Below are 72,089 nucleotides of genomic sequence, written 5' to 3' on the forward strand. Positions count from 1 at the left end.
TTAAGTATGAGCAATTCCACGGCAAAGCTTAAAACCATGAAGTGTGACTTGAACGAAGAGCTTCTGGTGCTCCTAGTTTTTAGGTCACTACCCTCACAATTCAATCCATTCAAGATAAACTATAACTCTCTTGAAACCAAATGGAAACTATCTGAACTCATTGCACATTGCGTTCAGGAGGAAGAGAGAATGAAGAGTGAGCAGAAAGATCAAGCTCTCCATGTTAACTCTGCAAAGAGGAAGCATGAGAACCATGCTCATAACAATAATGTGCCCAACAAAAATCAGTATTCCAAAAAGAATCCTCCAAAGCCTAAGCAATGCAACGAGGCAAGTTGTTCTCGTCCCGCACCTTCAGTGGCTACTTCAGTTAATCTTACAAATGCCGCTGGAGAAAGACTTTGCAATTTTTGCAAGCAGCCAAATCATTTCAAGGCGGACTGTCCAGGTTTTCTTAAGTGGCTGAATAAAAAGGGTAAGGATGAGATCACTCTTTTAGATGAATCTCTATATGTTGATTTTTCTGAATCTACATGGTGGATTGACTCAGGTGCGACTGTTCATGTCGCGAATTCTTTGCAGGGATTCCATATAAGCCATACCCTAAAGGGAACAACAAGACTTAATGTCGCGAATGGGAAGGAGGCTGAAGTTGAAGCCGTGGGCTCCCTCACCTTGAAGTTGCACACTGGTTTCCTACTTCAGCTCAAGGACGTTCTTTATGTGCCTACTTTGAGTAGGAATTTGATTTCAGTTTCATGTTTAGATGATTTTGGATTTCATTGTACCTTCGGGGAGAAACAATGTTTTTTAAAGTATTGTAATAAGGATGTTGGTCTCGCCGTCCGACGAGGCAAACTTTATATGTTAAATCTTTACGGTTATCCTATGTGTGTAAATCTCTGCGAGATGAATATGAATGAACGCAATCATAAAAAGAATGGGAGAAGTATCAATCCTTCTTCGAAATTGTGGCATCGTCGCTTGGGCCACATTTCGAGGGGGAGAATGGAACGATTGATTAAAGAAGAAATACTTCATCCGCTAGATTTCTCCGATGCGGGCAATTGTATTGACTGTATTAAGGGAAAATATGTGAAAACAATTAAGAAAGGAGCAGTAAGAGCCACATCGGTCCTTGAACTTATTCATACTGACATATGCGGACCTTTTAACGTAAAGTCTATGGATGGTTTTGATTCCTTCATTACCTTCACAGACGATTTCTCTCGCTATGGCTACATTTACCCCATACATGATCGATCCAAAGCTTTGGACAAATTTAAGATTTATAAAGCCGAGGTTGAAAATCCACTCAACCTAAAGATCAAAGTAGTACGGTCTGATCGCGGGGGAGAATATTATGGCAGGCATGCTCCTTATGGGCAAATTCCAGCACCGTTCGCAAAATATCTTGCTGAAAATGGAATAATTGCCCAGTATTCAATGCCTGGTGAACCTCAGCAAAATGGTGTAGCTGAGCGTCTCAATCGCACTCTTATGGATATGGTACGTAGCATGCTTAGTCATGCAAACTTACCAGTAAGCCTTTGGATGGAGGCATTGAAAACAGCTGCACACATCCTAAATCTTGCTCCAACTAAGTCAGCACCGAGCACACCTTACGAGATGTGGGTGGGAAAGAAACCGAGCTTGAATTACTTGCGAGTGTGGGGCTGCCCGGCTGAAGCTAAAGCATTCAATCCACATATTAAGAAATTGGACCCAAAGACAGTCAGTTGTTTTTTCATTGGGTACCCTCATAGAGGAAAAGGATATCGCTTTTATTGCCCAGGTCATACCACCAAGTTTGTGGAAACCAGGCAAGCGGTGTTTTTTGAGGATAATGAAGTCATTGAGGTTAGGGCGATTGATCTTGAGGAGAAGCGGGTGTACGTTCCATCCCCGACTATCCAACAGAACTTTATCCCTATGCCTAATATGCATGAGACACCTACTGGTGATCCCGAACCTGAAGTGGATCCTCAATCTGATGAGGAGCCTCAGCATAATGAAGATCCTCAGCATGATGAGGATCCTCAGCCAAATGATGATCCTCAACCCAATGATAATCGTCAACCTTCTCGGGCAAGAGAAAATGCACATACTAATGAGCCTATGAGAAGATCACAACGGGAAAAGAAAAAGGCCATCTCTAGCGATTATGTCACTTTCATGTGTGAGGATGAAAATGACATAGGGAAGGCACAAGATCCGACCTCATATAAAGAAGCCACTAAAAGTGAAGACTCGTCCAAATGGTTGGTAGCCATGGAAGACGAATTGAAATCTATGAGCTCGAATGATGTTTGGGACTTAGTAGAAGTTCCTGATGGAGCCAAAAGGGTAGGCTTCAAGTGGGTCTACAAAACCAAATATGATTCCAAAGGGAACATCGAAAGGTTCAAAGCGAGACTTGTAGCAAAAGGTTTTACACAGAGAGAAGGAATCGATTATAAGGAGACCTTCTTGCCTGTGTCATCCAAAGATTCTTTCAGAATTGTCATGGCACTTGTAGCTCATTATGATTTGGAGCTGCATCAAATGGATGCCAAGACGGCATTTCTGAATGGTGACTTAAAAGAAGAAGTTTACATGACTCAACCTGAAGGTTTTGTCGTGGAAGGAAAAGAACACATGGCATGTCGTTTAAAGAAATCCATATATGGCTTGAGGCAAGCTTCAAGGCAGTGGTACCTCAAGTTCGACGAGATTATTAGAACTTTTGGTTTTAAAGAGAATGAAGTGGACAACTACATATATGTTAAATTTAAAGGCAGTAGGTTCACATTTTTAGTCCTATATGTGGATGATATTCTATTGGCTTGCAGCGATAAAGATATGTTGCATGAGACCAAGAGATTTCTGTCCTCAAAATTTGACATGAAGGATCTCGGTGAAGCCTCGTATGTCCTTGGCATCGAGATTCATCGAGATAGGTCCAAAGGAATATTAGGACTATCGCAAAAGGTATACTTTGAGAGAGTACTAAAGAAATTCAATATGCATAAGTGCTCTTCCTCACCTGCCCCCATAGTTAAGGGCGATAAGTTTGGGACTTTCCAGTGTCCGAGGAACCAAAATGAAACTGATCAGATGAAGTCGGTTCCTTATGCTTCGGCTGTCGGAAGCATCATGTATGCTCAAGTATGTACACGCCCTGACTTAGCTTTTGTAACCGGGATGCTTGGCAGATTTCAATCTAATCCAGGATCGGACCACTGGAAGGCCGCAAAGAAAGTCTTGCGTTATATGCAAGGTACTAAAAATTTCATTCTTACATATAGAAAGTCCGATAACCTGGAAGTTATTGGTTATTCAGACTCTGATCTTGCCGGGTGTGTGGATAGTATGAAATCCACGTCAGGTTATATATTCACACTCGCTGGAGGAGCCATATCGTGGAAAAGCTCCAAGCAAAAGATAGTTGCCTCATCTATGATGATGGCAGAATATCTAGCATGTTTTGAGGCCACCGGGCAGGCTGTATTCCTAAAGAATTTCATTCCCGGACTTAAAGTGGTTGACAGCATTTCCAAACCACTGACATTGTACTGCGATAATGAACCCGTAGTTTTCTATGCGAATAACAACAAGTCAAGTGCTGCTGCCAGGCACATTAACCTAAAGTACCATGTTTTTCAACATAGAATCCAGGATCAAACTATTAATGTTAAGCATATCAGTACGACACATATGCTTGCGGATCCGCTTACTAAAGGCTTACCACCCAATATATTTCGTGAGCATGTAGCCGGCATGGGATTATTGGAAGCCTCTTGATTCTGGAATTATGGGACCGCTAATATAAACCACTCCCAATAAGAAAAATGTTTCCTTTTCGAAATAGGATGTGTGCTATGAATATTGAGGTTCAATGGCTTTTCATCGGCTGTTGTAACACCTTACTCTGGTATATTATTCCTATGGAGAATGGACAAAAGTCATTGAGCCTAACGATCAAGGGGGAGAATGTTGGTATTGATCTAGAGGCCCAATGGGCCAAAACGAAAATAAAAGACCAGAAACAAAGTTACATTAAAGAGAGAAACAGGGAGGCCACGAACCAACGTTCGTACCCCTCGATCTCAACTTACGCGCCCTGATCGGGGGCACCCTAACCAACTATGGTTTTGGTCCGCTGTCGCCAGCGCACATAAAAAGATGGGGGAGCAGCCGGCACCTACGCTAGACTAGTTCTCGTACGGTTTACTCCTGCTCCCCACATCCCTAAACCCTAACCGATCTGGGGGAGCGCTGCACGACGGGAAGATCATCTCCAAGCTCTGCCCCTGTTCCAGAGCAGTGCCGGTGGCGCCCGGAGGGACGCCGCTACCTGCAGCGAGCATCTTCACCGAGCCTGCATCAAGCCTGCATCGAGCAGGCACGGGACTTCGCACCGTCGACACCAATGGCTGCTTCCATTGGTGGTAAGAACCTAATCCATCTCTCTGATCTGTGCTATTAGGTGATCTAATGCGTGGCTTACGATCTGTTAAGTAGATCCTACGGGATTATAAATCTAACAAGTAGCACTCGTTGAAGTTGATCAAGATGCCAGCAAGCCAGCACCAGTAAAGTTTGATGGATGCTTGGGCCCTTCGTTGGCCGACGAGGTGACCAACTATCGATCATGGCAGAAGGCCACAACAATCGCTGGATCATTTGTGATTCTAGTGCTTCTTCCATACATAGTTTTTTTCGGCTTGCCTCTTACCAAGAACATGATGGAATTTAGCATTTATACATGTTAAAATGGAGGAAAAAACAAATGATTCGCTGGTAGAAAATGTGGATTACAATAGGTTGTCCGAATCAGAAAAAAACAAATTGAAATATTACATTTAGTGGTATAAGAACAAGAAACAAAAAGACATTCTATACATCTACTGTTCTCTACTTGCGCTTAACAACACCGACATAAGGTGAGGTTGGATTAAGGTGTTGGCGGCGCTCATCGGTGTCAAGTGTTATTAAACCTGGTCATTGTTTTTAGAAATAGCAACTGGCCTTTCAATTAGATACACACAGGAATTAATTTTGAAGCCATGCTGTGGCACCAAAAACATCTACATTTCTACAGTTCGGCCTCAACAAGAATTGCTGGCGGAAGGACGTCAACATTTTTCACCTCATTTGAAAGAGCCTCAGTTTCTCCTAGTCGCTGAACCTAGCTAGCCGGACAGCAGCGTCATACTATCGATCATGGCAGTAGGCCACAACAATCGCTGCATCATTTGTGAGTCTAGTGCTTCTTCTATATATAGTTTTTCCCGGCTTGCTTCTTAACGAGAACATGATGGAATTTAGCTTTTATACACGTTAATATGGAGGAAAGAACAAATAATTATTTGCTGATAGAAAACGTTTATTACAATAGGTCGTCCGAACCGGAAAAAACAAATTGAAAAATTACATTTAGGTAAGAAAAAGAAATAAAAAGCCATGATATGCATCTACTATAATAGTTTTCTACTTGCGCTTAACAACACCGACATAAGGAAGCTCTACCGAACCCAAGTAGATCTTGCCATTGCTTCTCTCCATAATCTCGGTGGGCCTCACCTTCTTTGGCCCTCTCATCTCCTCAACTATCTTCCCATCATTACCGACCCTGACTGCGAGACGATGACTATCACGACCAAAGGGCAACTCATTCTTCTCGCGGTGCAACGCCACCCAGTAGCCTCCTTTAGTGTCGGGCCTCACGTTATCTGGATAGCCGGGCAGGTCGGCAAAAGGCTCGGATGTGCCTGCGTTGACCCCTTTGATCCAGTGCCTCAGCAGCTTGCATGGTCCGGTAGATGCGACCACGAGATGGGTGCCGTCGGCGCTGAGCGCGACGCCGTTAGGGTACGTCATGCCCGCCTGGAGCACCGTGACATCCGATGTCCGTGGGTCGTAGCGCATGAGGCGGCCCGTCGAGTCCCCGGTGCGAGTCACCATCTCATGTTGTGACCTTTGATAGTTCATCGAGCTGTCGGTGAAGTAGACCTGACCCGTAACTTGATCGACGTCAACACCGTTGGTGAAGCGCAGAGGAAAACCATCAACCTGGTTGACCAACACGGTGGCCTCCCCGCCGCCCGGCGCTACCCGCATCAGACCCTTGTACGCGTCGGCCACGTATAGGTCGCCCGATTTTTGGTTGAAGCGTAGGCCAAGCGGGCGGCCGCAGCGGCTCTCCCTGGCAGCCTCAGTCTCCGGGCTGAACTTGGACGGCGTGCAGGTCTTGCTATCATAGCCGGGTCCATATGCATAGGTAGTCCATCCTAGCTTTTCGCCATTCCACTTGAGGATCCGGCCGTCCGAGACGCCGCTGTAGGGGCCCTGGCCCTGGCCGTCGAAGGCGACGCTCTCCGGCCCTTTGACCGTCCCTCGCGGCAGTGGCAGCTGTTGGCTTCGTGAGGCATCGAAGCTTGTGGCGGCTAAGGCCCCGGGCATGAGAAGAAGCACGAGGATGACCAGCGTGACAGTGGTCTTGAGGAGGCGGCTCATGGAGCACCCCATGTCGTCGATCTGCTAGTTTCTCTCGCTGGCTCTTGGATCGATCTGGCCTACTTACGTGTTGTTGGTTAATTAGCGCTCCTCTGCTCTGGATGGCTTGGTTTGATGGAGAGATCCAAGCTGGAGACTGCCTCATTATATACTAGCGGTAGGCGGTAGCACTGATCGATCGAGGACTGGTGGTCCGAGTCGGCGCGTATGTGGTACGATAGAGGCCGAGTGGGTTTCGATCCTACATCGTACAACGTTTATGGAGGAAAACCGTTTCCGGATCCTGATGCTACGTAGTACGCGTACGCAGGTACGCACCAAAACGAGGAAGAGCACGCAACGGAACGGCCGAACGCACCCGTGAAATCGTGCTTGATCGTGAATCGTTTTCCTCACGCACGATTACAAAAAAAAAAAGGTTGGTCCCCTAAAAAAAAGTTGAAAACAGAAACGGCTGGCATGCACTCTTGTCCCGGCCTAGCTCTCAAACGTCCGGCACGCACGCCGTCGAGTTTCCCAGCCGGAATCCGGCAACATCTCCCTCTGAACCTAGGCGCCGTCCGTCCACGTGCACCGAGTCCTCGTCTCCGACGGGCATGCATGCATGTCCGCGGGGCGGCCGGCCGTCCGTCGAGCACCAGCCGCGCCGACAAGCTAAGCTAGCCCTCCATATTTTTTCCTCTTTCTTCACCGATTCCGGCAAATTCGGAAGTTTCAACATCCATGGTAGCCTCCGTCGCTTCTTCTTCGTCTTCTTCTTTCTTCCCTGATTCCAGCAAAAGTCCGTGTTTTGAATATGTACGTGCTCCATTCTTTCATTAACGAAGCTCCAGTGTCGCCCATATCCACCAGCCGAGTCCCCGGAGCTCCCAGACTTTCACTATTTTTCTTCTTGCCCAACAAACGTTTCTCGTCTTGCCCAACCAACGCCAACGTTTAGAGGAGAGGAGAGGAGAGGAGCACACCGTACACATCAACTTTCCACACACCCAACCAAATCCTCGCACTCTACCGCACCTCCGCCATTGCCGGCCCCATCAACGTCTCCTCCTCTCAATCCAGTCACTGCCGCCGCCGATTTCATCATGTTGAATCGCTCATGTTCCTTTAATCTCTCGCCTTCCTCCTTGAAACAAGGCACACCATCAATTCTCTCGCAAAATGCATTAAACTGCCGTGGCTCTGCCCCATGCATGCATGCCGTCTCCTCCGCCATCACTCCCTTCCCTGTTCATGTCTCACGTAGATGGTCCTCCCAACCCGCTTTGATCCGTTGGCTGCAGCCTCCCCTCATGCGGGTCGGCCTCCCATCCGACGCCTCCCCGCGGTCTTACATGAAAACATACACTTCTTTTAGGTTCCTTGTACTTGCTATTCAGTGTTCCTACTCATTCTAGATTTTGCATGCTAAATGGGATTATCAGTTGTCTAGTTCTGTTGGAACATGAGGCGTTTCCTTAAAATGGGATGTTGACCAACACAAAAATGCTATTTAAGCACGTAGTAGCACTTGACATTCTGGTTTCATTCATCAATAAATTTCTGATTTGGGCATGTAATCGGTTGTTTAAATGGCTAGTACAATCATTCTTCCTTTGTTCCCAAATGTAAGTCTTTTTAGAGATTCCAACAAGGGACTACATACGGAGCAAAATGAATGAATCTGCACTCTAAAATATGTCTATATACATCCGTATGTTGTAGTCCATTTGAAATCTCTAAAAAGACTTATATTTAGCAATGGAGGGAGTAGTTTCCTGTAAAAACATGTGTATATGAACTTTTGGCATAGTACGTGTGTTATACACAGATCATAAGAGAGATACCTTAGTCTGTGTTGACAAATGCTGCCCTTAATTGCTATTATCAACAAATATATAATGTATGAATTTAGATAATAAAACCAGTCTCTTATTTTGAACCATTTAATTGTAACGAGTGATGTTTTGTGTGTTTGATTAATCTCATTTTCAGTCAAGAGTTGTCTTTGTCTGTTTCCCCATTAACCATGTTGATCACATGGCGTCTTCATGTCAATGATACATAACAATCCTGAAGCAAATAATATATGGCCACTTGCATTATGCACAGATCAAAAGAGAGGTACCTTAACCTGTTTTAAATGGTGTTAACCTTAATTCATATGATCAACAAACAAATTTATATTCACATTTAGATGATAAATTCAGTCTCACCGGTTAGCAGTAGTGTAATTCATTTTCAGCCACTTAACTATAACAAGCGAAGTTGTGTGCATTTGATTCATGTCACTAGTCATTAACCAGTGCACCCTTACGGGTTAGCAATCTTGAGACATCATGCGTGTGTAATTAAAGCTTTACGCTTTTTTGTAGTTGATGTTTTCGTTAGTTACAAGTATTTTATTTTGAAGTATATTGTAAAGCATTGAACTATCTAAGTTCTTCACTGTAGGACATAAATAAAATTATAGTGGTTAAATTATTTTTATGGCATACAAAGTATGCATATGGTGTCAATGACTATTCTCTGTATTTTCAACATGTCAATGGCATGACAATCTATCTTAACCTGGTTAGTACTAACTTTGATGGAAATACTATTCAATTGCCAGCACTTTAGGATGGAACTACCTGGATAAATAAACTGATTAAACACAATTCAATTCCCAACTGTTTAAGATGATTTCAATTTAATTGTTGGAAGTTGTCGCTGGTAATTTTTTGTTGAAAACTTATGATGATATTTTGAAAGGACCAGATTTATTTGTTGAAATTTATGGCGGATATTTTTTTAAAATTTTTTATGATTTTGTGAAATTTTTGCCCACTTTATATCTGAAAGTTTGTTTGTTATTTTTCTGAAAGTTGTACAAACAGGTGGAAAGTTGGTTAAAGTCTTGAAGTTTGATATGACATTCCTGAATGTTAATCCAGGAAAATTTAAAATTACTGAAACTCTGGCAGTTTTTACTATGTAAGTTCATTTTTTTTATGTTCACATGAATTAGAAAGTGCTTGTGTGGATTCTTGATCTAGGCTGTACTAGTTGCCGGTCAGAAAGTGACCGTGCGGCTTATCATGAGCGGGTGACATCTCATATGATTAAGCCTCTCAAATAGTGCGTGCATATCCGATTAAGCCTCTCTTTTTTTGTATGTGTGTATCAAGTCGTGTCCTTGACAAATTCCACTCTTTTCTTCCCAAAAAAGCCTTCTTTCTTCTTGGTCACTAAGTGACTGCATACCGAATATTATAAATTTCTTTTCTTATAACATCACGCAAATAGTACAATTCTCATGCTTGGAAAAATAAGTGCATTACCCAACTATTGAAATTTTAAACTTCTAAGGTTGCTAACCCTACATGTTGAGATAGAGCTTTGTCCCTTTGGTTAATTGAAACCTACAGGTCGAACTTAAAACCTACATTTATTTTATGAAATTGGGATCCTAATTAGATACCGAGGGGACACGATAATTAGATTGGTAATCAAAGCTTCGAATGAACAACGCGAGATTAATGTTGCAGAATCTGGTGTTCTTAAATATTTGAGTCTAGCTAGTACTGTGTGATTAGCACACAGTCCAGGGTGCACATTTAAAATAAACTAGATGACACCCCGCGCGTTGCTGCGGGAATATATGCTAAAAACAAAAATAACTGAATGCTACTTCAAATAAATGTTCAGATAAGAAAACATTTTTGAGGAACCTATGTTCGGGAAAAGTATGAAGCATGAAGCACATGTAGTAATATGCCTTAAGACCATGCTTAGTAGTAGAACACCGTTATCACATGGCAATACAATTTTTTGCGGGGGCAATACAAAAAATTAGCCGGTATAACTATCATAATAAAGTACACTTCACAATGAATAAAACATTCATTTACCCAAAAAATTATGCTCCAAAGTATCAACAAAGGGACATACTATATAACTTGGTTACAGTGATGACGCGAACTATAGTTGATTTGACACCTCCTAGTAAACCAAGAAGGGTTCAAATGTTACAGCTATATTGTAGGCAGTATGTATTGGCAAATTACGCTTGGTGTTTGCCAAAATTTCACTAGTTGTGAGTTATGACTTGTAAGTTTAGATAACAGCTCACCCACTAAAATCTTGATGTATGATTCTCATCATTCTCCTTGATCACCATATGTCTCTTAAATATAGAAACATGCTTTATCTTACTAGGAGACATGCAAGGTTCAAACAAACAACAAAAAGTGCGTGTGTTTTAAAAACTATCAGCAGGAATGCGGTAGCATAACAATCTCTTATTCTTGTTCCTATTTATTTTTCTGCGTTATCGGAGAAAAGGGAAGAAAATATGCATGGTAAAGATGAAGAATTATATCCTTGGGTGATCCTACATAAACAAAGTTTATAGTAACGTGAAGATACCAATAAATGACCAATCATTTTTTCATGATTCTTTATATGTAATTCTTTCTCGACCTTCATTCCGTTTGTACCCAATGAAGGCAAATCTACATGTAGAAGTGCGTATTTCATAAGTACATATCATATACTCGTAATAACATGATGTAACTGAAAGGAAAAACTAATTAAGTTTTACATGCAAGCAAGTAAATAACTATAGTAACAGTAATGTGCTAGTGTGGCACGGCACAAAACAACAAAAATACATATATGTTCGCTTTCTCTGCTTCCTCGACCGTGGCTCCATGAAGAGCATGTAGCAGGCGGTACCATGAAGGCATACAGATCTGCAAAGAAAAATAATTGAAAATGCATGAAGTAGCAGATCCTACTCAAATAATATGGCAACCAAAGGATTTGGAGGTCGAGAAAAAAGCATGAAAGACCAGAGCTAGATCAAAAAACACACCAACAAAAATCTTGAAGGATAAAAAATAGACTTGCCACCAGTAGTACTTACTCGGAGAAGGAATTAATTCTCCTTATGTATAATAAACAAGCTAATTGGGAGAGAGGAGGCGCACCAAATAGTTGAGTGAAAACAGGGCGAGAGAAGGAGCAATAAATAATTGAGGGAACTGAACATGCAAAAGAAGGGAAAAAAGGCACCTTGTGGTTGCCTTTGCTGCAGCTTCAGCTATCGATCTGCAATGATGATCTGCCACTCATGTTGACCGACACGGTGGAAGATGCATGCTACGGCCTCGTCGGAAGAGCGCGTCCATTGGTCTGCACCGGCTTGCACACTGCCTGGCGTCATTAGCGGTTTCTGTTGCGGTGGCGCCGTCGGCGAAGTTGATGACTCGGTGGGTATTCAACCGGCTGAGGCAGCGTCGGCGCGACACTGCCAGGTAAGTCAGCATACCTTAGCCACTCCCACTCTTGGCTCTCTGCAACCAACTAAATCCTCATCTCCTCGGGCAGGATCCGAGAGGCGTTGGAAGCGACCAAGCCATCCATGACATAGGTAGCTGATGGCTGATACGAGAGATGCATGGATTCGTAATAGGAGACACATGTTGGAGAAGATGGGATCGATGCCCCTCCACTGTTGAAATTTAGCAGGGCGAGGGGAAGTCATCCGAGAACCGGCGGAGTCGATGCTTCTGGCAGCAGAGTCGTGGACTCGTGATGGAGGTGGCCGGGGTTGGGCGCATCGATGGTGCGGGTAGCAGCGTTGTCCCGAGGTATCAGCATCTCATCTTGACGGAGGATCTGACCGCTGCGTTAATTCCTTATTATTTTCTGCCCAACGGTGATATAATTTGGAGTTAATTTTTGCATGAAAATTGATCAAACCAACCTAGGTTAATTTTTGTGCAATTTAATTTAATTATGATGTTCTTTTCCTTTACTTATGACATTTCGAAACATGACAGCTTCCGGTTCTCGTGGCCTCGAGATCGAGCCACTTACTGGGAATAACTTCCAATCGTGGAAGAACTCGTTGCTTTTCCATCTCGGATGGCATGAGGTTCACCTCGCACTGAGGGAAAGTAAACCAGTGGAACCCGCAAAGGGTGCCACTGGGTATGCTGAGCTTAAGAAAGATTATGATACTAAAGTTGAGAAGTGGGAGAGGTCAAACAGAATGGCGCTCCTAATTATGAACTTCTCCATCTCGACTGAGATTAAAGGGGCTATTCCTGCCAATGAAAGTGCCGCCGAATATTTGAAATCGGTGGAAGAACAATTTAAGGGCTCCAAGAAAGTGTATGAAGATGATCTTTTGCACAAGCTGCTTGCAAAATATGACGGGCATGGAAATGTGAGGGAGCACATCTTAAGTATGAGCAATTCCACGGCAAAGCTTAAAACCATGAAGTGTGACTTGAACGAAGAGCTTCTGGTGCTCCTAGTTTTTAGGTCACTACCCTCACAATTCAATCCATTCAAGATAAACTATAACTCTCTTGAAACCAAATGGAAACTATCTGAACTCATTGCACATTGCGTTCAGGAGGAAGAGAGAATGAAGAGTGAGCAGAAAGATCAAGCTCTCCATGTTAACTCTGCAAAGAGGAAGCATGAGAACCATGCTCATAACAATAATGTGCCCAACAAAAATCAGTATTCCAAAAAGAATCCTCCAAAGCCTAAGCAATGCAACGAGGCAAGTTGTTCACGTCCCGCACCTTCAGTGGCTACTTCAGTTAATCTTACAAATGCCGCTGGAGAAAGACTTTGCAATTTTTGCAAGCAGCCAAATCATTTCAAGGCGGACTGTCCAGGTTTTCTTAAGTGGCTGAATAAAAAGGGTAAGGATGAGATCACTCTTGTAGATGAATCTCTATATGTTGATTTTTCTGAATCTACATGGTGGATTGACTCAGGTGCGACTGTTCATGTCGCGAATTCTTTGCAGGGATTCCATATAAGCCATACCCTAAAGGGAACAACAAGACTTAATGTCGCGAATGGGAAGGAGGCTGAAGTTGAAGCCGTGGGCTCCCTCACCTTGAAGTTGCACACTGGTTTCCTACTTCAGCTCAAGGACGTTCTTTATGTGCCTACTTTGAGTAGGAATTTGATTTCAGTTTCATGTTTAGATGATTTTGGATTTCATTGTACCTTCGGGGAGAAACAATGTTTTTTAAAGTATTGTAATAAGGATGTTGGTCTCGCCGTCCGACGAGGCAAACTTTATATGTTAAATCTTTACGGTTATCCTATGTGTGTAAATCTCTGCGAGATGAATATGAATGAACGCAATCATAAAAAGAATGGGAGAAGTATCAATCCTTCTTCGAAATTGTGGCATCGTCGCTTGGGCCACATTTCGAGGGGGAGAATGGAACGATTGATTAAAGAAGAAATACTTCATCCGCTAGATTTCTCCGATGCGGGCAATTGTATTGACTGTATTAAGGGAAAATATGTGAAAACAATTAAGAAAGGAGCAGTAAGAGCCACATCGGTCCTTGAACTTATTCATACTGACATATGCGGACCTTTTAACGTAAAGTGTATGGATGGTTTTGATTCCTTCATTACCTTCACAGACGATTTCTCTCGCTATGGCTACATTTACCCCATACATGATCGATCCAAAGCTTTGGACAAATTTAAGATTTATAAAGCCGAGGTTGAAAATCCACTCAACCTAAAGATCAAAGTAGTACGGTCTGATCGCGGGGGAGAATATTATGGCAGGCATGCTCCTTATGGGCAAATTCCAGCACCGTTCGCAAAATATCTTGCTGAAAATGGAATAATTGCCCAGTATTCAATGCCTGGTGAACCTCAGCAAAATGGTGTAGCTGAGCGTCTCAATCGCACTCTTATGGATATGGTACGTAGCATGCTTAGTCATGCAAACTTACCAGTAAGCCTTTGGATGGAGGCATTGAAAACAGCTGCACACATCCTAAATCTTGCTCCAACTAAGTCAGCACCGAGCACACCTTACGAGATGTGGGTGGGAAAGAAACCGAGCTTGAATTACTTGCGAGTGTGGGGCTGCCCGGCTGAAGCTAAAGCATTCAATCCACATATTAAGAAATTGGACCCAAAGACAGTCAGTTGTTTTTTCATTGGGTACCCTCATAGAGGAAAAGGATATCGCTTTTATTGCCCAGGTCATACCACCAAGTTTGTGGAAACCAGGCAAGCGGTGTTTTTTGAGGATAATGAAGTCATTGAGGTTAGGGCGATTGATCTTGAGGAGAAGCGGGTGTACGTTCCATCCCCGACTATCCAACAGAACTTTATCCCTATGCCTAATATGCATGAGACACCTACTGGTGATCCCGAACCTGAAGTGGATCCTCAATCTGATGAGGAGCCTCAGCATAATGAAGATCCTCAGCATGATGAGGATCCTCAGCCAAATGATGATCCTCAACCCAATGATAATCGTCAACCTTCTCGGGCAAGAGAAAATGCACATACTAATGAGCCTATGAGAAGATCACAACGGGAAAAGAAAAAGGCCATCTCTAGCGATTATGTCACTTTCATGTGTGAGGATGAAAATGACATAGGGAAGGCACAAGATCCGACCTCATATAAAGAAGCCACTAAAAGTGAAGACTCGTCCAAATGGTTGGTAGCCATGGAAGACGAATTGAAATCTATGAGCTCGAATGATGTTTGGGACTTAGTAGAAGTTCCTGATGGAGCCAAAAGGGTAGGCTTCAAGTGGGTCTACAAAACCAAATATGATTCCAAAGGGAACATCGAAAGGTTCAAAGCGAGACTTGTAGCAAAAGGTTTTACACAGAGAGAAGGAATCGATTATAAGGAGACCTTCTTGCCTGTGTCATCCAAAGATTCTTTCAGAATTGTCATGGCACTTGTAGCTCATTATGATTTGGAGCTGCATCAAATGGATGCCAAGACGGCATTTCTGAATGGTGACTTAAAAGAAGAAGTTTACATGACTCAACCTGAAGGTTTTGTCGTGGAAGGAAAAGAACACATGGCATGTCGTTTAAAGAAATCCATATATGGCTTGAGGCAAGCTTCAAGGCAGTGGTACCTCAAGTTCGACGAGATTATTAGAACTTTTGGTTTTAAAGAGAATGAAGTGGACAACTACATATATGTTAAATTTAAAGGCAGTAGGTTCACATTTTTAGTCCTATATGTGGATGATATTCTATTGGCTTGCAGCGATAAAGATATGTTGCATGAGACCAAGAGATTTCTGTCCTCAAAATTTGACATGAAGGATCTCGGTGAAGCCTCGTATGTCCTTGGCATCGAGATTCATCGAGATAGGTCCAAAGGAATATTAGGACTATCGCAAAAGGTATACTTTGAGAGAGTACTAAAGAAATTCAATATGCATAAGTGCTCTTCCTCACCTGCCCCCATAGTTAAGGGCGATAAGTTTGGGACTTTCCAGTGTCCGAGGAACCAAAATGAAACTGATCAGATGAAGTCGGTTCCTTATGCTTCGGCTGTCGGAAGCATCATGTATGCTCAAGTATGTACACGCCCTGACTTAGCTTTTGTAACCGGGATGCTTGGCAGATTTCAATCTAATCCAGGATCGGACCACTGGAAGGCCGCAAAGAAAGTCTTGCGTTATATGCAAGGTACTAAAAATTTCATTCTTACATATAGAAAGTCCGATAACCTGGAAGTTATTGGTTATTCAGACTCTGATCTTGCCGGGTGTGTGGATAGTATGAAATCCACGTCAGGTTATATATTCACACTCGCTGGAGGAGCCATATCGTGGAAAAGCTCCAAGCAAAAGATAGTTGCCTCATCTATGATGATGGCAGAATATCTAGCATGTTTTGAGGCCACCGGGCAGGCTGTATTCCTAAAGAATTTCATTCCCGGACTTAAAGTGGTTGACAGCATTTCCAAACCACTGACATTGTACTGCGATAATGAACCCGTAGTTTTCTATGCGAATAACAACAAGTCAAGTGCTGCTGCCAGGCACATTGACCTAAAGTACCATGTTTTTCAACATAGAATCCAGGATCAAACTATTAATGTTAAGCATATCAGTACGACACATATGCTTGCGGATCCGCTTACTAAAGGCTTACCACCCAATATATTTCGTGAGCATGTAGCCGGCATGGGATTATTGGAAGCCTCTTGATTCTGGAATTATGGGACCGCTAATATAAACCACTCCCAATAAGAAAAATGTTTCCTTTTCGAAATAGGATGTGTGCTATGAATATTGAGGTTCAATGGCTTTTCATCGGCTGTTGTAACACCTTACTCTGGTATATTATTCCTATGGAGAATGGACAAAAGTCATTGAGCCTAACGATCAAGGGGGAGAATGTTGGTATTGATCTAGAGGCCCAATGGGCCAAAACGAAAATAAAAGACCAGAAACAAAGTTACATTAAAGAGAGAAACAGGGAGGCCACGAACCAACGTTCGTACCCCTCGATCTCAACTTACGCGCCCTGATCGGGGGCACCCTAACCAACTATGGTTTTGGTCCGCTGTCGCCAGCGCACATAAAAAGATGGGGGAGCAGCCGGCACCTACGCTAGACTAGTTCTCGTACGGTTTACTCCTGCTCCCCACATCCCTAAACCCTAACCGATCTGGGGGAGCGCTGCACGACGGGAAGATCATCTCCAAGCTCTGCCCCTGTTCCAGAGCAGTGCCGGTGGCGCCCGGAGGGACGCCGCTACCTGCAGCGAGCATCTTCACCGAGCCTGCATCAAGCCTGCATCGAGCAGGCACGGGACTTCGCACCGTCGACACCAATGGCTGCTTCCATTGGTGGTAAGAACCTAATCCATCTCTCTGATCTGTGCTATTATGTGATCTAATGCCTGGCTTACGATCTGTTAAGTAGATCCTACGGGATTATAAATCTAACAAGTAGCACTCGTTGAAGTTGATCAAGATGCCAGCAAGCCAGCACCAGTAAAGTTTGATGGATGCTTGGGCCCTTCGTTGGCCGACGAGGTGACCAACTATCGATCATGGCAGAAGGCCACAACAATCGCTGGATCATTTGTGATTCTAGTGCTTCTTCCATACATAGTTTTTTTCGGCTTGCCTCTTACCAAGAACATGATGGAATTTAGCATTTATACATGTTAAAATGGAGGAAAAAACAAATGATTCGCTGGTAGAAAATGTGGATTACAATAGGTTGTCCGAATCAGAAAAAAACAAATTGAAATATTACATTTAGTGGTATAAGAACAAGAAACAAAAAGACATTCTATACATCTACTGTTCTCTACTTGCGCTTAACAACACCGACATAAGGTGAGGTTGGATTAAGGTGTTGGCGGCGCTCATCGGTGTCAAGTGTTATTAAACCTGGTCATTGTTTTTAGAAATAGCAACTGGCCTTTCAATTAGATACACACAGGAATTAATTTTGAAGCCATGCTGTGGCACCAAAAACATCTACATTTCTACAGTTCGGCCTCAACAAGAATTGTTGGCGGAAGGACGTCAACATTTTTCACCTCATTTGAAAGAGCCTCAGTTTCTCCTAGTCGCTGAACCTAGCTAGCCGGACAGCAGCGTCATACTATCGATCATGGCAGTAGGCCACAACAATCGCTGCATCATTTGTGAGTCTAGTGCTTCTTCTATATATAGTTTTTCCCGGCTTGCTTCTTAACGAGAATATGATGGAATTTAGCTTTTATACACGTTAATATGGAGGAAAGAACAAATAATTATTTGCTGATAGAAAACGTTTATTACAATAGGTCGTCCGAACCGGAAAAAACAAATTGAAAAATTACATTTAGGTAAGAAAAAGAAATAAAAAGCCATGATATGCATCTACTATAATAGTTTTCTACTTGCGCTTAACAACACCGACATAAGGAAGCTCTACCGAACCCAAGTAGATCTTGCCATTGCTTCTCTCCATAATCTCGGTGGGCCTCACCTTCTTTGGCCCTCTCATCTCCTCAACTATCTTCCCATCATTACCGACCCTGACTGCGAGACGATGACTATCACGACCAAAGGGCAACTCATTCTTCTCGCGGTGCAACGCCACCCAGTAGCCTCCTTTAGTGTCGGGCCTCACGTTATCTGGATAGCCGGGCAGGTCGGCAAAAGGCTCGGATGTGCCTGCGTTGACCCCTTTGATCCAGTGCCTCAGCAGCTTGCATGGTCCGGTAGATGCGACCACGAGATGGGTGCCGTCGGCGCTGAGCGCGACGCCGTTAGGGTACGTCATGCCCGCCTGGAGCACCGTGACATCCGATGTCCGTGGGTCGTAGCGCATGAGGCGGCCCGTCGAGTCCCCGGTGCGAGTCACCATCTCATGTTGTGACCTTTGATAGTTCATCGAGCTGTCGGTGAAGTAGACCTGACCCGTAACTTGATCGACGTCAACACCGTTGGTGAAGCGCAGAGGAAAACCGTCAACCTGGTTGACCAACACGGTGGCCTCCCCGCCGCCCGGCGCTACCCGCATCAGACCCTTGTACGCGTCGGCCACGTATAGGTCGCCCGATTTTTGGTTGAAGCGTAGGCCAAGCGGGCGGCCGCAGCGGCTCTCCCTGGCAGCCTCAGTCTCCGGGCTGAACTTGGACGGCGTGCAGGTCTTGCTATCATAGCCGGGTCCATATGCATAGGTAGTCCATCCTAGCTTTTCGCCATTCCACTTGAGGATCCGGCCGTCCGAGACGCCGCTGTAGGGGCCCTGGCCCTGGCCGTCGAAGGCGACGCTCTCCGGCCCTTTGACCGTCCCTCGCGGCAGTGGCAGCTGTTGGCTTCGTGAGGCATCGAAGCTTGTGGCGGCTAAGGCCCCGGGCATGAGAAGAAGCACGAGGATGACCAGCGTGACAGTGGTCTTGAGGAGGCGGCTCATGGAGCACCCCATGTCGTCGATCTGCTAGTTTCTCTCGCTGGCTCTTGGATCGATCTGGCCTACTTACGTGTTGTTGGTTAATTAGCGCTCCTCTGCTCTGGATGGCTTGGTTTGATGGAGAGATCCAAGCTGGAGACTGCCTCATTATATACTAGCGGTAGGCGGTAGCACTGATCGATCGAGGACTGGTGGTCCGAGTCGGCGCGTATGTGGTACGATAGAGGCCGAGTGGGTTTCGATCCTACATCGTACAACGTTTATGGAGGAAAACCGTTTCCGGATCCTGATGCTACGTAGTACGCGTACGCAGGTACGCACCAAAACGAGGAAGAGCACGCAACGGAACGGCCGAACGCACCCGTGAAATCGTGCTTGATCGTGAATCGTTTTCCTCACGCACGATTACAAAAAAAAAGGTTGGTCCCCTAAAAAAAAGTTGAAAACAGAAACGGCTGGCATGCACTCTTGTCCCGGCCTAGCTCTCAAACGTCCGGCACGCACGCCGTCGAGTTTCCCAGCCGGAATCCGGCAACATCTCCCTCTGAACCTAGGCGCCGTCCGTCCACGTGCACCGAGTCCTCGTCTCCGACGGGCATGCATGCATGTCCGCGGGGCGGCCGGCCGTCCGTCGAGCACCAGCCGCGCCGACAAGCTAAGCTAGCCCTCCATATTTCTTCCTCTTTCTTCACCGATTCCGGCAAATTCGGAAGTTTCAACATCCATGGTAGCCTCCGTCGCTTCTTCTTCGTCTTCTTCTTTCTTCCCTGATTCCAGCAAAAGTCCGTGTTTTGAATATGTACGTGCTCCATTGTTTCATTAACGAAGCTCCAGTGTCGCCCATATCCACCAGCCGAGTCCCCGGAGCTCCCAGACTTTCACTATTTTTCTTCTTGCCCAACAAACGTTTCTCGTCTTGCCCAACCAACGCCAACGTTTAGAGGAGAGGAGAGGAGAGGAGCACACCGTACACATCAACTTTCCACACACCCAACCAAATCCTCGCACTCTACCGCACCTCCGCCATTGCCGGCCCCATCAACGTCTCCTCCTCTCAATCCAGTCACTGCCGCCGCCGATTTCATCATGTTGAATCGCTCATGTTCCTTTAATCTCTCGCCTTCCTCCTTGAAACAAGGCACACCATCAATTCTCTCACAAAATGCATTAAACTGCCGTGGCTCTGCCCCATGCATGCATGCCGTCTCCTCCGCCATCACTCCCTTCCCTGTTCATGTCTCACGTAGATGGTCCTCCCAACCCGCTTTGATCCGTTGGCTGCAGCCTCCCCTCATGCAGGTCGGCCTCCCATCCGACGCCTCCCCGCGGTCTTACATGAAAACATACACTTCTTTTAGGTTCCTTGTACTTGCTATTCAGTGTTCCTACTCATTCTAGATTTTGCATGCTAAATGGGATTATCAGTTGTCTAGTTCTGTTGGAACATGAGGCGTTTCCTTAAAATGGGATGTTGACCAACACAAAAATGCTATTTAAGCACGTAGTAGCACTTGACATTCTGGTTTCATTCATCAATAAATTTCTGATTTGGGCATGTAATCGGTTGTTTAAATGGCTAGTACAATCATTCTTCCTTTGTTCCCAAATGTAAGTCTTTTTAGAGATTCCAACAAGGGACTACATACGGAGCAAAATGAATGAATCTGCACTCTAAAATATGTCTATATACATCCGTATGTTGTAGTCCATTTGAAATCTTTAAAAAGACTTATATTTAGCAATGGAGGGAGTAGTTTCCTGTAAAAACATGTGTATATGAACTTTTGGCATAGTACGTGTGTTATACACAGATCATAAGAGAGATACCTTAGTCTGTGTTGACAGATGCTGCCCTTAATTGCTATTATCAACAAATATATAATGTATGAATTTAGATAATAAAACCAGTCTCTTATTTTGAACCATTTAATTGTAACGAGTGATGTTCTGTGTGTTTGATTAATCTCATTTTCAGTCAAGAGTTGTCTTTGCCTGTTTCCCAATTAACCATGTTGTCTTCATGTCAATGATACATAACAATCCTGAAGGCCACTTGCGTTATGCACAGATCAAAAGAGAGGTACCTTAATCTGTTTTAAATGATGTTAACCTTAATTCACATTTAGATGATAAATTTATATTCACATTTAGATGATAAATTGAGTCTCACCGGCTAGCAGTAGTGTAATTCATTTTCAGTCACTTAACTATAACAAGTGAAGTTGTGTGCATTTGATTCATGTCACTAGTCATTAACCTGTGCACCCTTACGGGTTAGCAATCTTGAGACATCATGCGTGTGTAATTAAAGCTTTACGCTTTTTTGTAGTTGATGTTTTCGTTAGTTACAAGTATTTTATTTTGAAGTATATTGTAAAGCATTGAACTATCTAAGTTCTTCACTGTAGGACATAAATAAATTATAGTGGTTAAATTGTTTTTATGGCATACAAAGTGTGCATATGGTGTCAATGACTATTCTCTGTATTTTCAACATGTCAATGGCATGACAATCTATCTTACATGGTTAGTACTAACTTTGATGGAAATACTATTAAATTGCCAGCACTTTAAGATGAAGTTACCTCGATAAATAAACTGATTAAACACAATTCACTTCCCAACTCTTTAAGATGATTTCAATTCAATTGTTGGAAGTTGTCACTGGTAATTTTTTGTTCAAAACTTATGATGATATTTTGAAAGGACCAGATTTATTTGTTGAAATTTATGGCGGATATTTTTTAAAAGTTTTTATGATTTTGTGAAATTTTTGCCCACTTTATATCTGAAAGTTTGTTTGTTATTTTTCTGAAAGTTGTACAAACAGGTGGAAAGTTGGTTGAAGTTTTGAAGTTTGATATGACATTCCTGAATGTTAATCCAGGAAAATTTAAAATTACTGAAACTCTGGCAGTTTTTATTATGAAAGTTCATTTTTTTTAAGTTCACATGAATTAGAAAGTGCTTGTGTGGATTCTTGATCTAGGCTGTACTAGTTGCTGGTCGGAAAGTGACCGTGCGGCTTCTCATGAGCGGGTGACATCTCATATGATTAAGCCTCTCAAATAGTGCGTGCATATCCGATTAAGCCTCTCTTTTTTGTATGTGTGTATCAAGTCATGTCCTTGACAAATTCCACTCTTTTCTTCCCAAAAAAGCCTTCTTTCATCTTGGTCACTGAGTGACTGCGTACCGAATATTATAAATTTCTTTTCTTATAACATCACGCGAATACTACAATTCTCATGCTTGGAAAAATAAGTGCATTACCCAACTATTGACATTTTAAACTTCTAAGGTTGCTAACCCTACATGTTGAGATAGAGCTTTATCCCTTTGGTTAGTTGAAACCTACAGGTCGAACTTAAAACCTACATTTATTTTATGAAGTTGGGATCCTAATTAGATACCGAGGGGACATGATTATTAGATTGGTAATCAAAGCTTCGAATGAACTACGCGAGATTAATGTTGCAGAATCTGGTGTTCTTAAATATTTGAGTCTAGCTAGTAGTGTGTGATTAGCACACAGTCCAGGGTGCACATTTAAAATAAATAAGGAAGCAACAGTCATGTGTGCATCATTTGTATCTAGTGTGGCATAGCTAATTGTCCGACAATTGTTACCTAAAATTGAGAGCCTAATGATTACAAATCTGACACCCTCACTTTGGAGAATTATCATATGAATGTTTATATTCTTATGCCGGGAGATCCAAAACATTGTCAGAACCGTGTCAATTCAATAGACAAAGAACTACATCTAACGGAACATATGGCAAAGTCAGACTATATCATGTGTGTTGTTCTTATACAATAAATCATCCATCAGTATCACACACCGTAGCCCATACAAATTTTACGAAGAGATACAGAAGTACATGATACGGGAAGTCAAGACTCGTAGTCAGTACTGACCAAGTGGTTTCCCCAAATCCCCGAAGTCAAGACTCGTGAGGCGAACAATCATTAATCCAACATGTACGTAGTAGGATTCTTCTCCTTGAACATGGGAAATTCATCCTTCTTTAATACTACAACATGTGTGTTTTGAAGAAGGAACATGTCTGGTATATATTCGTCTGTATTTTTTGGATCTATTTGCTACCATATTGCTGGGAAAAATCCATATAGTTACCTTTGTCGACATTTATTCATGACAAAATTCATTTGAAAATGAGAGCTTTTGCAGACCTTTTTTAGCTCAGTATCTCTAGACTCTAAAGTACCAAGGTTTGTCATCTTTATAGAAAATATATGTCACCTTGCACGTAATATGAATTATAGCCGTATATACTCCATCAGCCTCGGACCCATGGTCAATAATGGAATTACCAAAGTGAATCAATTTGGTACATAACTAGAGTAAATCATACCCCGTCTAATTTTTCAAGGTCCCATAGTGTAGCATGGACATCTTACTAGTGGTTTCTAAAACTTTACATCTTTGAGGTGGAGGTTGTGTTTTAGGGGTTTAGAATTTTTCTCTTTAACGGTCACGTAATAGAATAAGAAGGTTTGTGCAGTTGTGTCATTTCCTTTCTACTTCATTAGAGTCAAGAAATGTTTGAAGGCATCTAGGAGGACTGGGATTGATTTCCTTTCCAAGTTAATTAATTTTCCACTTTTTTATAACATTGACATAACTTAAATGCAAGAGCAAAGCAAGAAATTTAGATGTCAGTGGCCTTTTTCACCTGACAATTTTCTTTTCAAAGGAGCTCAACAATGACGCCTCTATCATTATGATAATGAAGCAACCACAATGGTTTTGGTACAAGGTTGGGTAAGATGACATAAAACCTACTAGAGAATCACGTCTTGTTGCTCATTACACAATGTTTCATACTTTACAAGCCATTTTTGTGGAATATGATAGCATAAAACGGTTATTGTCTTGATGTAAATCTTTCTAAATTAAAGATTGAGATACCTTGGGGCCAAAGTAAAATTGTGTTCCTCTTTTTTTTTTTTGCACACTTGTAGCTAGAGATTTGAGTGGTTTGCTGCCAATTTTATTTCCAATCGATCTGCTGCTAGCATGCCATGGACCATCTAGTGTGGCAGATCTATTTGTATCGACATGAGGTGTATTTTTGCCACGCGTTATGCTGCCAAAATTTTTAGCAAAAAATCTCCTGACTTTTCAAAATTTTGGCGTTGTTTATAAGAAAACGAAAGCTTTAGGGTGTTGGCCGCAAAATGTTAGGGTCCTGGATGCAAGGTTGTGTTAGTTTGCAGGGTGGGGATGTTGAAAGAAAAAGTCCGCTATGCATGCATGAAGCCAACTAGCTACCTATTTTTTTTTAAAGTAACACGTACGCATCGTTGACTTGCTCCCTCGTACACGCGCGCGGCCGGTCGGGATCGATGCAATTGGCTTCCGCGCGCGCGCATTGTTGCATCAATCAAAGGAAGACCACCGTCACGCTGTCTTCACGGGATCCGGCTTGCCTGCTCTCTCTCTATGCTCCTATCCGTGCTCCCACTTCATCCTATGGCTGTTTTTTTCTTTTTTTCTTTTCTAATCTAATCATCTCCTCCCCTGATTTTCAGGGATGAGGCCGGACTTATTTTCTTCCAATCAAATTAAGCTACGTATGCGGGAGCACGGATGAAAGCATGGAAAGGGAGCAGGCAAGTCTCGTCCGTCTTCACGCGATACCTGCCGCTGCGACGTGCAAAGAGGTGGGCCGCTTCCTCTTGTGCGTCAACTCAACGCAAATTAGGGTCGGTCTCTTTTTGTTTCTTTCTTCTGTTGGCATGGCAGGTCCCAAATTAACGAACGTACTACTACAAAGGGATTCGTATAGATCACGGTGGCTGTACGTAATAAAAGTCCACAAATCAGGTAAAACATAGCAGAAGCTCGATTCATCGGCGGCACGACACGAAATCGGGCAGGGTTCAATCAAGGCGATGGTGTTCACCGTGCCCACGGACGTCTGGGCCGACATTCTGGCGCGGCTGCCCACCAACGCCCGCCGTCGTGTCCGCCTCGTCTGCCGCCTCTGGCGCAACCTAGTCGACGAGTGGGCGCCGGTGGACATGCGGAGGCGCGACAAGATCCTCGTCGTGGAGAGCTGGGGCTTCAGGGAGGTCGTCCACGTCCTGTCGCCGGAGGGTAGCCGCGCGGAGCTGTGGCCCGAGCTCGACGTCGCCACGGCCTGCCTCTACGGACGCATGAACGTGGTCGGCATCTGCAACGGCATCATCAGCCTCTGCAATGACAGGGAGCCGGGCGGCGCCATCATGCTGGTTAATCCGTCGACAGGCGAGGAGCTCTGCCTCCCGCCGCTGCCGATGACGAGCTCTTCCATGGAGTAGTGCCCGAGCTTAGTCCGCGAAATCTGGCACCTGAGGTACGCCTTCGCGCGCCACCCGGAGACGGGGCGGTACACAGTCGTGCACGTCCCATGGAGCTACGAGCGGTTCTGGGAGCGAGGCACGGCGCGCGTGTTCACTCTGGGGGAAGCGTCGTGGCGGGACGTGCGCGCCGGCCCAGACGCAAAGTGCAGCCCCGGCCTCTCCAGCCTCGCCGTCATTGACGCCACGCTTTACTGGCTCACGGAGGACCGACAGGAAAATCAGGTCGTTCGACCCGGACCACGACCGCGTCACATGCATCGGGCCTCTGCCCGTCCCAGCGAAATCGTCCTGCTGCTGCCTGGCGAAGGTGCACGGGATGCTGGGCGTCGCGGTCGCCGGTGACGGCGGCTCGACGGCGGTGTGGGTGCTGGAGGTGGACGAGAGGTGGAGTCTCTGGTTCCTCATGGCGGCGCACGGGCCGCGCCAGCTAGCGATGCCGCACTTCGCACACGGCGACTACCTCCTGACACACGGACGCCGGGATGAAAACTGTTACTTGCACCGGCACAAGACGAAGACGGGCGTGGCGCAGGTCCTTCAGATCGGGCAGAAGGACGGAGAGGAGGTGACTCGTCTCGAGCACGATATCTACCGAACGTTCGCCTACGTCGAGACGAAGGAGCAGCTCAGTGTTTACAGCGCCGCTCTGGTGACCAAGCGCCGTAGAAATCAGTGTACTATTGTATGAGCAGCGCTATAGGAACGACAGCTGAAGCCCGATATCTTATCTACACGATGGCGTCAGGCAAAAGGAGTGCAAGCCAGGATTAGTACTTGAGTTGTCTTCGAGTTGGGGAGTCTTTTATCACAGTTGCCTGATTTTAGCTGTTGATTCAGTCACAATAATTCATTGGTCATTGCTATTGTACTAGATGATATATACTCTCCCCGTTCGAAAATACTTGTCCTTGAAATGAATGTATCTAGATGTATTTTAATTCTAGATACATCTATTTTCATCCATTTATGCGACAAATAATTCCGGACGAAGGGAGTACGTACGTAGTAATAGATACGGATTAGTATTTCTATGTCACAGTTACCTGATTTTAGCTGTTTTATTAAGTTAATTTTTTTCTCGGTTGTACGTTATGGAGGTTCATGGATATATGTGACGTGAGACACAGGATGAGAACGAGATTTATTTATGCACGTAGTAGATAATTGTCCTCCATGTGTTGCAATGGGGTATAAACATTTCAGTACGTTAGCTCTTGATTTATGTCCTCATCATATTAAAGTAAGGACGCCAATATCTGGCGATCATCAGCTAGCCGGGGGAGGGCTCCAACGAGCGAAGGAGTGATCCAGCCAACGAAAACGTTTCCTGGAAGTCTCCCAAGGCGACCCAACAGCATGGCAGGCCTTTTACTTGGCCTCCCACTTTCCATAAGCCACAACTCCGGCAAAGAAACAAAAACACTGATGTGCATTTGGCAGGCCTTAAGGGGGGTCGCTAGCGCAATGAGTCTTCTGTGTTGGAACTGCCACGAAATTGGCAAAGCCACGAGAGTTCGAGAGCTTCGTGATCTAGCAAGCAATTTGCCCCCTCCATCCCTTGCATCCTGGAAACACAAGCAGAGGGTTCGAGAGTTGACAACATGGTAGAATACTTAGCTTACAATAAAAGTTTTGTTGTAAGCAGTTCAGGTAGAAGTGGTGGTCCCGGTATTTTTTGGAATGATAAACTAAAAATCGACGTTATTGGTTACCCCAAGTATTACATTGGTGTTCTGGTCGATGACTTGGTGGATATTCAGGTCAGAGTGACTTTTGTGTACGGTGAACTACGCCTTTGCGCGGCACCCGGAGACGGGGTGGTAGTCGTGCACGTCCAAGGGAGCTACCAGCTGTTCTGGGAGCCCAGCACGATGCACGTGTTCGCCTTGGGCGAGACGTTGTGGCAGCTCGTACACGTCGGCCCGGGTGCAAAGTGCAGCCCCGGCCTCTCCAGCCTCGCCATCATCGATGCCACGCTTTAGTTGTTCGACCTCGAACATGAGAGCATCATGCACACTGAGCCTCTACCCGTGCCGGCTAAGTCGTCCCACAGACGCCTGGCGAAGGTGGATGGGGTGATGGGCGTTGCGGTGGGCGCGACAGTGGCTTGATGACCAGTTTGGGTCCTGGAGGTGGACGAGAGGTGGAGTCTCCGGTTCGTCATGGAGGCGCACAGGCCGCGGCAGCTCGTGATGCCGCACTTCGCACATGGCAACTGCGTCCTGAGACACGGACGCCGAAATGAAAATTGTTACTTGCACCAGCACAAGACGCAAACGAGCATGGAGCAGATCGGACAGAAGGACGGAGAGGAGTTGACTCGTCTCGAGCATCGTATCTACCGAACGTTTGCCTACGTGGAGACAAAGGACCAGTTGAGGGTTTACAGCGCAGCTCTAGCGGGTGACCAAGCGCCATAGAAATCACTAATACTATTGTACATTATGCAACCTAACTTCCATGACATAGCGCACGCACGGTCTTAGTACTTGAGTTGTCTTTTGAGTTGCAGAACGTCTTTTATCACAGTTGCGTGACTTTAGTTCAGTCACAATAATGCGTTGCTATTGTACTAGAGTTTTCTTTTGAATAGTTTGATTTCTTACCACATGGACATTGCTATTGTACTACTCCAGATGATATGTAGTAATACGTACGTTTTAGTATTTGAGTTGTCTTTGAGTTGTATCAAAACATGGGGAACGTTGTCTATGTCATAGTTACCTAATTTTAGTTGTTTTATGAATCAAGTCAAGACAATTCTCGACAGCAAGGATTTATAGGATTTGCAGGTTCAGAGATATTTGTGACGTGCCTGACAGACGGGATGAGAAGGAGATTTAGTTATAGACATCTTACTTAATACGAGCTACACATTTTTTAGCCATTTATTATTGCTTCTTTGTTTCCGAGGCATACATTAATTTGTGCTACTTGTTCGTGTTGACTCTGGTGGCCTTTTTATCTTGACTTCACCCCTGCTCCACGTCATCCGTGCGAGAGGTCTTGTGAACCATCTGCGTCAATCAGGAGCGGCGTGGGCATCTTCTGTAGCCGGCGTGTAGCAGGAGCTCCCCTGCTCCCCTTAGATACACATAAGGTGTTTGTCAACTAGATAGGGAGGGGAGGAGGAAGAAAATGGTTGAAGCTGACGTGTGGGGCCCATCAGTCTTAACGGTCAATTTAATGGTCAAAATAAGTACAGATGACTGTTCTGCCACGTCAGCCCGGACGGGTGGGACAGGCCTATCATAAATGTGTTTGAATGGTCTTAACCGGTCATCAAACGCATTCGATAATTTTTTGCCAAAAAAAGTAAATGTTATAGTCTTTTACCGCTGTTAAGAAAGTGGTATTTCAGTTGGACACATACCCCAAGAATGATACTAGTTTTCTTAAAATACTCGTCCTCCTGGATTATTCCTACTCAGATCTGATCTATTTTCTCCTCTGTTAGTGACGAACGATCTTCTGAAACTAACACGAGCCACATTATAGTCCACATGTCATTTCGTTCCAGGGATTTTGAGTGCAACGCGGCTATGTAGGCTGACAGAACATGGAAATTATCATTGTGACTATTTAATGGTTCCAATGAAAATAAACAAGAGAACTGATGGCAGCTTCATTGACTACTCCAGCGGAAGCAGATGGCAGCAACACAGCCATGCAGAAATGTGAATCAAATGGATCACACCGGAAAAAAATCCATTGCAACCATGCACGCCGAACAAGTACACAGGTCGGTTATTCATCTAGGACACTGTAAAGCACGAACGTCTAGCTAGTTAGCCGCTCCCGTCGACACAGCTGGTGCGACGGGTGGCACCGGGCACTCATCGGCGTCCGGAGCCGGGCAGAAGCCGTGGAGGATGCTGTCGCAGTTTGACTCATGGACACAACCGAGCAGCAGGCAACATTCATGGGTGATGAATTCGTCCCCCTTGGCACCCGAGGAGGCCGCCTTGAAGAACTGCTTTGTGCACCAGTCCGGCACCGCCCCCACCGTCTTCTCACATTGGGCAGCCGCCGGCCGTGTGCCGGCTAAGGCGACCACCAAGAGAAAGGAGGTGCACAGGCAGAGGTAGGACGGCCGGAGACGGAGCGCCATTGTTGGCTAGACTTTTTCTCGATGGAGATTGTTTAACTAGCTAGATCACTAATCACTATGTAGTGACATATGGATTGGCCTGTGGCGTTTGACCTTGTTATATAGGACGGTAATGTGATTTGATTGACGCATTGATTAACTGCTTAAAACTTACTTTGGTACTCGAGTTATGATATTCCAAGTTTATACCGTGAGTTATGGTATTCTTAATTTATGTTGTGTGTTATGATATTCTTAATTTATGAAATTCTTAATTTGCGCCTTGAGCAATGATATTCTTAATTTATGCCATGATTACAGCTTTTCATGAAATGCCGTGATTATATTTACAGTCAGTAGTTAATTACTATACTAGTTATCTAGAGTATGTTGACCAAAATGTGATAATTAAGTATGACCTAAAAATGGTGGTCATATAAAGCACGATGGTGATACATGATGCACTGGGTTAGCTTGGAGATGATAATAAGTTGCCAAAGAAAAGAAGGATGGTGGGCTTCGGTTCAGTGACCTGATCTCGCCATGCTGGCAAGACAAGCCTGCAGGTGGACCCCACAAGCTCCGAGTGCCCTGTGCACATCTGTTGCAAGCGAAATATTTCCCGCGAGAGGATATTCTTCCTGCTACCCATAAGGCGGGCATGTACTACAAATGGCTTAGTATCTTAAAGGACATTGACATTGCTAAATCGGCATGGTTTGGTGAGTTGGATCAGGTGAGCACATGAACATTCGTCACCTGACAACTTGACTCAAAGGGTTTGTTCTCGTCTCGATGAACTCGGCCTACTAGGTGCACACAGCACACTAATACTCCCTCCGTTTCCTTTTCACTTCACATGTTAGGTTGGGTATACTAATACTCGGCGAACATTAGTTTCTGTTCATGAATTTGCCTTCTTATACTTGATCAATATTTTTTGCCGATACATCTGAACTTTTTGTATACAGAGTTCACATATTTTAGATGAATGATGAACATTTTTAATTCATGGTACATATATTTTAAAATTAATGATGAATATTTTTGAATATTTGTTCGTTCAAAGTTTTTGAATAATTATGCATTTTTCTAGATAATCATACATATTTCAAAGACTCATTTATTATTCTAAAATTACCACGTATTTTTTAAGGTACTTATATAATTGAGAAAATGTAAGCACATTTACGAAAAAATCATATAATGTTAAATAATAATTCGTGCATTATGAAAAAACAAAGTTTAAAAGCTGAGCGAGCGAACTGGAAAAAATAGCTGCGATGTCCAAACTGGTGCGCCAAATTAGGGGCCGAGTCCCTGGGTCGGTCTCTGTCTTTCTTCTGTTGGCAGGACCCAAATCGAACGTACTACAAATGGACAGGGGCGAAACTAGGCCTGGGGCAAGTGGGGCTACAGCCCCAGGCGTAGGCCAAGTAGCACCTGTACACATAATAGAAAAAAAATCAGAATTTGGGATACATACAAGCCCAGCCCCAGGCTTCACATAGACGTACAGGCCTTCAAGGTGCCGGGGCTGCTGATCCACGGGCACCTATGGGACCGGCGGACCGGGTCCCTTTTGGTTCGGCGGGGGGCGGAGGTCGCGCAAAGAGCAGATCGAGGCGAAGCACGCGGGCAGTTGGTCGTGCGAAGAGTAAATCGAGGCGAAACACGCGAGCGATTTACCCAGGTTCGGGCCGCACGGATGCGTAAAACCCTACTCCTGCTTTGTGGATTGGTATTGATTTCTAGCTCGGGAGCGCGGAGTGCTACAGTGCACACCGGCGACGAGGAGGACCGAGCGTGAGTGTGTGGAATTGCTGAACTCCTTTCTACGTTGCCCCAGGCCTCCTTTTATATGCTCAAGGGGTTACCGACATAGGGCAACGGAGGGCAAAAGTGGAAAAGGTGCCGTGGGTAGGCACAGCTAGGTGCTGTAGTAGGCACAGCTACCCGCTACAGTGTTATCATACCTAACCCTGACGGCAGGGGACAAGGGCATTAAATGCCCGTCTGTGTCGCCTAGACAGCACCGAAAGGGACCGCTAGGGACGCCACCGTCTTGCCACGATGGTTGTCTTGTCAGCGCCTGCGTGCCACCGCACGCCCCTAGCTGCACAGCCTCCTGCCACGTGCGCTTGGGAGGGGCCCCAGAGCGACACGTGGGTGGATGTGCTGGAGCGCGGGCGTGGAGTGGGGGCTTGCCGCGGCAAGCGCCTTGCCGCGGCCGTCGACTTGTCGCTTCCGGGAGCTTGTCGCTCACCGGGCCTTGTCGGGGCGCGCAGCGCGCCGCGGCAAGTTCCTTGGAATGCCTTGGATGGCCTTCCCGGCAAGCGCCTCTTGCCGGGGCCTTGGGACGCTTCCGAGGGCCTTCCCGGCAAGCTCCTCTTGCCGGGGTCTTGCCTTCTTCCCGGCAAGCTCCTCTTGCCGGGGTCTTAGCTTGAGTACTTTGTTCTTGAATGGTCTTCATAGGAACCACGGAGGATCTTGGCGGTGACCTGGCAGGCCTTGCCGCGGGACGCTGCGACTGCCCGTGCACAAGTTCGGGGTACTAAGGGTACCCCTACTTTAGTACACCGACAGGAGCCCCCGGGCCTGGGCCAGACACGGTGCCGAGCGCTGTTGGGCCAGCCCAGAGCAGTGCACGGGCATGCGCGGCCTGGGTCACGCCGTATATCTCTCCGCTTCCATCGCGCACGCCCGGAACGGCACGCGTCAAACGCGGCGTCGTGGGTGACGTGGGCGGCGCGCGCGGGGGGCTAAGCCCCGCGAACATGCGTCAAGCCATGATGAAGGGGAACGGCCCACGCCCTCTTCTCCAAACGGAGGTAGGCGTGGGGGCGTGGCGCATTTACTGGACAGGGCCGGTGCGCGGTTTTCGAAGCGCCCACTCCTGGAGATTACGGGGTAGGGCGAGGCCGCCCCATCCGTCGCCTCAGTTCTGCATCCCCGCCACGCGGCTCCCATGCACTTGGGATCGCGGACGGTGGGAGCGGGAACCTGGGCCGTTGCGAGCAGAGGGGGCGGGTCGGCCCGCCTCCCTGCTCTTCCCGTGCCTTGATTCGTTGAGCGGGGCGGCTGGGCTCCCACTTCGCTCCTTTATAAGGAGCGGGAAGGGAGCACCGAAGCCTGCACTCTCTCGTCTCCTCCTTTCTTCAGCTTCTGCTCCCCTTTCTCTCATTCGCCATGGAGAAAGGGAATCCTGGGCCTTCATCGGTGGCGGCGAGGGTCGCCGCCAGACAGCGCACCCTCCCCTCTTCCTCGCTCATGGTGGCAGAGCCAGCCATAAGGGGAAGAGGGAGGGGGCGAGGTCGTGGACGAGGTCGAGGACGAGGTCGAGGCGCTCGGGGAAGAGGCGGACGGGGCGACGCGCCAGCTTCGCCCCCGCCGGTGGCTCCTCTTCCCGCAGCGGTCCATATAGGGGACAACCCTTGCGAGTTCTTCGTCAAGCTGCGCTGGGCGCCTCGTCGTTGCCTCCGGCTTCCGGCTCCGTTCGCGAGCGCGATGGAGTCCAACCCCCCCGAAACTCTGAGATTACACATGAGGGGCTGTGGGATCAGCGGCACGCGAGTCCGCGTGGTGTTCCCAGCCCCTAGTGTGATGTATCTCGATCGAGGGTGGAAGACGTTCGCCCGCATCCACAGCCTGATGGAGGGGTTCACCCTCCATTTTAAGCTGGTGGAGGGCGATCTCCTCTCCGTCAAGGTCTTCGGGTGCTTCGGCACCCGGGCGAAGTGCTGCGTGGACAGCTCCTCCGATAGCGAAGGCTCCTCCTCGAGCGAGAGTGACGAGGAGGAGAGCGGCAGTGATGGTGAGGGTGGCGGGCGGCAGGATGGCGGCTCCGACTAGGTGTCGGGCGCCATCTCGTGCGACACCGGCGACCCCCTCATCCGCGCCGCCGGCTTCTTGAACTCCCCGGGGGCGTCTCCTTGGGCGGCTGGCGTAGGGAGGCCGCGGAAGGGGAAGAGGGCTGGCGACAAGGCCGTCAGGTCGGAGTACGAGGGCGTGGTGCCCTCGACAGCATGTTGACGTCCTGCCGCCCCTCCTTCGCACCCTTCTCCCGGCGTCGCCATCACCGTCCGGCCCCCGGGATGTTCTCTTGGTGTCTTCTGGCACCTGTAGCTCGCCTTGGCGCCCCTTTCCCCTTTTCGGCTCCTTGACCTACCTCCTGAAGAGAGGGACAGGAAAGGGATTACGGGCACCTTATCTTTTTAATTGTAAGCCTTCGGGCCTTAGTTGTATCTAGAACTTGTAACCCTCTCTTCATGTTTTTCATCCTCTATGGACTGTACCTGTATGGGATGTTTTTTTAATGAAAATGGGATGTTTGCCGGGTTATTTGCCTCGCGGGTTGAACCCACGTCAAGGAGCAAATCCTTGATATCTCTCGGACAGGCATTCCATTCCCCGACAACAAGCCCTGCCGCCTTCCCACGTCGCTCGACCTTTCCCACGCCTTTGACGGAGGCGGGAACGAGGTGGGTGCAGCCTCCTCGTTTCATCCCTTCGCTGTCGCGGCTACGACCAAACTTGGCCCCGGGAACGCGCTCCAGGGCCTAGAGTCGGGGGAGCACGACAGTTTTCGGGAAAAAACGCGGTTTCACATTCCCCAGTCCATAAGAGGATGCATGATGAGGGACGAAAGACTTATCTGATTTTGCAGCCCCCGGCAACTCTGGCTTGCCGGGGGTGACATCTTGGCATTCGCAGCCCCCGGCGTTCTTGCCGGGGCCCAGGTGCCGGCGCGCCCTTCTTCTCCTTTTCGTCTCCAGGTGGTCTGGCCAGGACGTGCGAGCCCTGCGAACGAAGGAAAAGCAAAGGGACGGACACTCGACCTCTAAGCTAGGGGTTAGCCGCTGTTAGGGACTATCGACCCTAACCAAGGACGAGACTCAACCTAGCATGCATGCTATAACCCCGGGGTATGCAGCGCTTCATTTTCTGGTGCTCAGGGTCTGCGCCTGGCTCTGTACAAAGGATTACATGCAACAGCGGCAAGACTTGTACAGAAAGGTGGTTGCCGGACGGGGTCCGACAACCGCGCCTTACGGGTAAAACTTACGAAGATGCTCGATGTTCCAGGAGTTGCTCACTGGGATGCCATCTTCGGTCTCAAGGCGGACAGCGCCAGGCCTTGTGACTCATTTCACCCGGTAAGGGCCTTCCCACTTCGGCGTCAACTTGTTGGAATTCTTGGCCGACTGAACGTGCCGAAGAACAAGGTCGCCTTCCTCGAGACTCCTGGCATTGACTCTGCGGCTGTGATAGCGGCGCAGAGCTTGCTGGTAGCGAGCAGCTTGCACAGCAGGCTGGAGACGATCTTCCTCAAGGAGTAGCGCGTCATCTTGCCGCAGCCGCTCTTGCTCAAGCTCATCGTAAGAGAGCACTCGAGGTGACCCGTATACGAGTTCCGTGGGGGTAACTGCCTCTTCTCCATAGACTAGAGCAAAGGGTGTCTGTCCAGTGGCTCGATTTGGCGTCGTTCTGATCGACCAAAGAACCACCTGTAGCTCCTCGATCCAGTTTCTTCCGCACTTGTGCAGCTTGTCGAAAGTTCTGGTCTTGAGCCCGCGAAGCACCTCAGCGTTTGCCCTCTCCGCTTGACCGTTGCTCCTTGGGTGAGCAACAGAAGCGAAGCAGACTTTGGCGCCGAGATCTTGGATGTACTGCATGAAGGCGTGGCTCGTGAACTGTGTGCCGTTGTCGGTGATTATCCTGTTAGGGATCCCGAAGCGGCAAACAATCGACCTGAAGAACTTGATTGCTGACTGTGCGGTCACCTTCCTCACTGGTTCCACTTCCGGCCACTTTGTGAACTTGTCGATTGCGACGTACAAGTACTCAAAGCCCCCGACAGCTCGGGGAAAGGGGCCGAGGATGTCGAGCCCCCATACCGAAAATGGCCAGGATAAAGGGATCGTCTGGAGAGCTTGAGCTGGCTGGTGTATCTGCTTGGAATGGAACTGGCACGCTTCACACTTGGTTACTTGTGCAGTTGCATCCTGGAGGGCTGTTGGCCAGAAGAATCCTTGCCGGAATGCTTTGCCGACAAGTGCTCTCGCGCCAATGTGGTGACCACATATGCCTCCGTGTATCTCTGCCAACAGCTTCTGTCCGTCTTCCCGGGGAATGCACCTCAATTTCACACCGTTGAGTCTTCTTCTGTACAGTGTCTTGTCGACAAACTGGTACATACTTGAATGTCGGGCTACTCTTTCGGCTTCTTCTTGCTCTTCGGGAAGTTCTCCTGTCTGAAGGAAACGGACAATCTGCTGCGCCCATGTCGGAGCTTGTGGCTCGACAACAAGGACTAAAGGCAACTCTGCTGCCGCGGGAACATCCGCTTCCACGGCGAGAAGCTGTGTCTCTGCCGGAGCTTGACGTTCCGCGACAAGCTTGCCGGGAGCTTCAGCTTCAACGGAACAAACCCTAGGGCTTGCCGGAGCATCTGGCTCCCCGGCGCTCTTGGCGTTGATCTTGGAGATTGCTGCGGGAATATCTGCTTCTACGGCGAGAAGCTGTGTCTTTTCCGGAGCGTGACATTCCGCGACAAGCTTGCCGGGAGCTTCTGCTTCAATGGAACAAGCCCTAGGGCTTGCCGGAGCAGACTGCTCCTCAGCGCCTTCGGTGTTGATCTTGGGGACCTTCTTGGCGGCGGCTTCGGGAAGCTCTGCCGGCAGGTAGTCACCAGGAATCAACTTCCTCTTCTTGCTTTGTCCAGTTGATGGTGTCACGGACGGTTGGGTCAGCTTGAGCACAAAGGTCCCTGGTTCCACAGGTAGCTTAAGTGCGGCGCACTTTGACAGGCCATCAGCAAGGGCGTTCTGAGATCTCGGAACGTGCTCCATTTGTAGGCCGTCAAAGCGCTCTTCGAGCTTTCTCACTTCGTCGACGTAAGCTTCCATCAACGGACTCTGATAATTCTTGTTTACTTGGCGGACGACAAGCTGTGAGTCACCCCCGACAATGAGCTTCTTGATCCCAAGGTCTGCCGCAATCCTGAGACCGGCAAGCAATCCCTCATACTCTGCAGTATTGTTTGTTGCTTGCTCCTTGGGAAAGTGCATCTGGACTATGTACTTGAGGTGCTCTCCGGTGGGCGCGATAAGCAGCACACCAGCGCCGGCGCCTTGCAGCGAGAAGGCACCATCAAAGTACATCAGCCACTCTTTGCTAGCTTCTTTGTCGGGGATGCTCGTCTCCGGAATTTCTTCATCCGGAGTTGGCATCCATTCCTCTATGAGTTCTGCCAATGCTCTGCTCTGGATAGTTGAAGTGCTTTTAAACTTGAGACCAAAGCTTGACAGTTCCAGTGCCCACTCAGCAATCCTGCCTGTCGCTTCTGGATTCTGCAGTATCCCCTTCAGCGGAAAGCGAGTGACCACTGTGATCTCATGTGCTTGGAAGTAATGGCGCAGCTTTCTCGAGGCCATGAGAAGGCCGAAAAGCAGTTTCTGCACACCAGAGTACCTTGACCTAGCCCCCTGCAAGAGGGAACTGACAAAGTAAACTGGGCGCTGCACCATTTTCTTCCGTATCTCCTCGTGTATCAGCGCGGGTTCATCTTTGTCGGGACCAGAGCTTGTCGGGGAAGCCCCCTGCTTGTCGCTGGATGCGCTTGCCGCGGTTGCTGGCTCATCATCCGCCTCCCTCTCTGCCACTAACGCAGCACTAACCACTTGATTGGTTGCCGCTATGTACAGCAGCAACTTCTCTTGCAGTTTAGGTGCGACAAGTATTGGAGGGGAGGACAGGTATCTCTTCAGGTCTTGCAGCGCAGCCTCCGCTTCCGGAGTCCATTTCATTGGACCTGCCTTTTTCAATGATTTGAAAAATGGCAGGGCGCGCTCAGCAGACCGAGAGATGAACCTACTGAGAGCAGCCACGCAACCGGCAAGTTTCTGTACATCCTTGACGCGCTTCGGTGCTTCAATCTGCTCAATGGCCTTGATCTTGTCGGGATTGGCTTCAATCCCCCGCTGAGACACGAAGAACCCGAGAAGCTTGCCGGAGGGAACTCCAAACACACACTTCTCTGGGTTGAGCTTGAGGCTGATCTTGCGCAGATTTGCAAAAGTCTCATCCAAGTCTTGGATCAGGGTTGCTCTGTCCTTGCTCTTGACCACTATATCATCCATGTAGGCTTCCACATTTCTGTGTATTTGTGGCTCAAGAGCAATATGGACTACTCTTGCAAATGTCGAACCAGCATTCTTTAATCCGAAAGGCATCCATACGAAACAGTACGCGCCACATGGAGTAATAAATGCGGTCTTCTCTTCATCCTCCTCTGTCATGAAGATCTGATGATACCCGGAGTATGCATCAAGAAATGAAAGCAAATCACATCCAGCTGTGGAGTCAACAATCTGGTCAATGCACGGCAAAGGAAATGGGTCTTTGGGACAAGCTTTGTTAACATCGGTGAAATCGATGCAAAGCCTCCATTTCCCGTTTGCCTTGCGCACGACTACAGGATTGGCCAACCACGTGGGATGGAGCACTCCTCTGACAAGGCCTGCTGCTTCCAGTTTCTTGATTTCCTCCGCAATGAATTCTTGGCGCTCCACCGCCTGCTTCCGGACTTTCTGCTTGACAGGCCGCGCATGAGGACAAACGGCAAGGTGGTGCTCAATCACTTTCCCGGGAACACCGGGGATGTCAGACGGTTGCCATGCAAACACGTCGACATTCGCCCGCAGGAAAGCAACGAGCGCGCTTTCCTATTTAGGGTCAAGCGTGGCACTGATGGTGAAGGTACCACCAGTGCCATCCTCCTTGGCGGACACCTTCTTCGTCTCTGGCGGAGCTGCCATCGTCTTCTTGTGCTTGTCGGTGGAGCTCGATGGTGCGTCCTCGACGGCAGCGCAGCACTCTGAAGAGGCGCGCTTGCCGGAGTGGGCACCAGAGCTCTTGCCGGACTTGGTCTTCTTGCCGGTGGAGCTCGATGGCGCGTCCTCGACGGCAGCGCAGCACTCCGAAGAGGTGCGCTTGCCGGAGTAGGCACCAGAGCTCTTGCCGGACTTGGTCTTCTTGCCGGTGGAGCTCGATGGCGCGTCCTCGACGGCAGCGCAGCACTCCGAAGAGGTGCGCTTGCCGGAGTAGGCACCAGAACTCTTGCCGGACTTGGTCTTCTTGGTCCCGGGAGCTTCAGCGGCGAGTGGATCGCGGTCTGCCGTGGCTGCTGCTTCCCGGTAGATCTTGTCGGCACAGATAAGAGCGTCCTTCTTGTCGCCAGGGACAGAAATGACGCTTATCGGGCCTGGCATCTTCAGCACGTTATACGCGTAGTGAGAGGCCGCCATGAACTTGGCGAGTGCTGGACGGCCAAGTATCCCATTGTAAGGCAACGGGATATCGGCAACGTCGAACGTGACCCTCTCAGTCCTGAAGTTTAACTCGCTGCCGAATGTTACCGGCAGCGTGACCTTCCCCTTCGGCTTGCTCCTTCCCGGATTGATTCCTTGGAATGTGCCGGTCTCTTCGAGCTCGCTGTCAGGGATCTGGAGTTTTCGGAGCACAGCGGAGGAGATCAGGTTTAAGACGGCCCCGCCGTCGACTAGCATCTGGGTGACCTTGAGGTTGCGGATAGTTGGTGATACCAACATCGGCAAGCACCCGACTGCGGTTGTGCGATTAGGGTGGTCCTCAATGTCAAAGATGATAGGCGTGCTGGACCACTTCAGAAGCTTGCGCGATTCGATGGGTGGTTCCGCTGCATTGACTTCCCGCACCCACTGTTTGAGTTGGCGGTGCGAGGTATGCAGGGAAGCGCCCCCGTCAACGCACAAGACCTCTGTGGCTTTCTGAAACTCCTGCTCACTGGTCTCAACGTCATCCATGTCTTCATCCTCACCGTCGTCTTAGTCGTTGTCGCGACCGCGGGGAGGTCTATCTCCTTGCCGCTGCTTGGCCTTGCCGCGGCGTCCTTCCTGGCCGGTGCGCTTCTGGCCAGGTTTCTCGGCACCCCCTTGGGCTCTCTCCTTGTCGCGCCGCTCGTACTCAGCCCTCTGTTGCTGGACGAGCTGCTCGACCTTCTTGCAGCTCTGGAGGTCATGGCCCTTGGTGCGGTGAATCTTACAGTATTGCTTGCCGGAGCCGTCCCGCTTGTTGGCGACCGCCACAGCCTGACAGTTGGTGCACGCGGCAACTTCCTTGCCGGAGCTACCAACTATAGCCTTCGTGGCGTCACCTTCATTGCTGGACTGCTCAACGACCAGCACCTCGTTGTTCTGCTTCTTCCTGTTGTTGCGCCGCCGGCTTCTCTTTGCCGGGGCGGCATCCTCACTGTCAGATCCTCCTGCTCCAGTGCTTTCTCCGGGGAATTTCCTCCCCTCCTCAGCGCGTGCACACCTGTCGGCCAGGGCATAAAGCTCGCTGACGTCCCGAATCTTGCACATCGCCAACTCCTCCCGCATCCTGCGGTTACGCACGTTCTGATGGAACGCGCTGATTACCGCGACAGGGTGGATATTTGGGATGTTGTGGTGTACACGGCTGAACCTCTGGATGTACTGGCGCAGGGGCTCTCCTTCCTTCTGGACGAGCAGATGAAGATCGCTCTCTTGGCCACGAGGTTTGTGGCCGCCTGTGAAGGCGCCAACAAACTGATGGCACAGGTCGGCCCAGGAGGATACGGAGTTGTCCGGCAAGTGCATGAGCCAGGACCTGACATTGGGCTTAAGCACCAGCGGGAAGTAGTTGGCAAGGATCTTGTCGTCCCGTCCCCAGCAGCCTGCACCACGATGGTATAGATGCTGAGGAACTCCGACGGATGCAACTTGCCGTCGTACTTCTCTGGTACGTTGGGCTTGAAGTTCTTTGTACTGGGCCACTGGACTTGCCGCAGCTCACGAGTGAACGCAGGGCAACCTACCGGGTACGGCAAGTCGCCTGGTTCCCCTGGCGCATGCATGTCAACAGAGGGCCCAGCGCGCTGGTCTGACTGACGTCGCGCTTCTCTCCGGCGCTCGATGCGAGTACGAGCGACTTCCCGCTGCCGTTCTTGAAGAACTTGGCGCTGATCGCGACGAGCTCGGGGATCAGACGACGCGGTGGAGTCGCTGTCGAGGTGGATCCGGCGAGTCGGTGATCTTGGCCTTCGGGGTGGGGAGTGCACAGTAGTTGCACCCCCACCAGTCTTGTCACCACCGGTTCGTGCCTGGCTGACTCGCTGCGGCTGCGACGTGGTCGGCTGCCGAGGAGTGTCGCCGTTGGCGAAACCGATGAGACTCTGGATAGTGGCCCTCCAGTCGTCGATCTTGTCCGGCGCTGGAGGGTAGTCTAGGAGCAGCTGAGCTCGCGCCAGAGCTTCGGCTGCGGTGGCGGGCGGCGGTAGCGAACGGTGCGAGGAGCGGGACACGCTCGGACTTCTAACCACGTTAGAAGGAGCAGCGTCTCGTCCAGGCGACCGCGTGTCGCTCGCGCCAGCAGGTTGACGTGCATGGTGGTCTGGAGCGCTCCGAGATCCACCAGCCCGATCCGGGTCCAGCGAGCGCATGGTACCGTGAGTACCATGACGCTGCCGGTCTCGCGCCTCCTGAGATGGGCGCGGTGCATGCACGGACGCCGAGGTCTTGGAGTGCGCCCGGTCGTCGTGGGAGCCGGCTACGCCGCCGGTGGGTAGCGCAGCCTTGCCCTGGGACCTGGCAGCACCGCGAATTCCCTCGTCGACGCGCGCTCCTCCGCCGGCGCCTGCCCCACCGGCCGTTTGCTCCGGCGGTGGCTGGCTCGGCGCGGACGGAGCAGCTGCCTCCAAAACCTTCTTCTTCGGCGGCATGTTGATGAAGAAGATGAAGATCTAGCTCGCGAGAACGCCGGATCTGATGTTGATGAAGATGAAAAATATCTAGCTCGCAAGAACGCCGGATCTGATTCACACAATTTCGACGCCCCCTACCTGGCGCGCCAGAGATGCCGGGGCTGCTGATCCACGGGCACCTATGGGACCGGCGGACCGGGTCCCTTTTGGTTCGGCGGGGGGCGGAGGTCGCGCAAAGAGCAGATCGAGGCGAAGCACGCGGGCAGTTGGTCGTGCGAAGAGTAAATCGAGGCGAAACACGCGAGCGATTTACCCAGGTTCGGGCCGCACGGATGCGTAAAACCCTACTCCTGCTTTGTGGATTGGTATTGATTTCTAGCTCGGGAGCGCGGAGTGCTACAGTGCACACCGGCGACGAGGAGGACCGAGCGTGAGTGTGTGGAATTGCTGAACCCCTTTCTACGTTGCCCCGGGCCTCCTTTTATATGCTCAAGGGGTTACCGACATAGGGCAATGGAGGGCAAAAGTGGAAAAGGTGCCGTGGGTAGGCACAGCTAGGTGCTGTAGTAGGCACAGCTACCCGCTACAGTGTTATCATGCCTAACCCTGACGGCAGGGGACAAGGGCATTAAATGCCCGTCTGTGTCGCCTAGACAGCACCGAAAGGGACCGTTAGGGACGCCACCGTCTTGCCACGATGGTTGTCTTGTCAGCGCCTGCGTGCCACCGCACGCCCCTAGCTGCACAGCCTCCTGCCACGTGCGCTTGGGAGGGGCCCCAGAGCGACACGTGGGTGGATGTGCTGGAGCGCGGGCGTGGAGTGGGGGCTTGCCGCGGCAAGCGCCTTGCCGCGGCCGTTGACTTGTCGCTTCCGGGAGCTTGTCGCTCACCAGGCCTTGTCGGGGCGCGCAGCGCGCCGCGGCAAGTTCCTTGGAATGCCTTGGATGGCCTTCCCGGCAAGCGCCTCTTGCCGGGGCCTTGGGACGCTTCCGAGGGCCTTCCCGGCAAGCTCCTCTTGCCGGGGTCTTGCCTTCTTCCCGGCAAGCTCCTCTTGCCGGGGTCTTAGCTTGAGTACTTTGTTCTTGAATGGTCTTCATAGGGACCACGGAGGATCTTGGCGGTGACCTGGCAGGCCTTGCCGCGGGACGCTGTGACTGCCCGTGCACAAGTTCGGGGTACTAAGGGTACCCCTACTTTAGTACACCGACACAAGGCTTCAACCCATTAGCCCAACTCCATCAATCGAACAGAAAACCAATCGATGGTAAGCTTCGATCTGTAGCCCAATCGCTCGTCGATCAAGTTAATCAAGAAAGCAAAAAAAAGACAACAGGAAAACCCTCGCCTCGCTCGAACAGAGCGCCCAAGCGCTGCGCCGCCACCAGCCGCCCTCGTCAAACCGTGATTGGCGATTCCCCGTCTCGCCGGCCGCTGGGTCCAGTGCCCTGGCCTTCCGCCTCTTGTTCTTCGCAATCTATTTCTGATTTGCAGTGCACACACCCAGGGCCGCACTTTGTGCTAGTGTGTTGCACAAGTAGTATGTAATCTTAATCTGGAAAGAAGTCCACATCACCCCTTGTGATTTCAGAAACCGGCTAACCCACCCTCCAACTCTGAAACCAGTTAACTAATCCCCTGAGATATCTAATACCAGCCAAGGCACCCCCTAATCCCAATTAAAGTGGTATCTACCGATGGTTTTGCTTGCGTGGCTGTACAGGATGGCCACGTCGGCTTGGTAGGAGGCGCAGGAGATATGAGCACGGGCCGCCGGCTGTTCCTAATTCATCCAATCCCCAATCCCCAACCCCATAGTTCATCTCTTCCTCCTCTCCTGTTCGTCGCCATGGCTGCGGGCTGAAGCTAGATGTTTGTTTGTTCTCTGGTTCTTCTCCTCCCGTTTTCGCTGCCATGGCCGCCCCTCTCCTCCCCTGATCCATTATTCTCACATGACCTGGAAGCACCTTGAACAAGGAGCGCCCTTGCCATGGCTGAACGGAGCAATACAATCTCATCTTGGAGTTTATGTTCAATGTACATCGTGAGTTTTAATTGGGACAGTACAGATGCAGATATACTGAACTTTAAACTTTTTTGAAGTCAATGCCCTGTTTTGCTTTCGTTGGAATTTTTTTACGAGTAGAATGCGTCGTTGGTTCAATTTGTTGTCTATATTACTTCTCAAGGGAGACAAGGGCTGGGTGTTCCCCATCGAATTTTTGCTACAAACTGAAAGGTAAAATGCGAGTAGTACTTTAGCTTACATGAATCCTGTATGATACTAACAACATAGCTTTTCTTCAAATGGAGAAGAGAATAACAGTGGTTGCGTTTTTTGTTGGTTAGTGCGAACATCTTGGCAAGGAATCCAGGCTAGAGATCATCAGGGACGCAGGTCACACCTTGCTGTTGGAGGGGGCGAGAAGGTCAACAATTTCACCAAGTTGTTCTCCTAGATGACCCGAATAGACCTTGATTTGGCAGAGCCCAAACTGAAAGCTGCTCAGAGCATCCATTCTTGCAGGAAAACTACACCCAAAATCATCTCAGGGGCCCAAATGGTGTACATTATACTCTTTGTAGGCATGTACTAATGCTATGAGAAGAGAGAATTCAGTTTAGTTGAGATTGAGAATCAGTACATGCAAGAAGTGTTATCTTCTCTTGCTGGTGTTGTTGTCCCAGTCTAGTTGAAAAAAGAGACTTCAGAGAAAGCATTTTATTTAGGGAATGTACTTCTGAGTCTACAAACTGTTGCATATGCACCAATATATGTAATCTGAATGCAATATTTTCTTCTAACATGAATGAAAGCTTTTGTGAATTGGAAGTACTCTGTTGTTGTAATTATCATGGTTGCAAATTGGCAGCATCTTATTTACATTCGCCATCATTATTGCAAATTGGCAATAGCAGAATTAATAAACAAGACATGACGACAATTATCTGTACTGTTTCAGCTTTACTTCGTAAGAACAAATTTTTCTAAACACAGCAGTGAAATCACATAAGAACAAGTCATGCCCACATCGCAAAACAGTATATGTGTCACATAACAGGGAACAAGTGCTACTAGTACCAGTTTTACATAATATAGCATGAACCAGAGCATGCATAACAGTGAATGATGTACCACAAGTTCATATTTATTTCAATGTAGGTAGGTAACTAGCAGTCAATTATTGCCATATAACCACCATTGGAATCCTGATTGGTTTGACATTGGCTGAGATCTCGACCCAGGTGTTGGTTGATAAGAAGATGATGCAGATGGAGGTTGAGATGATTGTGACTGGGCAAATGGTTCCATGCCACTTCTGAGACTTTGCTCTATTTTGTTGGATCCTCACAGTCACCTTCTTTCTAATGATTTCCATTGCCGTTATTACAGAGTAGAACCTTGATCTCATGATGGCATTATTAAATGACTCACACATGTTGTTCTCAACTGAGTCACAGAAAGAGCCAATCCTAAAGTAGGCCCTACACCAATGCTCCGACGCGGTTTTTATCATGTCTCTCGCTCCTTCTACTGTGTTTTGTGCAAGCTTAGCCCTGTTGTAATTGAATTGGCTTCTATCTGATGACTTCGCACATGCCCAGCACATTTTCTGAAAGACCTTGTCCCCGTGTTCTTTTCTCCAGTTAGCATAAATGTGTCTTGCACATATCCTATGCTCTGCTTGAGGCACAAGCTCATTGACTGCCCTGATGAGACCCTACATAAGGGAAGAAAAAACTGACATAAGCAAATAATCTCACATCCATAAGGACAATAGGAGAGTAAGATAATTAATTATGTATCATATATGTAATAACAAAAATATAAGTAACAAAATTTAGCTCACTTTCTGTTGATCAGAGATGAGAACCCATCCTTCACCATTGTTGTTTATCTGGAGATCTTTTTGAAGAAACCCAATGAACCAGTACCAGGACTCATAGCTCTCAACCTCTACTATTGCCCAAGCTATTGGATACATCTGGTTATTTGCATCTCTGCCAATTGCACAAAGCAACTGCCCCTTGAATGCGCCCTTCAAAAAACATCCATCTAGCCCCACCACTCTTCTACATCCTGCAAGAAATCCTTTCTTGCAACCATCTAAACACATATACATTCTTTCAAACACATTACTATTAAGAATTTCTGGATTTAATGTCACTACGATAGTGCTACCGGGGTTGCTTCTAAGCAACTCAAGCTGATAATCATAAACCCGAGCATACTCACCATCAGATAGATCAATTATCTTCTCCATAACAAGTTTCTTTGCTCGTTTGCATTTGGAGATGGACACATCAGCTACTAGATCCTGAAGAACAGCTTGTTGAATGTGCTCTGCCTTCCATGATGGATTGTCCCTAATTTGCCTAAAATACTTCTTTGCAATGACACCACATGTGACCAGCTTGTTGTCCCTTCTTGGAATGCAAGTGTGCTCATTATTGTACCTCCATACTAGAAACCAATCAGACCTACTAGTAATGGACCCATAAATACTCCAAGGACAGCCAGACCAACTGCATTTTGCACTTACTCTCCTTTTCTCATCTTTTGGAAATAACAAGTGGTGATATGTTTTCAGTCCATACTTGACCAATGCATTCTTGAACTCCCTACTGTCATGGAAGGCCATACCAACAGAGAATAAAGGAATTTCAGAAGTGCTATCATAAACTTTGTGCTCTGTCTTCTTCCTCTTAGGCATGTCATCCCTGTCACTTGCTTCATCATAAGATAAATCGTCTGCGCTGTCAAAATAGGGTGTCACATCACCATCACCATCATCAAGCTTGCAATCCTCTGGGACAAGGAAATCCTCTGGCACATCAACTACTTTCTCATCCTCTTCTCCAAGCATTTTGTTCCTGACCTTGTTCTTGAGTTCCCTTGCATATTTTTTGAATTCAATTGCTTCTTCATCATCGGCAGAACTATTTTCTTCTTCTTCTAAATCAACCTCATAATCACTATCACTGCTTGTGGATTCATCTTCACCCCCTTTGTTTCTTTTTCCTTCAGCCACCTTTGATTTTCCTGCTATGGAGCCACTTCCCTTCACAACCTTCCTAGAAACTGGCAACTTCTGGGGTCGATGGAATACATGTGCATCTTCAGCTACCTCATGCATCTCCTCTGCATCTCCTCTACATTCCTCTGAATTTCTCTTCTCTTCTGAACATTGTTCCTCTCGTTGTCCCTCTCCTTGTTCTGCCTGCCGAACAGATAGGTAACCGAGTGGTTTCATATCTGCGAAATAACAACAAAATACAACACATATATAAGCGCTCTGCACATATATAAGATCGAATCCCTATGCAATCAAACCGGTGACAAATCGCACATACATAAGCCCTCCGGATATAAACTGTTTCAATAGTCAAACCTCTAACTTAATGTACAGTCAAGCATAAAACCATCCTGTTAAAATGAGTGTAGCAACACAAATTATTATTGCTTCTGAATACTTACAAATTTCTAAAACATACGTACCAGAGTTTATATGAGTTTAGTGTATTTCAAAATTTATGATGCCCCCGTCATGCTCATGCTAAAGGTATGCATGCATCCTGGAATACACAGGGCATTTTGCAAAAGTTGATTACTTCTAGAGTACATGCAGACAGGCATCAACCTGGGTTATGGACTGTTAAGTCCAGCAGGTTTCTGAAAGAAAACTGCTGATTGCAGAGTAGCTATTTCAATGTGTACTGTAGCTCGACGGCCGACTAGTTGTTTAATTGTGATCACACAAGTACCACTGAGAAAATACTAAGACGTCGGTCGAGATTACTCATGGAGAAAAATAACAAAACTAGTAAAATGGCAGTGGTCTGAAGGGACCCAAATCGTATTTTCTGAATTTGAAAACAGTTCTTTAAAATCTTCAGAACCTAGACTGTTCAAGTGCATAGAGATAATCTTGGTGTACATACATTAACTCAGCAAACACTACTCAGGTGAAACTATGGTGCGTTAGTACTAATCACCGGACTGATCGAGGACTATATAGTTGGCGTCTGACATCTAAATTCAGAAAGGGTCGTTGCAGCCTTGCAGGTGTGCAAGTTTCAATGCGTAGTCAACACAGAGAAGTATGTGTGTGCTGGGCATGAAAGAGATGAGCGCCTAACCTGGACTCCTGGAGTCGTCGCGCTGCTACCTTCAAGCGGCGATCATCCCGTCTTGCCCCGCCGCCATCTCGTCGAAAGGAAATAAGGGAGACGATGCCCAAACAAACCGGAGGAGCAGTTAAGTCTCAGACCCACCCTACCAAGCCGACGTGGCCATCCTGTACAGCCACACAAGCAAAACCATCGGCAGATACCACTTTAATTGGGATTAGGGGGTGCCTTGGCTGGTATTAGATATCTCAGGGGATTAGTTAACTGGTTTCAGAGTTGGGGGGGGGGGGGGGGTGGGTTAGCCGGTTTCTGAAACCACAGGGGGTGATGTGGACTTCTTTCTCTTAATCTGTATCACCAAATTGTTATCCCTAATTCCTTTATACCAGCCAAACTTAGTGAGTTTTATTTATTTAGTCAATTTTATTTCATTGTTGTAAGGAAATTAGATACTTGATTTTATATGAACAATTGATATAGTCTATGTCTAGTGTCTTGATTTTAAATACTTGATTTTATGTTTGCAGATCTAGATCCTTCTACTATTGCTGGTGAAGAAACGAGGGCCTTGAATTAAGCAAGTCTTCACTAAATTGGTACCAAACCATGTTTGCAATGATACGCTTTGTTAAACTATTTCTTTTATGGATTTTCCTCTCGTGATAAGAATAAATTTTTATTTCTTCTTGAATGTGATTTTGTGTCATACTTATAACGCACATTGATGTGCGTAGTATTAGACATTATAATTAGTCAGTTAATTTTAGCCCTAGGCTTTGAAAAATTCTGATTCCGCCTCTGCAAACGGATCTGTGTAGATCATGATAGCTATTAGGTAATAAAAGTGTATGAAATCAGGTAAACACACCAGAAGCGCGATTCATCAGCGGAACGATACAAAATCGCGTGAAGGGTTCAAGGCGATGGTGTTCGACGTGCCCATGGACGTCTTGGCCGTCATCCTGGCGCGGCTGCCCACCAACGCCCGCCGTCGTATCCGCCTCGGCTGCCGTCTGTGGCGCGACAGGATCCTCGTCGTCGAGAGCACGGGCTTGTTGGACGGAGTACATGTCCTGTCGCCGGAGGGCAGCCGCACAGAGCTGTGGCGTGAGGTCGACGACACCACGGCCTGGCGCTACAGACGGATGAACGTGGTCGGCACCTGCATAGGCCTCGTATGCCTCTGCGACGACAGGGAGCCAGGCGGTGCCATCACGCTGGCTAACCCGTCGACCGTAGAGGAGCTCCGGCTCCCGCCGCTGCCGACGGCGAGCTCCTCCGTCGAGCTGTACCCGAGGTTAGGCGGCAAAAGCTAGCACCTGAAGTACGCCTTCGCGCGCCAGCCAGAAACGGGGATGTACAAGGTCGTGCACGTCCCAGGGCGCTACGAGAGCTTCTGGGAGCCCGTCACATTGCATAGGTTCACGCTGGGATAGGCGTCGTGGCGGGTCGTGCATGCCGGCCCGGGTGCAAAGTGCAGCCCCTCTCCAGCCTCGCCATCATCGAGGCCATGCTTGACTGGCTCACGGAGGAGGAAGACGACGCGAAGATCATGTCGTATGACCGACGATATGAGCGTGTTGCGCACACCAAGCCACTGCCCGCGTCGGCGAAATCGTCCCGCTGCAAGGTGCACGGGATGCTGGGCGTCACGGTGGGCAGCGACGACACGTCGATGGCGGTTTGTGTCCTGGAGGAGGGCGAAAGGTGGAACCTCCGATTCGTCATCGAGGCACAGGGAGTACGGCAGCTTGCCATACCACACTTCGCGCACGGCGCCTGCATTCTGACGAACGGACACGGACGCCATGATCAAATCAATTACTTGCATCGGCAGAAGATGCATGCCGGCGTGGTGCAGATTAGACGGAAGGACGGACAGGAGGTGACGCGCCTCTGGAAAGATATCTACCGAACATTCGCCTACTTGGAAACAAAGGAGCAGTTGAGTGTTTACAGTGCGGCCCTGGTGCAAGCGCCCTAGCTATAAATTGATGATATGCCGCATATTCTAGCGAAATGTTTTGCAACACATTTTTCATACATTCTGATAGAACATGAATATTTTGAAATAATAATATGACAACTAAACATGAAAATTCATATGATTTATTGTCCTAAAAAACAAATCCTTACTGTCGTCGCGGCCTCGCGGGTTCTCGCTTCCCCCTCCGCTCCATTTCTTCCGCTCCCACCGGCCTCGGATCAACAAGCGTGATGTCCCATCCCAGAGCTCACCGACAAGGCCTTCAGGCAGGGACCTCCCTCCACCAGCAAGCCCTTTCTCCCCTATGCCGGCGGCTACTCCAGCCCTGGCGCCACCAAACCCGGCTGATTTCCCCTCCGGAGCCGGCATCCACCATGGCCTCCAGGGTCTCGCTGTCGAAGGCGAGTTCCGACTCCCCGCCGTCACCCACACCCCTTGTCCCCTTAGAGCAGGACCACATTATGCTCACTCGTCGTGGTTCCTGATGTGGTTGGCATGGTGCATGGCCCTATCATGCGTGACGAGACCTCTCGCACCCCCCACCCCCTCGCGTTCGGCAGCTCGCAACCCAGCCTAGAAGACGAAGGCTGGCCGTAGAGTGGCGGCTCCGAGGGCTCGCGCCCCGCCTGACCCGGCGAGGCTTCTCCTCCGGGCAGGTGGCCGCATATCTTGCCCACTTCCAGGCCCCCAAAGAGCTACATCCCGGCAGAGCTCATTGGCTGCTGCTAAAACTACGAGGATGAGTGGCACATCTCCGCCATTTGCAAGAACCCGCCGGTGTGCGTGCGATGTGGCGGCGCAGGACATCTCTTCAGAGGATGTCCTCGCCAGCGCCCTCGCAGATCTTTTCTAGTGGAGCGCCCGCATGTTGGAAATATGCCCTAGAGGCAATAATAAAATGGTTATTATTATATTTCTTTGTTCATGATAATTGTCTATTGTTCATGCTATAATTGTGTTATCCGGAAATCATAATACATGTGTGAATAAATAGACCACAACACGTCCCTAGTGAGTCTCTAGTTGACTAGCTCGTTGATCAAAAGATAGTCATGGTTTCCTGACTATGAACATTGGATGTCATTGATAATGAAATCACATCATTAGGAGAATGATGTGATGGACAAGACCCAATCCTAAGCATAGCTTAAAGATCGTGTAGTTCGTTTGCTAGAGCTTTTCCGAATGTCAAGTATCATTTCCTTAGACCATGAGATTGTGCAACTCCCGGATACCGTAGGAGTGCTTTGGGTGTGCCAAACGTCACAACGTAACTGGGTGACTATAAAGGTACACTACGGGTATCTCCGAAAGTGTCTGTTGGGTTGGCACGAATCGAGACTGGGATTTGTCACTCTGTATGACGGAGAGGTATCTCTGGGCCCACTCGATAATGCATCATCATAATGAGCTCAATGTGACCAAGTGGTTGTTCACGGGATCATGCATTACGGTACGAGTAAAGTGACTTGCCGGTAACGAGATTGAACGAGGTATTGGGATACCGACGATCGGGTCTCGGGCAAGTAACATACCGATTGACAAAGGGAATTGTATACGGGATTGATCGAATCCTCGACATCGTGGTTCATCCGATGAGATCATCGAGGAGCATGTGGGAGCCAACATGGGTATCCAGATCCCGCTGTTGGTTATTGACCGGAGAGTCATCTCGGTCATGTCTGCGTGTCTCCCGAACCCGTAGGGTCTACACACTTAAGGTTCGGTGACGCTAGGGTTGTTGAGATATTAGTATACGGTAACCTGAAAGTGGTTCGGAGTCCCGGATGAGATCCCAGACGTCACGAGGAGTTCCGGAATGTTCCGGAGGTGAAGATTTATATATAGGAAGTCAAGTTTCAGCCATCGGGAAAGTTTCGGGGGTAATCGGTATTGTACCGGGACCACCGGAAGGGTCCCGGGGGTCCACCGGGTGGGGCCACCTATCCCGGAGGGCCCCATGGGCTGAAGTGGGAGGGGAACCAGCCCCTAGTGGGCTGGTGCGCCGCCCCCCATGGGCCTCCCCTGCGCCTAGGGTTGGAAACCCTAGGGGTGGGGGTGCCCCACTTGGCTTGGGGGGCACTCCACCCCCCTTGGCCGTTGCCCCCCTTTGAGATTGCATCTCCTAGGGCCGGCGCCCCCCCTAGGGGTCCTATATATAGTGGGGGGGGGAGGGAGGGCAGCCGCACCCTAGCCCCTGGCGCCTCCCTCTCCCTCCCGTGACACTCCTCCCTCTCCCTGAGCTTGGTGAAGCCCTGCCGAGATCACTGTTGCTTCCACCACCACGCCGTCGTGCTGCTGGATCTTCATCAACCTCTCCTTCCCCCTTGCTAGATCAAGTTGGAGGAGACGTCTTCCCAACCGTACGTGTGTTGAACGCGGAGGTGCCGTCCGTTTGGCACTAGGTCATTGGTGATTTGGATCACGACGAGTGTCGGTGTCAAAACCGGCGGATCTCGGGTAGGGGGTCCCGAACTGTGCGTCTAGGCGGATGGTAACAGGCGGCAGGGGACACAGTGTTTTACCCAGGTTCGGGCCCTCTTGATGGAGGTAAAACCCTATGTCCTGCTTGATTAATATTGATGATATGGGTAGTACAAGAGTAGATCTACCACGAGATCAAGGAGGCTAAACCCTAGAAGCTAGCCTATGGTATGATTGTTGTTCGTTCTACGGACTAAAACTCTCCGGTTTATATAGACACCGGAGAGGGCTAGGGTTACACAGAGTCGGTTACAATGGTAGGAGATCTACATATCCGTGTCGCCAAGCTTGCCTTCCACGCCAAGGAAAGTCCCTTCCGGACACGGGACGAAGTATTCAATCTAGTATCTTCATGGTCCAGGAGTCCGGCCGAAGGTATAGTCCGGCTATCTGGACACCCCTTAATCCAGGGCTCCCTCAGTAGCCCCTGAACCAGGCTTCAATGACGACGAGTCCGGCGCGCAGATTGTCTTCGGCATTGCAAGGCGGGTTCCTCCTCCAAGTACTTCAAAGAAGATTTTGAACACAAAGGTAGTGTCCGGCTCTGCAAAATAAGTTTCCACATATTGCCATAGAGAGAATAATATTTACACAAATCTAATCTGCTGACGTATTCCGTAGCGTGACTCCAGTAGGCAGCCCCCTTCCAAGAGGAGCAAGCCTACCGAGCCGGTGACCTCCGTCCAACCGGAGGCACCGGACAATTTGCTGGAGTTGCTTAACGGCGCCTCCATCGACGAGGAGCACCGCACTATTATGAGTGCGGCGATCCAGAAGGTTCAGTCCGCCAAGAGCAGAATGACTGAAACCTGTGCCAGCCTTCTAACAGGCTTTGAGGTAAGTAAAGAATATGTAAAAAATATTACCTCATAGACAGTAGCCCCTGATGCTCTGTTCGGCGTTCGGAAAGAAAAGCCGAATAGAGGATCTAATAACATTCGCAGGAGTCTAACATAATCAAGTCAATATGCGTATGCAGGCTTCGCTGCTGGCCTCCGCCGCACTGACTGCGGAGGTGGATACGCTGAAGCAAAACCTCACGCGGTCCGAGAACGAGCTCGGCCATGCCAAGAGGCAACTCGAGGAGAATGAAGGTAAGTAATACCTTGCGCAAGTATATAGAGAAGATGTGGTTGCAAAAAATGACATGATCAACGTGCTATTATAGGGGCCACGACCGAGGTGGCAACCCTTAAGAAAGCGTTGTCCGAGGCCGAAAACAGAGCGGCCGCGGAGCGCACAGAGAGAGGGAAGCAGGAGGCGCGGGCGGAGGAGGTGCAGAAAGAGCTCCATGCTCTCGTGAAAAAACACGAGAGTTTGGAGCTTGACTCGAAGACGCAAGCGTCCGAGCTTGCGGCATCCCTAGAAAGCGCGAAGTCTGCCAAGGTCGAAGCCCAGAAAGCCCTCCAGGAAATTGGAGATATGAAGAAGATGGCTGAACAGGCCATAAAGGGCCTCATAGTTCGTCTTTGGCCTGGAGAGGCTCTGCCTGGGAGCTACTTTGGGCTGGTGGATGCCTGTTCACGGCTTGAAGTAATCAAGCGCTCCGTCTGCATCGAAGGTGCCCGTAGGGCGCTTGCCCGTGCTAAAGTGCACTGGGGCAAGATGGATGCGGAGAAGCTTGTGAAGGACGGGCCGCCGCCGGGCAAGGAGCATCGCGTCCCGGAAGCGTATTATGAGGGCATCCTGAAGGGTGCCCGCCTTATAGCGGATGAATGCTCCAAAGATGTAATTTTTGAGTAAACTCGCATTTGTGATCCTGTACGCTGAAAACTTGTTCATATGCGCTAAGCAACGCTTTTGAATTTAAAATATTACCTTATGTGTGACCGTTTATCAAATTTGAGAGATGGCGAGTCATCGGCTTCTGCCCCCATGCCGCGAGTGCTGGGGTGTTCGGGATAAACATGAGCGCTCTTTTTTCCATTCTTGGGTCCTTCGAGGAAGGCGCTCAATACAACGAACAAGGCAATTGGACTATAATGCTTGAACACTCTCACTTAGCCATAGAATTCAATAATTTTAAATTTCGGCGAAGCCCCTAGTGTTCGGAAGACCGAGTTCGGGGCGCTATCCACGCCTAGGCCGGGCAAAGCCGACTCCTCGCTCTAAGCGGCATAAGTCTTTAGGGACTCGAAAACCTCTCGAACAGCGACCAGCTCTCGCCTCATCATGACGGTCAGTTTTAGCTTTCTCTACTGAGGTGCTTAGCCCAGCTCAACTGGGGCACAATCGCAGTAGTTCTCCTAGTGCTACCTTAGCCGATATAATGGAACGTAAGGTACCAAAACATAGGAGCCGGGCAAACCCAACTATTGACCCAAGACATGATTCGGAGCCGATGCATATAATGCTATAAGTTCGGGGTGCCGCACTTGTGGAAGTGTTCGGATTTCTCACACCGTATTGTGGGGTACTTAAGCCCCTGGCGTATTGGCCATACCCAAGTGTACGAGTGCAATATGTCATTAATGAACATATATTCGTGAAAAGGAGTAATGCAATAATAGACGGAAGCTATGCATTGTTTATTTAAAAAAACTGCGATCAAAGCAGAACGATACAAATATGCAATAAGCAAAAGATGGGTCTATTTAACATGTCCTTTCCAGGGGCAAGCTGCGGAATGTTATGTGAAACAGGTATACTGCTCGTTATAGAGACCACCATAGAGTTCCATAGTGTGGCGTAGTTTTCTGCTTCCCTGGTTGTATCATTTGTGCGGCAATTGTACAGCCGGACAAGCCTTCCGAAGAATGGAGTCCTGAAAATAAGAAAAAATTAAGAAATCGGCAGCCCCTAGTGCGGTTTAAGCTGCGTTTTGGGCGTGCCGTGATGGTGCCTCTCCCCCTGTGCCCATGGTATTTCCAAAGCGTAGTTATGTACGCGCAACACTGGGTTCGCAAGTTCGAGAGGGCTGGGGTTGGGGCCGCATTGCTACGCTTGCTCGGAACGTGCCAGGCGATCTTGTTGTAGGTTACTCCGGGCGCGCTTGACGGTGTCCAGACATTTAATGGCCGGACTGGAGAATTGCCTTGAGAGGCTGCTTTGTACTTCCGCTGCGATAGCCGCCGCATGTTCTTCCGTTCGGAGAGAGCGTTCGGTATTTCCATTGACCGTGATGACGCCTCGAGGGCCTGGCATCTTGAGCTTGAGGTATGCGTAGTGCGGCACCGCATTGAACTTGGCAAATGCGATTCGCCCGAGCAGTGCGTGATAGCCACTGCGGAACGGGACTATGTCAAAGATTAACTCCTCGCTTCGGAAATTATCCGGAGATCCGAAGACCACTTCAAGTGTAACTGAGCCTGTACAGTTGGCCTCTACACCTGGTATGATGCCTTTAAAGGTCGTTTTAGTGGGTTTAATCCTCGAGGGATCGATGCCCATTTTCCGCACTGTATCCTGGTAAAGCAAGTTCAGGCTGCTGCCGCCGTCCATAAGGACTCTAATGAGGTGAAATCCATCAATAATTGGGTCTAGAACCAATGCGGTGAATCCGCCATGACGGATGCTAGTGGGGTGGTCCCTTCGATCAAAAGTGATCGGGCAGGAAGACCATGGGTTGAACTTTGGGGCGACTGGCTCCATCGTGTATACGTCCCTTAGCGCACGCTTCCGCTCCCTCTTGGGGACGTGGGTTGCGTATATCATGTTCACCGTCCGCACTTGTGGGGGAAACCTTTCTGTCCATTGTTGTTCGGTGGGCGGGGCTCCTCCTCGTCATCACTATGCAGCCCCTTGTCTCTGCTTTTGGCATTTAACTTGCCTGCCTGCTTGAACACCCAAAAATCCCCGTTGGTGTGATTGGCTGGTTTTTTGGGGGTGCCATGTATCTGGCATGAGCGATCGAGTATTCGGTCCAAACTGGACGGGCCCGGAGTATTTCTTTTGAATGGCTTTTTCCGCTGACCGGGTTTAGAGCATCTGAATCTGGCATTAACTGACGTATCCTCAGCATTGTCACCGTTAATGCGGCGCTTTTGCTTGTTGCGTCGTGACCTGCCACTGATGTCCTTGATATCCGAATTACCAGGGCTCTTGGTCATGTTATTGCTGCGAGGTAGCCAGCTGTCTTCTCCCGCGCAAAAGCGGGTCATAAGTGTCGTGAGGGCTGCCATGGATTTCGGCTTTTCCTGTCCTAGGTGCCGTGTAAGCCACTCGTCGCGGATGTTATGCTTGAAGGCTGCTAGGGCCTCTGCGTCCGGACAGTCGACGATTTGATTTTTCTTGTTTAGGAACCGTGTCCAGAATTGTCCGGCCGATTCCTCTGGCTGCTGAATTATGTGGCTAAGGTCATCGGCGTCTGGTGGTCGCACATAAGTGCCCTGAAAATTGTCGAGGAATGCGGCTTCCAGGTCCTCCCAACAACCAATTGATTCTGCTGGCAAGCTGTTAAGCCAATGTCGAGCTGGTCTTTTAAGCTTGAGTGGGAGGTATTTGATGGCGTGTAGGTCATCACCGCGGGCCATGTGGATATGAAGGAGATAGTCCTCGATCCATACCGCAGGATCTGTTGTGCCATCATATGATTCGATGTTCACGGGTTTGAAACCCTCTGGGATTTGACGATCCATTACTTCATCTGTGAAGCATAGTGGGTGTGCGGCGCCTTTGTATTGGGCTATATCACGACGCAACTCAAACGAGCTTTGTCTACTGTGTTCGGCCCGGCCGGATTGACTGTATCCGGAGTGACGATTACCGTCTCGTGTCGTGGGGCGCCCACGCGATCCGTAGATCGATCTTGTTGCCTTGCCTTGTCCTCCAATATATCTCGCAGGTCTGGCGCATTTTCCCGTGCCTTGGTATTTTTTGAGCGGCGCCGGGGTGCGGCTTGAGTGGAGGGCCAAGAGGCCTCTCTGTCGCGGCCACGGGGTGGCCGGTCGGCCGCATCATGCGCTGGTGATGTAGGTTTAGGTGCTTCCTCCTCTAATCGGGGTAGCAACCTGCGCTTTGGGTAGCTCTTGGAGGGGCGTTCGAGTTCATACTCTTCGGCCGCAAGGACTTCAGTCCATTTGTCGGCTAGCAAATCTTGATCAGCTCTAAGCTGTTGCTGTTTTTTCTTGAGGCTACTCGCCGTGGCCATAATCCTGCGTTTGAAATGCTCTTGTTCAATGGGATCCTCTGGCACGACAAGTTCGTCGTCGTCGAGGCTTGCCTCATCTTCAGAGGAAGGTATATAATTATCGTCCTCGACCTCCCTGTCTACCGCTCTCTCATGAGGGCTGGCTTCTCCATCCTCCTGGGCTGAATCTTGCTGGAGGTGGTTGTCTTCGGCACTGTCCGGGGTGTTATTATCTCCCGTGCTGGAATCACCGTTTTTGCTTTGGCGTGATTTAGAGCGGCGCCGCTGACGCCGGCGCTTAGGCTGCTTCTTGGAGGGGTCATCCTCCGCTGTTCCATCACCATTGCCTTCTTTTGGGGTGTCCACCATGTATATATCATACGACGAGGTCGCTTTCCAGTGCTCTATAGGCGTTGGTTCTTGATCGTCTCCTGCATCGACGTCCATACCGTCGATGTCTTCGGAGTCGAAGTCGAGCATGTCGGTTAAATCATCGACAGTGGCTACGAAGTGGGTGGTGGGTGGGCTTTGAATTTCTTCATCATCCGCATCCCAACCTTGCTGACCATAGTCCGGCCAGGGCTGTCCTGATAAAGAGAGAGACTTTAGTGAATTCAGAATATCGCCGAAGGGTGAGTGCTGAAAGATGTCTGCGGCGGTGAACTCCATGATCGGCGCCCAATCGGGTTCGATCGGTAGGGGCGCGGAGGGCTCGGAGTCTGGAGAGGAGTCCGGCTCCTTGGAGTCACGGGCTTCGCAGAGAATAGGGTTGGTGTTCGGCTCGATCGCCGTAGAGATTGCAGCACCCGAGGCGGTGTCTAACCACCCATCCTTGATTGGCGCAGTTGGCTCCGAATTAAGGGTCGGAGCTAATGCGGGTGCGGCCTCTAGGGCACTGTTCGGCGGCAGAGCTAGATGATGCCCATCGTGACAGTGCGGCGCGATCGGCTGCGGCTCGAATCCGTCGAAGATCAAGTCTCCGCGGAGGTCCGCTACGTAGTTTAAACCTCCAAATCTGACCTGACGGCCAGGGGCGTAGCTTTTGATCTGCTCTAGATGGCCAAGCGAATTGGCCCGCAGTGCAAAGCCGCCAAATATGAAGATCTGTCCGGGGAGAAAAGTCTCACCCTGGATCGCATCGTCGTTGATGATCGGAGGAGCCATCGGGCCTAAAAGTGACGACACAGAGGAACTCTCAATGAAAGCACCAATGTCGGTGTCAAAACCTGCGGATCTCGGGTAGGGGGTCCCGAACTGTGCATCTAGGCGGATGGTAACAGGAGGCAGGGGACACAGTGTTTTACCCAGGTTCGGGCCCTCTTGATGGAGGTAAAACCCTACGTCCTGCTTGATTAATATTGATGATATGGGTAGTACAAGAGTAGATCTACCACGAGATCAAGGAGGCTAAACCCTAGAAGCCAGCCTATGGTACGATTGTTGTTCATCCTACGGACTAAAACTCTCCGGTTTATATAGACACCGGGGGTTACACAGAGTCGGTTACAATGGTAGGAGATCTACATATCCGTATCGCCAAGCTTGCCTTCCACGCCAAGGAAAGTCCCTTCCGGACACGGGACGAAGTCTTCTATCTTGTATCTTCATGGTCCAGGAGTCCGGCCGGAGGTATAGTCCGGCTATCCGGACACCCCCTAATCCAGGACTCCCTCAACGAGTACGACTCCATCAACCCCGTTCTCTTGAACGCTTCCGCGCGCGATCTACAAGGGTATGTAGATGCACTCCCCTCTCCCTAGTTGCTAGATGACTCCATAGATTGATCTTGGTGATGCGTAGACAATTTTAAAATTCTGCTACGTTCCCCAAGAGTGGCTTCATGAGCTAGGTCTATGCATAGTTTCTATGCACGAGTAGAACACAAAGCAGTTGTGGGCGTGGATATTGTCAATTTGCTTGCCGTTACTAGTCTTATATTGATTCGGCGGCATCGTGGGATGAAGCGGCCCGGACCGACCTTACATGTACGCTTACGTGAGACTGGTTCCACCGATTGACATGCACTAGTTGCATAAGGTGGCTTGCGGGTGTCTGTCTCTCCCACTTTAGTCGGATCGGATTCGATGAAAAGGGTCCTTGTGAAGGGTAAATAGAAATTGGCATATCACGTTGTGGTTTTGGCGTAGGTAAGAAACGTTCTTGCTAGAAACCTATAGCAGCCATGTAAAAACTTGCAACAACAATTAGAGCACGTCTAACTTGTTTTTGCAGCATGTGTCGTGTGATGTGATATGGCCAAAAGGATGTGATGAATGATATATGTGATGTATGAGATTGATCATGTTCTTGTAATAGGAATCACGACCTGCATGTCGATGAGTATGACAACCGGCAGGAGCCATAGGAGTTGTCTTAATTTATTTATGACCTGCGTGTCAACATAAATGTCATGTAATTACTTTACTTTATGGCTAAAGCGTTAGCCATAGTAGTAGAAGTAATAGATGACGAGGCAACTTCAATAAGACACGATGATGGAGATCATGGTGTGATGCCGGTGACAACGATGATCATGAAGCCCCGAAGATGGAGATCAAAAGGAGCAAATGATATTGACCATATCATGTCACTATTTGATTGCATGTGATGTTTATCATGTTTTGCATCTTATTTGCTTAGAACGACGGTAGCTTAAATAAGATGATCCCTCGTAATAATTTCAAGAAAGTGTTCCCCCTAACTGTGCACCGTTGCGAAGGTTCGTTGTTTCGAAACACCACGTGATGATCGGGTGTGATAGATTCTAACGTTCGAATACAACGGGTGTAAGCCAGATTTACACACGCAATACACTTAGGTTGACTTGACGAGCCTAGCATGTACAGACATGGCCTCGGAACACGGAAGACCGAAAGGTCGAGCATGAGTCGTATAGAAGATACGATCACATGAAGATGTTCACCGATGTTGACTAGTCCGTCTCATGTGATGATCGGACACGGCCTAGTTGACTCGGATCATGTTTCACTTTGATGACTAGAGGGATGTCTATCTGAGTGGGAGTTCATTGAATAATTTGATTAGATGAACTTAATTATCATGAACTTAGTCTAAAATCTTTACACTGTGTCTTGTAGATCAAATGGCCCACACTAATGTTGCCCTCAACTTCAACGCATTCCTAGAGAAAACCAAGCTGAAAGATGATGGCAGCAACTATACGGACTGGGTCCGGAACCTGAGGATCATACTCATAGCTGCCAAGAAAGATTATGTCCTAGAAGCACCGCTAGGTGACGCACCCATCCCAGAGAACTAAGACGTTATGAATGCTTGGCAGTCACGTGCTGATGATTACTCCCTCGTTCAGTGTGGCATGCTTTACAGCTTAGAACCGGGGCTCCAAAAGCGTTTTGAGCGACACGGAGCATATGAGATTTTTCGAAGAGCTAAAAATGGTTTTCCAAGCTCATGCCCGGGTCGAGAGATATGAAGTCTTCGACAAGTTCTTAAGTTGCAAGATGGAGGAAAATAGTTCTGTCAGTGAGCACATACTCAAAATGTCTGGGTTGCATAACTGCTTGACTCAGCTAGGAGTTAATCTCCCGGATGACGCGGTCATTGACAGAATCCTTCAGTCACTTCCACCGAGCTACAAGAGCTTTGTGATGAACTTCAATATGCAGGGGATGGAAAAGACCATTCCTGAGGTATATCCAATGCTGAAATCAGCGGAGGTGGAAATCAAAAAGGAACATCAAGTGTTGATGGTGAATAAAACCACTAAGTTTAAGAAAGGCAAGGGTAAAAAGAACTTCAAGAAGGACGACAAGGGAGTTGCCGCGCCCGGTAAGCAAGCTGCCGGGAAGAAGTCAAAGAATGGACCCAAGCCTGAGACTGAGTGTTTTTATTGCAAGGGAAGTGGTCACTGGAAGCGGAACTGCTCCAAATACATAGCGGACAAGAAGGCCGGCAACACTAAAGGTATATGTGATATACATGTAATTAATGTATACCTTACCAGTACTCGTAGTAGCTCCTGGGTATTTGATACCGGTGCAGTTGCTCACATTTGTAACTCAAAGCAGGAGCTACGGAATAAGCAGAGACTGGCGAATGACGAGGTGACGATGCGCGTCGGGAATGGTTCCAAGGTGGATGTGATCGCCGTCGGCACGCTACCTCTAGATTTACCTACGGGATTAGTTTTAAATCTCAATAATTGTTATTTAGTGCCAGCTTTGAGCATGAACATTGTATCAGGATCTCGTTTAATTCGAGATGGCTACTCATTTAAATCCGAGAATAATGGTTGTTCTATTTATATGAGAGATATGTTTTATGGTCATGCTCAGATGGTGAATGGTTTATTCTTAATGAATCTCGAGCGTAATGCTACACATATTCATAGTGTGAATACCAAAAGATGTAAGGTTGATAATGATAGTCCCACATACTTGTGGCACTGCCGCCTTGGTCACATAGGTGTCAAACGCATGAAGAAGCTCCATGCAGATGGACTTTTAGAGTCTCTTGATTACGAATCATTTGACACGTGCGAACCATGCCTCATGGGTAAAATGACCAAGACTCCGTTCTCAGGAACAATGGAGCGAGCAACCAACTTATTGGAAATCATACATACTGATGTGTGCGGTCCAATGAGTGTTGAGGCTCGCGGTGGCTATCGTTATGTTCTCACCCTCACTGATGACTTGAGTAGATATGGATATGTCTACTTAATGAAACACAAGTCTGAGACCTTTGAAAAGTTCAAGGAATTTCAGAGTGAGGTTGAGAATCAACGTGACAGGAAAATCAAGTTCTTGCGATCAGATCATGGGGGAGAATACTTGAGTCACGAATTTGGCACACACTTAAGGAAATGTGGAATAGTTTCACAACTCACGCCGCCTGGAACACCTCAGCGTAATGGTGTGTCCGAACGTCGTAATCGCACTCTATTGGATATGGTGCGATCTATGATGTCTCTTACCGATCTACCGATGTCATTTTGGAGCTATGCTTTAGAGACTGCCGCATTCACTTTAAATAGGGCTCCGTCGAAATCCGTTGAGACGACACCGTATGAATTATGGTTTGGGAAGAAACCTAAGCTGTCGTTTCTAAAAGTTTGGGGATGCGATGCTTATGTCAAGAAACTTCAACCTGAAAAGCTCGAACCCAAATCGGAAAAATGCGTCTTCATAGGATACCCTAAAGAAACTATTGGGTATACCTTCTACCTCAGATCCGAAGGCAAGATCTTTGTTGCCAAGAATGGATCCTTTCTAGAGAAAGAGTTTCTCTCGAAATAAATAAGTGGGAGGAAAGTAGAACTTGATGAAGTATTACCTCTTGAACCGGGGAGTGGCGCAGCTCAGGAAATTGTTCCTGAGGTGCCTGCACCGACTAGAGAGGAAGTTAATGATGATGATCATGAAACTTCAGATCAGGTTGCTACTGAACTTAGTAGGTCCACAAGGACACGTTCCGCACCAGAGTGGTACGGCAACCCTGTCTTGGAAATCATGTTGTTAGACAACGGTGAACCTTCAAACTATGAAGAAGCGATGGCGGGCCCAGATTCCGACAAATGGCTGGAAGCCATGAAATCCGAGATAGGATCCATGTATGAAAATGAAGTATGGACTTTGACTGACTCGCCCGATGATCGGCGAGCCATAGAAAATAAATGGATCTTTAAGAAGAAGACAGACGCGGATGGTAATGTAACCATCTATAAATCTCGGCTTGTCGCTAAGGGTTATCGACAAGTTCAAGGGGTTGACTACGATGAGACTTTCTCACCCGTAGCAAAGCTGAAGTCCGTCCGAATCATGTTAGCAACTGCCGCATTCTATGATTATGAGATATGGAAAATGGACGTCAAAACGACATTCCTTAATGGTTTCCTTAAGGAAGAATTGTATATGATGCAGCCGGAAGGTTTTGTCGATCCTAAGAATGCTGACAAGGTGTGCAAGCTCCAACGCTCGATCTATGGGCTGATGCAAGCATCTCGGAGTTGGAACATTCGTTTTGATGAGATGATCAAAGCGTTTGGGTTTACGCAGACTTATGGAGAAGCCTGCATTTACAAGAAAGTGAGTGGGAGCTCTGTAGCAGTTCTCATATTGTATGTGGATGACATACTGTTGATGGGATCAATGAAGGATCTTGGAGAAGTTGCTTACATATTAGGCATCAAGATCTATAGGGATAGATCGAGACGCCTCATTGGTCTTTCACAGAGTACGTACCTTGACAAGATATTGAAGAAGTTCAATATGGATCAGTCAAAGAAGGGGTTCTTGCCTGTATTGCAAGGTACGAGATTGAGCACGGCTCAATGCCCGACCACGGCAGAAGATAAAGAAAAGATGAGTGTCGTCCCCTATGCCTCAGCCATAGGGCCTATCATGTATGCTATGTTGTGTACCAGACCTGATGTAAACCTTGTCGTAAGTTTGGTAGGAAGGTACCAAAGTAATCCCGGCATGGAACACTGGACAATGGTCATGAATATCCTGAAGTACCTGAAGAGGACTAAGGATATGTTTCTCATTTATGGAGGTGACGAAGAGCTCGTCGTAAAGGGTTATGTCGATGCTAGCTTCGACACAGATCTGGATGACTCTAAGTCACAAACCGGATACATATATATTTTGAATGGTGGGGCAGTAAGCTGGTGCAATTGCAAGCAAAGCGTTGTGGCGGGATCTACATGTGAAGCGGAGTACATGGCAGCCTCGGAGGCAGCACAAGAAGCAGTCTGGATGAACGAGTTCATTACCGACCTAGGAGTCATACCCAATGCGTCGGGCCCGATGACTCTCTTCTATGACAACACTGGAGCTATTGCCCTTGCCAAGGAGCCCAGGTTTCACAGGAAGACCAGGCATATCAAACGCCGCTTCAACTCCATTCGTGGAAGTGTTCAAATGGAGACATAGATATTTGTAAAGTACATACGGACATGAATGTGGCAGATCCGTTGACTAAACCTCTCCCTAGAGCAAAACATGATCAACACCAGAACTGCATGGGTGTTCAATTCATCACAATGTAACTAGACTATTGACTCTAGTGCAAGTGGGAGACTGTTGGAAATATGCCCTAGAGGCAATAATAAAATGGTTATTATTATATTTCTTTGTTCATGATAATTGTCTATTGTTCATGCTATAATTGTATTATCCGGAAATCGTAATACATGTGTGAATACATCGACCACAACACGTCCCTAGTGAGCCTCTAGTTGACTAGCTCGTTGATCAAAAGATAGTCATGGTTTCCTGACTATGGACATTGGATATCGTTGATAATGAGATCACATCATTAGGAGAATGATGTGATGGACAAGACCCAATCCTAAGCATGGCTTAAAGATCCTGTAGTTCGTTTGCTAGAGCTTTTCCGAATGTCAAGTATCATTTCCTTAGACCATGAGATTGTGCAACTCCCGGATACCATAGGAGTGCTTTGGATAATAATATGAAGCATAAAGCACCATGTTCAAGTAGAGGGTACAGCGGGTTGCGGGAGTGGACCGCTGTAGATAGAGGGGGAAGGTGATGGAGATGTTGGTGAAGATGGCAGAGGTGTTGGTGAAGATCACCGTGATGATGATGATGATGATGATGATGATGATGATGATGATGATGATGGCCACGGCGGCGTTATGGCGCCACCGGGGGAGAGGGGATGAGGGGCCCCCTTCTTCCTCTTCTTCCTTGACCTCCTCCCTAGATGGGAGAAGGGTTTCCCCTCTGGTCCTTGGCCTCCATGGCATGGGAGGGGCGAGAGCCCTCCGAGATTGGATCTATCTCTCTGTTTCTCTCTCGTTCTGCGTTCTGTTCTGGATCTGTTTCACCGTTTTGTATATATGGAGATCCGTAACTCCGATTGGCCTGAAACCTTTGCCGTGATTTTTTTCCGAATAATATCGTTCTTGCGGCAAAATAAGAGCGTCAACCGCCTTACGGTGGGCTCACGAGGGTAGGGGACCGCCTTACGGTGGGCTCACGAGGGTAGGGGCGCGCCCTAAGGGGGGCACGCCCCCCTGCCTCATGACCACCTCGGGCACTGGTTCGCGTTGATTTTCCTTCCGAATTTTCCATATTTTCCAAAAATAAGCTCCGTCCATTTTTATCCCGTTTGGACTCCGTTTGATATGGATATTCTGCGAAACCAAAAACATGCAACAGACAGGAACTGGCACTGGGCACTGGATCAATATGTTAGTCCCAAAAAATAGTATAAAAAGTTGCCAAAAGTATATGAAAGTTTGATAATATTGGCATGGAACAATCAAAAATTATAGATACGACGGAGACGTATCAGCATCCCCAAGATTAATTCCTGCTCGTCCTCGAGTAGGTAAATGATAAAAAAGATAATTTTTGATGTGGAATGCTACCTAGCATAATCTTGATCATATGTCTAATCATGGCATGAATATTAAGACATGAGTGATTCAAAGCAATAGTCTATCATTTGACATAAAAACAATAATACTTCAAGCCTACTAATAAAGCAATTATGTCTTTTCTAAATAACATGGCCAAAGAAAGTTATCCCTACAAAATCATATAGTCTGGCTATGCTCCATCTTCACCACACAAAATATTCACATCATGCACAACCCCGATGACAAGCCAAGCAATTGTTTCATACTTTTGACGTTCTCAAACCTTTTCAACTTTCACGCAATACGTGAGCGTGAGCCATGGACATAGCACTATAGGTGGAATAGAATATGATGGTGGAGAAGACAAAAAGGAGAAGATAGTCTCACATCAACTAGGCATATCAACGGGCTATGGAGATGCCCATCAATAGATATCAATGTGAGTGAGTAGGGATTGCCATGCAACGGATGCACTAGAGCTATAAGTGTATGAAAGCTCTAACTGAAACTAAGTGGGTGTGCATGCAATTTGCTTGCTCATGAAGACCTCGGGCATTTGAGAAAGCCCATCATTGGAATATACAAGCCAAGTTCTATAATGAAAATTCCCACTAGTATATGAAAGTGATAACTTAAGAGACTCTCTATATGAAGAACATGGTGCTACTTTGAAGCACAAGTGTGGAAAAAGGATAGTAGCACTACCCCTTCTCTCTTTTTCTCTCATTTTTTTGTTTTTTTATTTTTATTTGTTATTTCTTTGGTGGGCTTCTTTGGCCTCTTTTTTTATTTGGGCTTCTTTGGCCTATTTTATTTTTTTTGTAAAGTCCGGAGTCTCATCCCGACTTATGGGGGAATCATAGTGTCCATCATCATTTCCTCACTGGGGCAATGCTCTAATAATGATGATCATCACACTTTTATTTACTTACAACTCAATATTACAACTCAATGTCTATAACAAAGTATGACTCTATATGGATGCCTCCGGCGGTGTACCGGGATGTGCAATGATCTAGCGTAGCAACGACATCAAAAAACGGACAAGCCATGAAAACATCATGCTAGCTATCTTACGATCATGCAAAGCAATATGACAATGAATGCTCAAGTCATGTATATGATGATGATGGAAGTTGTGTGGCAATATATCTCGGAATGGCTATGGAAATGCCATGATAGGTAGGTATGGTGGCTATTTTGAGGAAGGTATATGGTGGGTTTATGGTACCGGCGAAAGTTGCGCGGTACTAGAGAGGGTAGCAACGGTGGAAGGGTGAGAGTGCGTATAATCCATGGACTCAACATTAGTCATAAAGAACTCACATACTTATGCAAAAATCTATTAGTCATCGAAACAAAGTACGACGCGCATGCTCCTAGGGGGATAGATTGGTAGGAAAAGACCATCGCTTGTCCCCGACCGCCACTCATAAGGAAGACAATCAACAAATAAATCATGCTCCGACTTCATCACATAACGGTTCACCATACGTGCATGCTATGGGAATCACAAACCTCAACACAAGTATTTCTACTAATCCACAACTACCCACTAGCATGACTCTAATATTACCATCTTTATATCGCAAAACTATTGCACGGAATCAAACATATCATATTCAGTGATCTACAAGCTTTATGTAGGATTTTATGACTAACCATGTGAATGACCAATTCCTGTCATCTCTCTAAACAGATATAAGTGAAGCAAGAGAGTTTAATTCTTTCAACAAAAGATATGCCCAAGCTCTAACAAATATAAGTGAAGCAGAAGAGCATTCTACAAATGGCAGTTGTCTAAGTGAAGAGAAACAGGCAATCCAAACTTCAAATGATATAAGCGAAGCACATGAAGCATTCTATAAAGCCATACTCAAAAGATATAACTGAAGTGCAAAGAGCATTCTATAAATCAACCAAGGACTATCTCATACCAGCATGGTGCATAAAAAAAATGAAAACTAAATGCAAAAGACGCTCCAAGATTGCACATATCGCATGAACGAAACAAATCCGAAAACATACCGATACTTGTTGAAGAAAGAGGGGATGCCTTCCCAGCATCCCCAAGCTTAGACGCTTGAGTCTCCTTGAATATTTACTTGGGGTGCCTCGGGCATCCCCAAGCTTGAGCTCTTGCCTCTCTTCCTTCTTCTCACATCGAGACCTTCTCGATCATCGAACACTTCATCCACACAAAACTCCAACAGAAAACTCGGTAAGATCCGTTAGTATAATAAAGCAAATCACTACTCTAAGTACTGTTGCAAACCAATTCATATTTTGTTTTTGCATTGTGTCTACTGTAATATAACTTTTCCATGGCTTAATCCACTGATATAAATTGATAGTTTCATCAAAACAAGCAAACTATGCATCAAAAACAGAATCTTTCTAAAACAGAACAGTCTGTAATAATTTGAACATTCACCATACTTCTGATACTTCAGAAATTCTACCAAAATTAGGAAAAATAAAAAATTTATATAGGAAGACATTGCAAAAAGAATCAGAACCATTGGATGTCCAGTAAAAAATGAAAATTCATGCACTATAGCCAAAGTTTCTGTCCTGCACCGCACAAACCTACAAGCATCGTAAACATCCTAAAGGCAAAACTTGGCACATTATTTTTATAATACAATGGAATTGTACAAGGGGATAATTATTTTTGTTGAAAAGTTTCTGTAATCAAGATTCACAAAGTTCCCGTGAGCATGAACAAAGTTCAAGGAGCTCTCCCACTTCAACAATGCTTGTCTTTCTCACTTTCACTTTCCTTTTTGAAAAAGTTTTGGGTTCCCCTCTTTATTTTTGTTGTTTTTAAACTATATGAAAGCACTCAACAGAAATAAATGACTCTCTAAAACTTTCGGGTTGTCTCCCAGGCAGCGCTTTCTTTAAAGCCATTAAGCTAGGCATAAGGTGCTCAAATAGTGAATCCACCCGGATCCCAAGGTATATCAAAGCCAATTCTAATTAAAAATGATTTAGCATTTAGTAGTGAGCACAAAGTAACATATATCATGTAACAATGAAGTCTAACTCTCTTCCTATGCATCGGCATGTCATAAAAGGACAATTCATGCACACATAGTAAAGGCCAGTGCATAGTATAAATAGTTTCTTGCAATTTTTTCGTGTTGGAAACATAGAGAGGTGGAGATATAGTTCCTCTCTCATAATAATTGCAAGTAGGAGCAGCAAGCACATGCATATTATATTCATTAAAATCATCATGTGTAACAGTAAAAGGCAACCCATCAATATAATCCTTAATAAGGGCAAACTTCTCTGATATAGTATAATCGGGAGAATTCAAAAAGATAATAGGACTATCATGCGTGGATGCAATAGCAACAATTTCATGTTTATCATAAGGAACTATAGAAAGTTCATCTCCATAAGCATAATTCATATTGGCATCTTGGCCATAAGCATAGCAAGCATCATCAAAAAGGGATATTTCAAAAGAATCATAGGGATCATAACAGTCATCATAGCAATCATCCTTCGGTAAGCACGAAGGGGAATTAAACAATGTATGAGTTGAAGAGTTACTATCATTAGAAGGTGGGCACGGGTGATCAATCTGCTCTTCCTCCTTTTGTTCTTCACTCTCCTCCTCATCTTTTTCATCCAATGAGCTCACAGTGTCATCAACTTCTTCTTCCATAGATTCCTACAAAATATTAGTCTCTTCTTGGACAGCGGAGACTTTCTTAATAAGTGCATTAATTTCATAATTGTATTCATAATTCTCATAGCAATATTTGAGGATAGCTAAATTTTCAGATCTATAACAAGCATCATCAATATCATCAAACTCTTTAAACATAGATTCAATTTCATAAGCACCCATAAAAGCAACAAATTCTTCTATTTGTTCCACATCATAGTAATCATATATACCTCTAGCATAAGAAGCCAAGGTTTCATTATCATTAAATTTGCATGAAAAGGGGAGGTGTGGAGAATTCATCCTAGAGCAACAAGTATAATCATATTTCGAGCATAGTTGTCTAGCATACCACTTCAATATATAAATTTGATCCCATAATAGTTTCCCTTTTTGCGTCAAGCGATAATCCCTAAAGTATTCACGTTGATCCAATGTTACTCCCATTGCCAAATTGAATGAGGTTTTCTCAGGATTATCAAAGTGGTACATAATATTTTTCACATATTGAGCATCGAGGGTTTTAGGAGGTTCCCCATCTCCATGAGCAGCAAGTACACCTAATTTTTTTGGTATTTCGTGTTCCATATCCATAACTAAAGATAAAGAACAACTAAGAACAACAAATAAAAATTACTTAGTGATAAAGCAAACAAGCACACACGAGAATATTCACCCCACGCTATGTCTCCCCGGCAACGGCGCCAGAAAAAGGTCTTGATAACCCACAAGTATAGGGGATCGCAACATTTTTTGATAAGTAAGAGTGTCGAACCCAACGAGGAGCTAAAGGTAGAACAAATATTCCCTCAAGTTCTATCGACCACCGATACAACTCTACGCACGCTTGACGTTCGCTTTACCTAGAACAAGTATGAAACTAGAAGTACTTTGTAGGTGTTGTTGGATAGGTTTGCAAGATAATAAAGAGTACGTATATAAAAAGTAGAGGCTGTTTAGCTAAAGAAACAATAAAGTAAATATAGCAAGTGTGGAAAAGTGGTGGTAGGAGTTGCGAAATTGCCCCTAAGCAATTGACTACTTTACTAGACCGATAGCAAGTATTATGTGGGAGAGGCCACTGCTAGCATGTCATCCCTTACTTGGAATTTTATGCACTTATGATTGGAACTATTAGCAAGCATCCGCAACTACTAATGTTCATTAAGGTAAAACCCAACCACAGCATTAAGATATATTGGTCCCCCTTCAATCCCGTATGCATCAATTTCTATGCTAGGTTGAAGATTCTGTCACTCTTGCCCTCCAATACATAGTCCTATCAACATACAACTAACCCTATGGTGTGATCCACGCGCGCGCTCATATGATGAGCACCAAAGGACAGCAACATAACCACAAGCAAATTAAATCAATCATAGCAATTCATCAACCACCGATAGGACAACGAAAATCTACTCAGACATCATAGGATGGCAACACATCATTGGATAATAATATGAAGCATAAAGCACCATGTTCAAGTAGAGGGTACAACGGGTTGCGGGAAAGTGGACCGCTGTAGATAGAGTGGGGAAGGTGATGGATATGTTGGTGAAGATGGCGGAGGTGTTGGTGAAGATCGCGGTGATGATGATGATGGCCACGGCGGCGTTCCGGCGCCACCGGAGGAGAGGGGGAGAGGGGCCCCCTTCTTCATCTTCTTCCTTGACCTCCTCCCTAGATGGGAGAAGGGTTTCCCCTCTGGTCCTTGGCCTCCATGGCATGGGAGGGGCGAGAGCCCCTCTGAGATTGCATCTATCTCTCTGTTTCTCTCTTGTTCTGCGTTCTGTTCTGGCTCTGTTTCACCGTTTCGTATATATATGGAGATCCGTAACTCCGATTGGCCTGAAACCTTCGCCGTGATTTTTTTCCCGAATATTATCATTCTTGCGGCAAAAGAAGAGCGTCAATCGCCTTACGGTGGGCTCACGAGGGTAGGGGCGCACCCCTAAGGAGGGGGGCACGCCCCCCTGCCTCGTGACCACCTCGGTTACTGGTTCGCGTTGATTTTCCTTTCGAATTTTCCATATTTTCCAAAAAATAAGCTCCATCCGTTTTTATCCCGTTTGGACTCCGTTTGATATGGATATTCTGCGAAACCAAAAACATGCAACAGACAAGAACTGGCACTCGGCACTGGATCAATATGTTAGTCCCAAAAAATAGTATAAAAAGTTGCCAAAAGTATATGAAAGTTTGATAATATTGGCATGGAACAATCAAAAATTATAGATACGACGGAGACGTATCAAGCACAAGTGTGGTAAAAAGGATAGTAACATTGTCCCTTCTCTCTTTTTCTCTCTTTTTTTGGCCTTTCCCTTTTTTATGGCATTTCTCTCTTCTTTTTTGGGCCTTCTCTTTTTTATGGCCTTTCTCTTTTTTTGTTCCTCACTTGGGACAATGCTCTAGAAAATGATGATCATGACACTTCTATTTATTTACAACTCAATGATTACAACTTGATACTAGAACAAGGTATGACTCTATATGAATGCCTCCGGCGGTGTACCGGGATGTGCAATGATTCATGAGTGACATGTATGAAAAATCATGAACGGTGGCTTTGCCACAAATATGATGTCAACTACATGATCATGCAAAGCAATATGACAATGATGATACGTGTCATAATAAATGAAACGGTGGAAAGTTGCATGGCAATATATCTCGGAATGGCTATGGAAATGCCATAATAGGTAGGTATGGTGGCTGTTTTGAGGAAGATATAAGGAGGTTTATGTGTGAAAGAGCGTATCATATCACGGGGTTTGGATGCACCGGCGAAGTTTGCGCCAACTCTCAATGTGAGAAAGGGCAATGCACGGTACCGAAGAGGCTAGCAAGGATGGAAGGGTGAGAGTGCGTATAATCCATGGACTCAACATTAGTCATAAAGAACTCACATACTTATTGTAAAAATCTACAAGTC

The 72,089-nt window shown here is 47.4% G+C and overlaps 1 protein-coding gene and 4 pseudogenes across 1 annotated transcript; 2 read left to right on the plus strand and 3 right to left on the minus strand.

The window, feature by feature from the left end:
- Positions 1 to 466, plus strand: part of LOC147981990 (uncharacterized) — an 877-nt pseudogene extending 411 nt beyond the window's left edge.
- A 5,006-nt stretch (positions 467 to 5,472) lies between these two features.
- LOC147981991 (protein STRICTOSIDINE SYNTHASE-LIKE 10 pseudogene) lies at positions 5,473 to 6,510 on the minus strand (annotated as a pseudogene).
- Positions 6,511 to 12,298: 5,788 nt separating this feature from the next.
- LOC147981992 (uncharacterized) lies at positions 12,299 to 13,542 on the plus strand (annotated as a pseudogene).
- Positions 13,543 to 18,181: 4,639 nt separating this feature from the next.
- Positions 18,182 to 19,219, minus strand: LOC147981993 (protein STRICTOSIDINE SYNTHASE-LIKE 10 pseudogene; annotated as a pseudogene).
- A 25,390-nt stretch (positions 19,220 to 44,609) lies between these two features.
- LOC147981994 (uncharacterized) lies at positions 44,610 to 47,819 on the minus strand. Its single transcript, XM_087516167.1, has 4 exons — positions 47,569 to 47,819; positions 45,665 to 46,684; positions 45,279 to 45,535; positions 44,610 to 45,149 (listed from the first exon to the last, which is right to left on the minus strand). The coding sequence occupies exons 2-4, from the start codon at positions 46,680 to 46,682 to the stop codon at positions 44,610 to 44,612; spliced, it is 1,815 nt and encodes a 604-aa protein (XP_087372293.1). The 5' UTR covers positions 46,683 to 46,684; positions 47,569 to 47,819.
- Positions 47,820 to 72,089: the final 24,270 nt, after the last annotated feature.

Source organism: Triticum urartu, chromosome 3A, assembly GCF_056163025.1.
Source record: "Triticum urartu cultivar PI428250 chromosome 3A, HENAU_Tu73, whole genome shotgun sequence".
Classification (NCBI taxonomy): domain Eukaryota; kingdom Viridiplantae; phylum Streptophyta; class Magnoliopsida; order Poales; family Poaceae; genus Triticum; species Triticum urartu.

What these genes read in the sequence shown, in the direction of transcription:
- LOC147981994 (XM_087516167.1), bottom strand. Translation starts at nt 46,682, where the DNA reads ATGAAACCACTCGGTTACCTATCTGTTCGGCAGGCAGAACAAGGAGAG. An exon ending in GATAATTGATCTATCTGATG is followed by an intron (nt 45,536 to 45,664) that starts GTGAGTATGCTC and finishes ATATGTGTTTAG; the next exon opens with ATGGTTGCAAGAAAGGATTT. An exon ending in TCATCTCTGATCAACAGAAA is followed by an intron (nt 45,150 to 45,278) that starts GTGAGCTAAATT and finishes TCCCTTATGTAG; the next exon opens with GGTCTCATCAGGGCAGTCAA.